This window comes from Bos indicus, chromosome 18 (genome assembly GCF_029378745.1).
Source record: "Bos indicus isolate NIAB-ARS_2022 breed Sahiwal x Tharparkar chromosome 18, NIAB-ARS_B.indTharparkar_mat_pri_1.0, whole genome shotgun sequence".
NCBI lineage: Eukaryota > Metazoa > Chordata > Mammalia > Artiodactyla > Bovidae > Bos > Bos indicus.
The window spans coordinates 51665485-51721073 of record NC_091777.1 but is presented as its reverse complement, the minus strand read 5'-3'; the positions used below and the strand labels follow the sequence as shown (position 1 = coordinate 51721073).

Genomic DNA, 55589 nt, shown 5'->3' with positions numbered 1-55589 from the left:
GAAACAGGAATAGCCCCCAAGGAGAGGCAGGGATGGGTGGTGAGTAGGGGAATTCTCCATGAAGCAGAGAAATCCTGGGGACCTGAGTGGGTGGGGAGGAGAGTCACCCACCCGAGCATAGAGGCAGTGGGAAAGGTCAGGGAGCTGGAGGGCAGAGCCCACAGAAGTGGGAGACCCCCTCCCTCTGGGAGAGAGCTGAGCAGGGCAGGGGGATGGCAGAGAGAAGCAGGAGTGGGGGTGGGTGGTGCACGGCTGGGTGGGGGGTGAAATTTGGGGGGAAGGAACATGACAGTTGGTGCTGAAGGCTGAGTCCGTGACTCACCACCACCCCCAATGCTCGTGATGGGGAGGAGACACTAATGCACTCACTCACGTGCAGCCCCCAGCACACGTGACTGCATGCCTCGCGAGAAGGCACACAGTCGGCACGTGGCAACTCTCACATCGGCCTGGCACAGAAGTCCCTCTGCAGCTGGCATGTGGGGTGGCCCCAACATACATCTGCCACATATATTTGACCCTGAAGGACCTCTGACTTTGCATACCCCTCCTCACGTGATTTAAGGAACCCCCAACACCCACTCTCAGCTCCAGCTAGGTCTGAAAGCCCAGATTTACAGTGGCCTCCAGGCCATTGCTTATGCAGGGACCCCAGCATAGAATGATATTCTCTCTAAGCTGATCCTGTCCCAGATGCCCTAGTCCCGTGCCACCACCTCCATAAAAACTGATGCAGGCCTCAGCTTACTCCTGCATCATCTGAAGTGAAGCGACCTAGTCAATCCAGATAAACTGGGAATTCCAAGCTGAAGGTATAAGCAAAAAGATAAGTCAAGCTGGACCCTTCCGTTTTCAAGTGGGGAAAGGAAGCCGCTGAAGAGTGAGAATCTGCCCAAGAGCATGGAACCCCAAAGGCTGAGTCTAGCTTCCAGGTTATCTGGTTCCTGCCCCTGGTGCTTTCACCCTGAAAGCAATAATGCATTCATCCGGACTTCCCAGATGGTGCTAGTGGTAAAGAACTCTCCTGCCAATTCAGGAGATGTAAGAGACATTGGTTCGATTCCTGGTTCGGGAAGATCCCCTGGAGGAGGTGCATGGCAACCCACTCCAGTATCTTGCCTGGGAAATCACATGGACAGAGGAGCCTGGTGGACTACAGTCCATAGGATCACAAAAGAGTCCGATATGACTTAATGACTAAACAATAACCATCTAGGGTTCATCCAACATCCCTTCTACCCTGAATCCACAGCGAAAGTTCCCTCTATGTTCTACACCCCAAATACTGTTCCTCTGTTGCATTTACTGGCTCTCTTTCTTCCCTTTTCTTTCTCCTTATACATGCATGTATCTCCAGGCTGGGAGGCGGGCAGAGTCTTGTTTTTACCTGCCCAGTGCCCATCCCCATGGCAGAACTTGAACTTTCCCTCAGGGAACCACATGGTTCCCAGAACTGATTGGTTCCTGACTCAGGATCAAAGAACCACATCGTCCTGGCCACAGGGATCAGTTCAGAGATGGGGACGCGCTCAAACTAGGCCATTGAGAGCCGTCTCCATAGGGTGGCAGAGTCAGACACAACTGAAGTGACTTAGCACGCATGCAGTGCATGCATCCATTTGGTATGAGGCTCTGGATGTCCCACCTGAGTGGGACCTAAGAGTGTAGATCTTGGAGTGCACTCCTGTGTTAGTATCCTGGTTGTGTCTCTTCCTAATGATGAGACATAGGGACTTCCCTGGTGGTCTAGTGGTTAAGACTCAACGCTTCCAATGCATGGGGTATGAGTTCTATCCCTAGGTTGGAAACTAAGGTCCTGCATGCTGCACAGCCAAAATAAATTGTTTTAAAAAGGAAGCACTTGAGATCCTAATAAAAATAACTCTTACACAACTTTTTTGAAATTTTTAAAAATTTTTATTATAGTTGATTTACAATGTTGTTAATTTTTGCTGTACAGCAAAGTGATTCAGATATACATATATATGCTTTAACATTCTTAGTATTTATTATTATATATCTGGCTATGTTGGGTTTTAGTTGCAGCATGCAGGATCTTTCGTTTGCAGCGTATGGACTCTATAGTTGTGGTGCATGGGCTTAGATGCCCCAAGGTGTGTGGGATCTTAATTCCCTGACCAGGGATTGAACCTGCATGTCCTGCATTGGAAGGCAGATTCTTAACTACTGGACCACCAGAGAAGTCCCCTCATATTCTTTTCCATTATGGTTTATCACAGGATATTGAATGGAATTCCCTGTGCTATACAGTAGGTCCTTGTTGCTTATCCATCCTATATATAATGGTTTTTATCTGCTAATTCCAGGCTCCCAATATTTCACTCTCCCACCCCACATTCTTGGCAACCACAGGTCTGTTCTCCGTATCTGTGAGCCTGTTTGCTTCATGGATATCTTCTGTTGTGTCATGTTTTAGATTCTATGTATAAGTTACATCATATGGAATTTGTGTTCCTCTTAGTTGACTTACTATGATAAACTCTAATTCCATACATATTGCTGCAAATTGACATTATTTCATTTTTTTATGGCTGAGTAGTATTCCATTATGTATATATACCCCATCTTCTTTATCCATTCATCTGTTGGTGGACATTTAGCAATGGAGGGAGGGGAAGCAATTAGAACAATAGAATCTCTTGCAGGTCCCCTCCTGTCCTTGGGGAGTAGAGCAGCTCTGGCAACTGCAGTGCTGGGTGGGGGGCAACTTGCTTCCAAGGCCCTGAGGGCCATCCATAAGGGGATGTGAGTAGTCCAGAGCTCCTCAAACATATGGGGATTCCAGCCTTCCTGAGCTTCTGGGCCATCAGCCTGGAAAAAGAGCACCCTAGAAGAAAGTGGAATACAGTCCAGACACTACAGGGTCACCACCTTCAGGTTCTCACCCTGGTTGTCTTTCAGGTCATCTACCCTCTACACACGGAGAAGGCAATGGCACCTGAGAGTCTGCTGAGAGTCGGACACGACTGAGCGACTTGACTTTCACTTTTCACTTTCATGCATTGGAGAAGGAAATGGCAACCCACTCCAGTGTTCTTGCCTGGAGAATCCCAGGGACGGGGAAGCCTGGTGGGCTGCCGTCTCTGGGGTCACACAGAGTCGGACACGACTGAAGTGACTTAGCAGCAGCAGCAGCAGCAGCAACCCCCTACACATCTTGTTTCTTCAAATGGAATGCCAGAGCTAGCTGGCCTGGCCTGAGACCTTAGTGCCTCTTCAGTATGGGAGGTGGAGTAGGGGCCAGATTTCCCAAAAGGTAGGAATTCAGACCTCTGGCCTGGGCTAGAGGAAGCCTAGGGGTATCATGGCAGGGAGAGAAGGGGGCCCAGGAGAGTCCCATTGCCATCTCCTCTCTCCTGGCTCTGAAAGCCTTGATAATGAAGGCAGGAACATCACTGTCCTGGACTTGGTTTACTTTGAAATTCTCCTGGACCAGAGCCTGAGTTGAAAGGAGTTTGGGGAAAAATGAGGATCCATCTGGGTACCTTCCCCACCCAGACAGCAGTTTCCTTCCTGGCTCCTTCCTGTCATCCCTCAGTGACCTCAGAGAGAGGCCCCCCTGCCACCCAAGATCAGTCCATGTCCTCTGTCCCCCTGCTTTATTTTCTTTACAACTACTGTCACTGGCTGTCTACAGCTACTTGTGTACCCTGATCTTTTATTTTCTTACAGTATTTATTTTTGGCTGCACTTGGCTTTACTATATGTGGGCTTTCTCTCGTTGTAGGGAGCAGGGGCTACTCTCTATTTGCAGTACATAGGCGTCTCTTTGTGGTAGCTTCCCTTGGGGCAGAACACAGGCTCTGCAGTTGTCCTCTGGCCCACCTGACCCGATGCATGTGGGACATTCTCAGATCAGGAATGCAACGGGTGCCTCCTGCACTGGTAGGCGATTCTTAACCACTGGTTGAGCCACCAGGGAAGCCCTGAACCTGATACTTTTATATTCTCAGAAATTAAAATCCAGGAGGGCACAGACTTTTCCTGTTCCTTCTCTATCCCTACAAAGATTAACCTTGACTTGGCATATTGCAGCCGCTTATTAAATATTCACGATAGGAAACCAAACAAATGCCCCTCCTGGATTTTACTGTCTCTCCTTCCAACTTCCATTTCCTCCCTTACCCTTCAGATCTTCCTTGCTCGCTCAGATTCCCTATCCGTGCTTTTCCTCCAACATTTCTTCCTCCCCCTTCCCTCAAGGGTCCCTCGGTTTTTCTTCCCTTCTTTCTTTCTGCCTTTATTCTTCTCTAACAAAGTCTAGAGCCCTGATTTCCCCTTTTTCTCCTTCCCTTCGCGCTGACCAGAGCTTCGCTCTCTCCCTTCGCTCTTCAGGGATTCCTAAGCTTCAGCACCCCCACCTCCGCCGCCCTCCTGGTGTTTGTGCCTCAATTTCCCCTACTTTCCCCTTGGAGAACGACCCACCTCCCGCCCAGCGGCCCCAAGATGGCGCCAGAAACGTCGCTCCGCCGCCTGACGTCATCGCGCCGTCCTCCCTTCTCGAGCCGTCAAGAGGGGTCGAGGAGGAGGTGGAGGAGGAACATCCTTCAGAGGGCGTAAGGAGGCGGGCCCTATCAGTCGGAGGCGGGCCAGTGAGAAAACATCGCTGGAGGATTGGTTGGGTGCTGCGGAGGGAGCCCAACGCCCGATACTATTGGTCCAGGGCTCGGAGACGTGAGCGTCGATTGGCCCAACGGCAGAGGCCAGACGGACGATGATTGGGCGCACTCGGCCATCCGCGCGGCGGCCAAGGAGGAAGGTGGGAGGGGCGTTGCTGCGGGCGATCGGGGGCGAGAGCGAGGCTGCGGAGCAGGCGAGAGGTGACGGCGGGAGCTAGAGAGGGCACAGCGCTAGGGTTGCCGCGCAAGGGGAGCTGCGGCCCGGGTCCGGGTCTGGCCCCGGGGCGTGCGAGACGGCGGAGGCGGGTACGTGCGAGCTGGCGTGTGAAGGGCCGGCCGGGCTCCCCACCCTGCCCGTGCGGCCTTCTCTCGCCACCTCGCCTGCGCACTGAGGACCGGAGGGGGGGGCGCGCGCCGGGAGGTGGGGCGGAGCGGTACCAACGGCCCGCGGGGTGCGCGGGAGACCGGGCCGGGGCGGTGGGTCGGAAGGGGGCGAGAGTCGTGGGAAGGGCTGATTGAGGAGGGACGGGGCTCGGGCTGGGCGCTATCGGGTACTTGGGTGGCAAGGGAGGCGTTCGAGTGTCCCCGGGAGGGTCTCTAAGGCTCCAGGGAGTACGCGGCTAGGGGCTTGGCTGTGGGACAACCCAGGACGAAGGCTGGACGGTTAGAGGACAGCTGGGTACCCGGGGAGGGGTTCCGGCCGTGAGAACGGAGGTGGTTAAGTTGACGTAAAGCGAAAATCTAGTTATGCCTGGAGAGTTAAGCTCATGAGTTAGGTCTTCAGTGTGAAAAGATACCAGGAAATGGATATGCCTGGTATCTTAGGGCGAGGTGGAGGTCCCAGTGTGAAGGATGAGGATGAGTTACATTAATGTGAAGAGTTAAACCAAAGTATGTGGGGAGGGAGAGCGAGCGGGGAGCGTTGGGCACTCTTGGAATGGGTTGAGAGACCTGAGAATGGGTCTCTGTGTAAAGAAGTTTTATGTTATATGAAACTGTGGTCTTCGTGTTTATCGAATAACTTGAAAAGTAGTCTTTTTGGAAAGTACCAGGAATTAGGTCAAGGTGAAGAGTAGGAATTGGGGGTCCCTTGAGGATTTTAGGGTGATGAGAGCGATCTGTGTGTCTAGGGTGGAACAGGGGGTCTGGGTAGCCCCAGGGATAATAGGCTGATGAGACGGGCTTGGGTTGTTAGGAAGGAGGATCTGGCTGGCTGTCAGGGTTAGGGTGCTGATGCAGGGTTTAGGTATTCTTAATGAGGTTTGGACAGTGGGAGGAGTATGTGGGAAAGGAATCTAAGCCATTATGAGGGGTAGTCTGGATATTCTTGGATTGGATAGAGTATGTGTGGGATCTCTTTGCAGAAAAGAGGAATTTGGGTATCAAGAGGGGATCTGAGCATCCCTGGAGTGGGTTAGGGTGGGGTTGGGTCTTTCTGCAAGGAAGAAAAGGTTAGATTAGTAATGTGGGGGGGGGGGCGGGGCGGGGGTGCTGGTGCGGAGGTCTGTCCCTGGAATGGATTAGGGTGAGGGTGGGTCTTTTTTAAAGAAGGATCTGGGTATCCCAAGAATAAGTTAGGATGGGAATGGTCTTTTTTGCGAAGAAGAATATGTGGAGAGAGGTTCTGGGAATCCCTCAATTGTCCAGGGTGGTTGTCTATGAAAAAGTGGGGCTTAAGTCAGTACGAAGAGGGGGCTGGGTACCCCAGAGGGACTTAGAATTGTGGATGAGGTCTCAGTGCACAGAAGAGGTAGAGGATTAATGGGAAGAGTGTCTGGGTGCTCTGGAGACATGCGTTAGGGTGGTGGGAGGGGTCTAAGTGTGAAGAAAGTTCTGGCTGTCTTTTGTGACGATGAGTCTAGAAGTTCTGGGTAGGCTATTAGGATTGTGGGAAAGGGCCTTAGTGTGTAGAGGGAGTTAAGTAATTTGAACAGAGGGACCTGGGAATCGTGGGAAAGTGGTTAAGGTGGGCAAGGTCTGGGTGTGGAGATGGGTTAGGCCAATGTGAGAAAAGTTTATTGATGTGAGGAACCTTGGCACCAAAGGGAGAAGGTTAGTGGGTGATGGGCTATGTGCAGAGGAGGGAGGTTGAACCATGAAAAGGTGCTGAAAGCGGTCGGGCACTGGGACAGTTTGAGTGGTTGGGGTGTGAAGAGAGAGAGAGACCCTGGGGGTGGAAGCAGAGGAGGAGCGAGCTGTGAGAAATGGGTGGTCCAAGCCTGTGAGGACTCTCCTGGGCATCTGGGGTAGGGATGGGTAGTGTGTTGGTAAGGAGTCAGTAGAGGAAGTATTGACTGAAGAGGTTCCTGTGTGGTAGGTTGGCGTCTTGGGCCAGCTGTGGGGCAGGAGGATGAGAGAGTCAACAGGTTGCAAGGATCTGGTGGTGGGAATTTAAGATTCAGAGATGAGATTTGGGTAGATTGACTGGGAAGGGACTGGGGGAAAGGTTTTGTGCTTGGTGTTCTTGTGTGTTCAGGAGAGGAAGGGAGTGGGGTGCGGGTAGAAATATGGAAGCAAAAAGTTAGAGGGGGAAATTGATCTAGGGTTTTGGTAGAGCAATGATAAAGGGAAAGAACTGTCCCTGGGAAGGACTGAAGAATCAGTGACTTAGATATGATTTGTCCCCACATCTCCCAGCCCAGGGTGTTGCCACCGTCATGACTGAAGAGTCAGAGGAAACGGTCCTGTACATTGAGCACCGCTATGTCTGCTCTGAGTGCAACCAGCTCTATGGATCCCTGGAGGAGGTGCTCATGCATCAGAACTCCCATGTGCCCCAGCAGCACTTTGAGCTGGTGGGTGTGGCTGACCCCGGAGTCACTGTGGCAGCAGAGGCAGCTTCTGGCACCGGCCTCTATCAGACCCTCGTCCAGGAGAGCCAGTACCAGTGCTTGGAGTGTGGGCAGCTGCTCATGTCACCCAGCCAGCTCCTGGAGCACCAGGAGCTGCACCTGAAGATGATGGCACCCCAGGAGGCAGTGCCAGCTGAGCCACCACCCAAGGCGCCTGCCCTGAGCTCCAGTACCATCCACTATGAGTGTGTGGATTGCAAGGCTCTCTTTGCCAGCCAGGAGCTCTGGCTGAACCACCGGCAGACGCACCTCCGGGCCACTCCCACCAAGCCTCCGACTCCAGTTGTCCTGGGGTCCCCAGTTGTCGTGGGGTCCCCCGTGGGCCAGACCCGCGTGGCTGTGGAGCACTCGTACCGCAAAGCAGAAGAGGGCGGGGAAGGGGCAGCTGTCCCGTCTGCCGCTGCCACCACCACTGAGGTGGTGACCGAGGTGGAGCTGCTCCTCTACAAGTGTTCGGAGTGCTCTCAGCTCTTCCAGCTGCCAGCTGACTTCCTGGAGCATCAGGCCACCCACTTCCCTGCTCCCGCCCCAGAGTCTGAGGAGCCCGTCTTGCAGCAGGAGACTCTGACCCCAGCGCCGGTGGAGGTGCCTGTGTCTCAGCCTGAGCCCGTGCCCTCCTCTGACCACAGTTACGAGCTGCGCAACGGGGAAGCCCTCGGGCGCGATCGCCGGGGGCGCAGGGCACGGAGGAACAACAGCGGAGAGCCAGGCGGGGCAGCCACCCAGGAGCTCTTTTGCTCAGCCTGTGACCAGCTCTTTCTCTCACCTCACCAGCTACAGCAGCACCTGCGGAGTCACCGGGAGGGTGTCTTCAAGTGCCCCCTGTGCAGTCGTGTCTTCCCCAGCCCTTCCAGTCTGGACCAGCACCTTGGAGACCACAGCAGTGAGTCTCATTTCCTGTGCGTGGACTGTGGCCTGGCCTTTGGCACGGAGGCCCTCCTCCTGGCCCACCGGCGAGCCCACACCCCCAATCCTCTGCATTCGTGTCCGTGTGGAAAGACCTTTGTCAACCTCACCAAATTCCTTTATCACCGGCGTACCCACGGGGTTGGGGGTGTCCCTCTGCCCACAACACCAGTCCCCCCGGAGGAGCCCGTCCTTGGCTTTCCTGAGCCAGCCCCAGCAGAGACTGGAGAGCCAGAGGCCCCGGAGCCCCCCGTGGCCGAGGAGAGCTCTGCCGAGCCTGCCGCCCCAGGCACCTACCGCTGCCTCCTCTGCAGTCGCGAGTTTGGCAAGGCGCTGCAGCTGACCCGGCACCAGCGTTTTGTGCACCGGCTGGAACGGCGCCATAAGTGCAGCATCTGTGGCAAGATGTTCAAGAAGAAGTCTCACGTGCGTAACCACCTGCGCACACACACGGGCGAGCGGCCCTTCCCCTGCCCGGACTGCTCCAAGCCCTTCAACTCGCCCGCCAACCTGGCCCGCCACCGCCTCACACACACAGGAGAGCGGCCCTACCGCTGCGGGGACTGCGGCAAGGCCTTCACCCAGAGCTCCACGCTGAGGCAGCACCGTCTGGTGCATGCCCAGCACTTCCCGTACCGCTGCCAGGAGTGCGGGGTACGCTTTCACCGGCCCTACCGCCTGCTCATGCACCGCTACCACCACACGGGCGAGTACCCCTACAAGTGTCGAGAGTGCCCCCGCTCCTTCCTGCTGCGCCGGCTGCTGGAGGTGCACCAGCTGGTGGCCCACGCCGGGCGCCAGCCCCACCGCTGCTCGTCCTGTGGCGCTGCCTTCCCCTCCTCGCTGCGGCTGCGGGAGCACCGTTGTGCAGCTGCAGCCGCCCAGGCCCCGAGGCGCTTCGAGTGCGGCACGTGTGGCAAGAAAGTGGGCTCAGCCGCTCGGCTGCAGGCGCACGAGGCCGCTCACGCGGCGGCTGGGCCAGGGGAGGTCCTGGCTAAGGAGCCCCCGGCCCCTCGGGCCCCGCGGGCTGCGCGCACACCCATCACCTCCCCGACAACCCTCGGGAGCGCGGCCCCCGCTGCCCCTGCGGCCCCCGCCCGACGTCGCGGCCTGGAGTGCAGCGAGTGTAAGAAGCTGTTCAGCACGGAGACGTCGCTGCAGGTGCACCGGCGCATCCACACCGGCGAGCGGCCGTACCCGTGCCCTGACTGTGGCAAGGCCTTTCGTCAGAGTACCCACCTGAAGGACCACCGCCGCCTGCACACTGGTGAGCGGCCGTTTGCCTGTGAAGTGTGTGGTAAGGCCTTTGCCATCTCCATGCGCCTGGCAGAACATCGCCGCATCCACACGGGCGAACGGCCCTACTCGTGCCCCGACTGTGGCAAGAGCTACCGCTCCTTCTCCAACCTGTGGAAGCACCGCAAGACCCACCAGCAGCAGCACCAGGCAGCTGTGCGGCAGCAGCTGGCAGAGGCCGAAGCCGCTGTGGGCCTGGCTGTGATGGAGACTGCAGTGGAGGCTCTGCCCCTGGTGGAGGCCATTGAGATCTACCCTCTGGCTGAGGCCGAGGGGGTCCAGATCAGTGGCTGACTGCGGCTCATTTCCCTCTTCAGCACTACCAGGCCCGGTTGCTGAAGAACCTCCACCGCCCCCTTAGGTCTCTGTACATACTGTGCCCCTTTCCACTCCTCCCAACTGCCATGTAAGTTCTGTAACTGGATTTATTGTCTTCTGAGGGGGGTGCTGTAGGGTCCTTGACATGAATAAAGGTGGGCCCCCCCACACCTGTTAGCACTGGTGGCCCCAAGGTAAAACAGTCAATAAAGACTGAGTTGGACATGGACGTGCTTTTGTCTGGCCTGACTGTGTGGGATGGTGGAACTTGTTAACTAACTGTGAGCCCCCAGGTTCTTGGGTCTGACTTGTCATGGCTGCATCCCCAGTGCCTAGAGCAGAGCCTGGCAAGCGGTGGAGCTCAGTAAACGGGAACCCAGAACCTAAGAGGAGGACTTGGAGTCCGTGGGCTCTCTGAGCAGTGACTTCTCTCTGGTCATAGGTCGGGGCAGTGTGGTTCTCTGACCACTAGAGGTCCCCAAAGCCCCATGGAAAAACTTGAAGCTGTTTCTGCTTGGGGGCAGGAACCTTTAGGAAAGTCTTCAGGTTGTTCTTACTACCGTGTTGCCCCTGCTCTGGCCTGATGTGAGCGGTCTCCTCCAAGGCCATCTGGTGCTCTCATCATGGACCCCTGAGGGCAAATGCACATCTCGGAAAGGTATGATCTCCGGGGCAGTGGAGGAGGTGGCTTCTGGGACAAGATCCAGCTGTGGGGCTGCAGAAGATGAACAGTTTCTGGGGGTAGGAAGGTGCTCTGACACCCACCTGGAGTTAGCCAACAGTTGCTTGTTGTGGCGGGAGAGGTGGTTGGGGTGGCTGGCTGATATTTGAATGCCTAATTTGTCTCAAGTGTTTGCCTACATTTTTTGGAATCTTCACCCTGGTCCTGTGACAAGAACATTTTGTAGGACAGGAATCTGAAGTCAAAAGTAGTGAGGAGACTTACCCAAGGTCATTCAACCCGCACAGGGCAGAGCTTGAATTTCAGCGTAGTTTCATTTGACTTAATCCCGTGTGTGCTTCCCTCTACATTCTGCTGTCTTCTACATCCTTGAGGGGGAGGGCGGTGGAGAAGAGATGGTGACTGTGTGACTGGAAGTGCCTGGCTTCTATGCTAGTCTTTGTCTCTAACAGCCCCCTGCTCCCCCCCCCACACCCCGCTGCAGGGTTACCCCAGTCTTTTTGTTAGGATTCTTACTGGAACCCTAGGGAATGAGAGGTAAAGGGAGCTCTTTGCATTGAGACCAGTGGAAAGGGAGGCCTAAGAGTTGCCCCCTCAGCCTCTCCATTGCTCTTGATTGACTCCCTTTAGCAATCCTGTAGCCCTCTGTGGGCACTGGGGCTTAGGCTTAGGCTTCATTGTTTAAAAAGGTAAAGCTCTCAACCCTTTGATATCTTGAAAGCTCCTAATGAAGAACAGCACTTATCTGTTAAGCCGTGGTTTTTGACCAGAGCGTGTTGATCGTGGGTTCCATCTTTTAGTAACCTCATACCCTACAGAAAGGGCTAGAACCATCTTAGCTGAGCATTCCAGAGCCCCTTAATCCACAAGTAAAGATTCATTCTCAAACCGCTTGCTTTCAAGAAGAGCTGTAACATCGAGAAAGTCATGTCAAATAAATAGAACAGTTAGAGGATTTCTCTTTGCAAAACCAGATAAAAATCAGGCTGAATCAAGGGACAGGAATGGAGGGAAAAACCCTGGGGGTTCTGGTTGACTCCACAATAAAGATGCTTTCAGCAGAGAAGCAAGCTCTATGACAGTGCCGGGGGCAGGGGTCACCTCTATTGTGGTTCCTTTCTAGAGCCTCCTAGTGAGAACTTTCCAAGACTCCCTTGAGAAAAGTTTATGTGCACAAACGTGTTTATGAACAAGAATCATTGTTCACCCCACTGAAACTTCCAGAGTCTTCAGTTGGACCATGGTCCTAAAGAAGATGCACTAATCAAACCCTTGTTGGATGCTGGAGTTTGAGTTGGACAGGCAAAGGCTCTTGAACTTTATGTTTGGGAATTTCCCCAGAGATTTGGATCCAGCAGCTTGCCTTGAGACCGAGGAATCTGCATTTTGAACACAGCAATTTTGGTGGTGGTGACTTGACCCCACAAAGAACCTTGCGTTGCTAAGCGATTTTTCAGATAGAGAAGCTGCTTCAGCGGAGCACTCAAGGGAACGGAATGGTGGTCCTCCAGTGACAACACGTTCTTCAGGGTGTGTGAGGCCAAGTGTGGCTGTGCAGGGCGCTGCTTGGAACAGTTGAGCACATTTACGGGGCTGCAAGTGGATGCCACCAAGTTCAGCTCTGGAGTGCTCTTGCATGTGCCATCTCTGACTGTCACAGACTGGCCTGGGAGACTGAGTCCGTTCGGGTCTATATGGCTCTGACTACATCCCCCTACAGGCAGAGGACTGGAACAAAAGACCTGTTTTCCAGCCCAACATGCCACTCTCCCATCCCTACTGACTTGGCTTGAGAGTTGGAGAAGCACTTTTCTGTCTTGCCAAAACAATGCAGTGCTGGTAATTCTTAATTTTTTGGCTGCACCATGTTATCTGTGGGATTCTAGTTCCCTTACCAGGGATGGGACCTGTGCCTCCCTGCAGTGGGAGCACAGAGCACAGAGTCCTAACCACTGGACCATCAGGGAATTCCCAAAGTGTTAATACCTTCTCTCTTTCAAAATGATCAAACCCTCTCCTACTCTTTTCCTTTCTCCTGTTCCCCTATCCCTCGCTATTGAATTTTGCAGAATCCCAGCACCTCTGTGTCAGGCATACATCAGAGGGTAGAGTGATGACAGGAAGACCTGACGACAGTGAGATGACCCACTGATGATTTTCAGCGGTGAGATCTTAGGGATCAGCCCATGGTCTGGTGTGTGAAACAAGTCGTTCCTGCTGAATGACAAGCACGGAAATTTGAGCGCACTGATGTCATTCTGAAAAAGAAGTCAGATGTGTATCTTGTATCACCAGACAACTTCAAAGTCAACTCTTTTTAAATGGTCTCTTAAGTCCTCTGTGGATGGAAGTAGGGAACTGCTCTCTGGCTTCCTGATTTGCTCATAGTACTCATTTATTGACGTCTGTCTGCTGGAGATCATCTTGAATCCTTACCACCACCACAGGCTACATATTGTCCCTGTGTAATAGACGCCGACATTGAAGCTCACACACTGAAGGTCACATATCTATAAAATGGCATAAGAGATTTATTTCTTTTTGTGTCACACGGGCATATGGGATCTTAGTTCCCCAATGAGGGATCGAACCCAAGCATCCTGCAGTCGAAACACGGAGTCTTAACCACTGGATTGCAAGGGAGGTCCCCAGAAATGAGATTTTTTTTTTTTAAAAGCTTAGTTTATTGAAAGATAATTGAATGAGTGAATTCACTCAGTCGTGTCCGATTCTTTGCGACCCCATGGACTGTAGCCTACCAGGCTCCTCCATCCATGGGATTTTCCAGGCAAGAATACTGGAGTGGGTTGCCATTTCCTTCTCCAAGAAATGAGATTTAAATTCAGGAATTTGAATTCATTCTAAGATTCTAGACTTGTTTTTTTAATTGGTGAAAAAAAAGTTGCTCAGGCCTTACTTCTGAACATTCAACAGAAGTAAAGCCTTCCCCTCCCAGGCACACACACGCCCACCCCACACCCTGACTTCCCCACCACCTTTCCCAAGATAGGAGACCAAGGAGAGCAGGCAGTGTTTCTCTCTGTACAGTTTTTCATTTTTTATTTTTTGATGTTGTTCAGATGAATGACACACTCAAGTTACAAAAATGGGGCCTTAAAAGAAGCACATTGTACAATGAACAAGCAGATTGGAGTTAAGAACACTGAAACGCTAACCCGCTACCACGAGAAGAGACAGGGAGGGGGGTCCAGGGTGGAAGGGGAGGGGCTGCATGGGACCAACAGAACTGAAAGGGGGGCTAACTTGGTGAGGACAGAGGAGAGGCAGACCTCCTCCAGGGCCTGCTCCGTGTCTGTCTGGGTGAGACTCCTCGGTCTCCCTTGCCCACTACTAGCCACTCTTCCCCTCTCCATTCGAACCTGGTCTTTCAAAGGGGAGAGACACCCACCCCAGAAAGGGCTGAACCAGTTTCATCTTCACAAGGTGGGTGGTCACCTTGCCCTCGTGAAACAGCCTTGGATTTGGGAGGTGAGGGTGGCAGCAGTGACGCGAGAAGCCAGAAGGGAGCCGGCAGACAGGGACTGACCACAGAGCAGGCTCCTGCTTTTCTCCAGGCTCCTCGCCCGCTCCCCACCCTACCATGATCCAAAGGGCCTCTCCACAAGTTGCTGAGAGAGGCCCCCAGTCACCCTGCAATCATATAAATAAATAAATACTGAGCCCCTGGGCTTGGGGGGACAGGTCGGGGGAGGGACAGCGGGGACAGAGGAAAGGAGAGGAAGGGGAGGCAGAGGGGAGGGGTCACAGACATAGTAAATAGTTGTCTCCGTCCCAGCAACGCTTCTCTCTGGATTTTTCTCTCCTTTTTGTGTTTGTTTAACAAGGAGCTAACATCTCAAGGACAAATACTTAAAAATATACATTATTTTTTCTTTGTTTTGTTCCCCTTTCTCATCGTCATCTTGCTTTGGAGACTGCTGAGGTCAAAGTTCAAACCGCATGAAGGAACTGCGGCTTGGAGTTTTTGTGTATTTTTTTTTTATTTTTATTTTTTAATTTTTTTCACTTTTTTTTCCAACGTATAAAAAGGTAGCGGAGTTGTCTGTGGGTTTTTTTTTTTTTAATGGTTAAATCTTTGGTTTGTTTCTTTTTTCTCTTGGAGGCCTTTGTCTCTCGCACTTGCCTTTCCCACTCAGAGGCCAGTGGGGGCCCGCGTGTCTCAGTCTTGCTCAGTCTGTTTCACTCTCTCTCACTCAGTTCTCCCTACCCTGGGCTAAAGGGAGAGAGGCACCCTGGGGTTTGGGTGGGGGGTGGGGGTGGGGTGAGATCTAGCCAGGTCAAGAGGTGCCCTCACCACATGGCTAGTCCCTTACCCCATCTTCCCAGGGTGCAGGGCTTGGAGAGCCTCTCTTGGCCTTCCCAGGGAGGAGACCTGCAGGAAACTCAGAGCCTTAACCCTCCTCCTGGTCGTAGCCCCAGGTCATACAGAGCCTTGGTTCTTCAGCGCCACTGACCCTGCCTCCCCTCCCCCAGTCTTTCCTCCCACTTCCAGCCCCCGCCCTCCCAGAAGAGGCCAGAGAGAGGTGTTTTAGTTACTGGCAAGTTTTTTTTTTCTTTTTTTTTTGGCACAATTAAAAGGCCCACCGTTAGGTAGACCCAGTCTCTGTCCCTCCCTTGAGTAAGGAGGTCAGGTTGGGGAGGAGAAATTCAGAGGGCTCCCACTTTCTCCAGTCCACTCATCCTTCTTCCTAGCCCAGGCCCCTGGCCCCCCATCTCAGACATCTCCCCTAGCCCAGAACCTGGCCTGGGCTCTCCTTCCCCAACCCCACATAAAGTTCCCCAGCCCCCCAACTCTCTCACTCACACACAGACACACGGACACAGGCTCTGTACAGACCACAAAATAAAAACGATGAGATAGTTTTGTTTCCCGGAGTCGAGACGGGGGTGGCTGGAGTGGAAGGGGCAGAGGGAGGTGGGGGGCATGAATTCCCCCATCACCTTCCTAACCCTGGCTCCCTCAGCCCCCCCAGCCCCTTGCCCTGGCTGGCCCCCAGCCAACGATATTTGGTTTCCATTTTTTAACATTAAAGTTCTATGAGGTATTTGGTGCCTTATCTCGAGTCCTCGGGGGGCGGGGGCCCAGGGGGGAGACCTGGGGCACACTTGCCCCTCCCTCCCTCCCACCCCCTTCCCAATATTTGGTTTCACAGCTGTAGTTAAAGCTTGGGATTTGGTTATTTTTTCCCCCTCCCAGGAATTTTCTTTTTCTCTTGTTTTTTTTTTTCCCAGATAATGGGGGTTGGATGGGGAGGGTCCCCACCACCCTGGCTGCATGGGGGTCCCTCCACCAGTGTCAGGGCATCGGCCCATCCCTGCCCCCTGCTTCCTCCTCTCCTCTCTGCCTGCTTCCTACTGGGGTGAAGGAGCAGTCTGGGAGGCAGGACTTGATGGGGAGGAAGCAGGATGAAGTGGGTGGTGGTGAGTCCTGGATTTTCTTTCCTTTTTTTTTTTTTCCCCTTTTTTTTTCCTTTTTCTTTTTTTTTTTTTTTTTTCTATTTTTTGGTCTAGAATCATAGTTTATTGAGTCATCTCCACCATGCCTTCCATGCTGCCTGTCTTCTCGGAGGGGTTTTTGGTTGCAATTCCTTTCACTTGGCTCTGCTCAAACGTCCTTCCTATCCGTTCAGGAGCCCTTGGCCCCGTCTCAACCCTTGGGCTAGGGCCCAGGCCCGCTAGCCAGTCCTTTCTCTTCAGGAAATAAAAACGGACAAAATCAGAAGTAGGGTAAGGGCGGGGAGTCGGTTCAGCGGAGATGCTTACATTCTGGCGAGGATGGGTCGAAGGCATGCCAGGCCCCATCGGTGCCAGGGTGGGAGGGGCAACCGCTCCACCACTTCCCAGACAAGGCACCCCGAGACCCCTGAAACAGCCGAGTCTCTGCTGCCTCCGTGGCCCAGCCTGAAAGTTTCATTTCCCAGGTGGGAGAAGGGAGACAACAAAGAAAGTGAGAATGCTGAGGCCTCGGGGCCCAGGGTGGCATCCGAGGCTCCGTCTGCCTCTCCTGGGAGTGTCCGGCAGCCCCGCCAGTCTCCTGGGGCTCTCCCCTCCCTCTGCGCCTGCCCAGCCAGGGGCGGGGGCCACTCTGATTTCAATGGCTCGCGTCCTTCACAGCAACACTTTGGTTTGAGGAGTGACACAGAGAAACAAGGAGATGGAGAGAGGTGAGACAGGAGGAGAGGAAGAGGGAGGGACAGCCAAGAGAAAGGAGGAGAGGGGGGAGACGACAGACCGAAGAGAACAGAAGAACTCAAGAGGAGGAATCAAACCACCCGAAAGTTTGTTAGTTTTCCTTCGTCCATTCTTTTTTGCTTTCTCATTTCTTTTTTCCTGTTTTGTTTTTTTAAAGCTTCTTCAGTTGATTGGGGGGGGGGGCGGGGAGCTTGGGGCTCTTCACCCCGGTCCCTGACACCCTCTCTCAGCCCTGCCCACCCGCTTCCATCCGCCCTGGCTGAGGGACAGGCCCGGCCCCAGCCGCCCCTCCAGCTTTCCCGAAGACGACGTCCATGAGGTATTTGTGAAGAGAAAGAAGCATCCATCCTTCCATCCGCCTCGGGGACCAAAGGCCTGGACCAGTGGTGCAGGGGCCTGGCTCCACCTCGCGGCTCCTTCTTATTCGTTGAAGAGTCCTCGTCTTCTTTCCCTTAAATATATATATATCTATAAATTCTTTCTTTTTTCCTAGTTTTAATTTATTGTTTGGTTTGTTTTTTTTTTTTGGTTCAAAACTTTGTTGGCCTCCCCAGTAGCAGGAGGGCAACGTGGCTCCCAGCAGCGTCTCTCCTCTTCTGTAGAGATGCGTCCGGGGCTGGGCAAACATGGGGTCCAGCCAAGACTCGAGGGAGGTCTCATGGGAGTGGTGGTCACCACAGCGCCCACTCGGATGGGGACCACGGGCCATGGCACTGTCCCTGCCACACCGACCCTGATGGGGACACCATCTGGAGGAACCCCACCACTGGGGTGTGTTCGTGAGTGTGTGCGTGTGGGGTGGAGAGGGGAGGGAGAGGCATCTGCCAGGATCAGAGGGGCACAGGGCGGGGAAGAGCGAGGTGAGTTCTCTTTTTGGTTTCTGGTCAAAAATGTCAAAGAACGTGAAGGATCCCACGGATAGGCACTGGAATATGAATTTTTTTTTTTCTTTAAGGGAAACTGACAGACGAGGATGGAAAAAAAGACAACTTCTACGCCCTCACCTTCTCCTCTCTTGCCTGAAACTTCCTCCTTCCCTTGGACCAGGGATAGTGGGAGGTTCCAGAACTGAGGAGGGTGACGGGTGGGCAGGGTGGGGTGGGGTAGGGGGAACATGTGAGAGCTAGAGCTTGGCAAAATGGCCCAGCCCACCCTTCAAAGGGAAAGGGCGGGGGAGGTAAAAGGGCTGAAAAGTCATCCCAGGCCTTGCCTGGAACTCTCCCCTGGGTGGGGGAGGGAGGAGGTTAAAGTGGGAGTCCCGGGGAGGGGGGGACACATGACAGGGACACATTCTGTCGAGCACAACGCTAAAAATTCTGTACATCCTTTGGATGAAGCTACTGAATATTTGGTGTAAGTTTGTTCACGCCCTTTCTCTTTCACCTTCTGGAAAAGAGTATTTGGTGGGTGGTTCTGAGCCCACCCCCCCACTCCCCACCGCAGGCCGTGCCCTCTCTTGGCTGGCCCAGGGCCGGGGGTACAGGCTGGGAGGCTGGCACATTCTCTTCTTCCTTTTCTGGCCACCGCCCCCCCCAGGGGGGAGCCCTGGCCCTACAGCCAGGGGTCGCGTAAGGTCCGCCCTACTGAGGCCGCTCTGCCCCTGGCTGGGTGCTTATTTGGTGTCATAGCAGTGAGGGTGAGCACGTTGAGGTCTGGCTCCAGACTGGTATTTGGTTTGTTCGGTTTGGTGAGGAATTTTTTGTTTGTTTTTTGTTTGAATGTTTGTTTTTCACCTCTGGTTCCTTTGGGGCAGCTGGTTTCTTTGTGATTATTTTTGGTTTTCTTTTTTCTGTTGGTTGATTTCTTTTCTTTTTTTTTTTCTTTTTGGTTTGTTGGTTGGTCTTTTGTTTTTTATTTTTTTATTTTTTGGTCTTTCCTCCCTTGTCACTCCTGCTCCGAGGACCCTTGGTGCCCCCACCGCCGGCCTCCTCACCTGCTTCCCAGGCGGGGGTGGAGCCGGGGGCGGGGGGTCTCAGGAGTCGGAGGGGAGGCATGGCGGGCCCTCACTCGGGCTTGGACCCTACCTCGGGTCCCCCTGGGCCTCCAGGGGTCTGTGCTGCCGTCTCACTGCAGGTAGAGGAGGACGAGGAGGAGGACGAGGAGGAGGACGAGGAGAGGCCAGGAGACTTGCTGGAGATGGAGGCCGCCACGGCTGCAGCGGCTGCTGAGACCAGGCCCACGCCAGGCGGGGCGCTGAGCAGGGGCAGCCCAGCGTGGTTCAAGAAGAGTGGTGAGGTCACCAGGCCCGGGCTCCCTGGGGCTGCGCCAGCCGCCCCCAGCACCAGGTTCCCGCTGCTGTCAAGGCTGGTAAGGGGCAGGGTTCCACCAGAGGCCAGGGCTGGGAGGGAGAGAGAGAGGCTGAGCTGGGCGTGCCTTCCAGCATACGGCCCGCGGTGCCCTCTGTCCTCCCATCTGACCCACGGACCCCGTCAGCACCCCTCACACCTTCCCCAGAGGTGAGATGGGTATGAAGAGATGAGCGATGCAGTGAGCGAGGGCAGGATGGCATGGCTGGAGCAGCAAAGGGGGGCTCCAGGCCCCGGGGGACGGGGCTGGTGACAGTGGGAGTGACCTAAGGCAGCACGCACCTTGGATAGTGGCCAAAGGGTTGTTGCTCATGAGGGCTGGACTCAGCCCGGAGCTCAACCCCACCATTGTGCTTCTGCAAGAGGCAAAGCAGAGGCGTTAGCGGGGCAGAGACCCTCCCGCAGGACCAGGGGCGCAGCTCCCCACCCTGGAAGCAGCAGCGACCCTGCTTCTCCCCCACAGCCTCCTACCTGCTGCTGCCCACTTACCCCGTGCTGGGGCTCAGGCCCGACAAACCGATGGCCGAGTGGCTGCCTTGAGGGCTGGGATTTGTGCTGTTGGTGGTGGCCGGGGGTGGGGGGGTGACAGAGGGGATGGAATTGAGGGGGGGCGCGGCCCCGCCCCCGGCCCCACCCCCTCCAGCTGTCCGGCTGGGGTGGAGTGTCCCCACAGCTGAGGATAAGGTAGTAACTGCCAGAGAGAGACAAAGAGATGGAGACTTCAGCTTTCACTCGTCCTCCACCGAGGTCGATGCCTGCCCAGTCCCTCAACCTCTCCTCAGTCAGAACACATTTAGGCCTCCTGCCCTTTTGTCCCACAGCCTCTGCCGCAATGACAGTAATCCCATCACAAGCGGCAGCCACCCACTGGGCCTCTGCCCTGAGCCCAGAGTGCGCTCACACCCTGCTTATCCAGCCCTGAATCTCACCTCTGGGCCCCTTTGTACAAAGAACCAGGGGTGCCCAGAGGACAGACCCCTATGGCTCCCTCTAGGGGCCAGGAAGGGGGTTGCAGCTGAGGCTGAGAGCGCAGAGCGCAGACTCAGGTCAGACACCCGGGACAACAATTCCCAGCTTTGTAACATCGCAGCTGTGCCCTTGGGTGAGTACCTTCACCTCTCTGGCCTTCAGTTCCCTCATCTGGAAAATGGGGAAGATAACAGAGTCTAATAAAATGGGTGTGAAGTCAACACTCATTATAAAGAGTTTAGACCTAGAACCAGGCACACCCTTACTACTTTACAAACTTCCACTTACTATTTCTTAACCTGAGGGGGGGCAATTTGGTGTTTGTTTTTATATTATTTTTATATATGGTGTTAAACATGCCCTACCCCCAGGAAGGGGGCTTCCCAGGTGGCGCTAGCGGTGAGGAACCCACCTGCCAATGCAGGAGACCTAAGAGACGCCGGTTCGTTCTCTGGGTCGGGAAGATCCCTTGGAGGAGGGCAGGGCAACCCACTCCAGTATTCTTGCCTGGGAAATCCCATGGACAGAGGAACCTGGCGGGCTACAGTCCATGAGGTCACACAGAGTTGGACACGACTGAAGCAACTTAGTACGCACGCGCCCCAGGAAGGAACAAAGGAGGGCTTTGGGTACAAAAGTGTGTATGTGCATATGTGCATACACACTTTTGTATGTCTATATTCATGGATGTAGCTTCGGTATATATGATACATTCACAATCATTTTACAACTGAGACTCAGAGAGGTAAAGTTACTTCTGGAGTTCACAGTTTATAAATGCCAGAAACAGAATCCAGACACATCACCTTTATCAGCCTCCTGCTTTTCTCATATGAAATTATGGAGCAGATGAAGCCTGAGCTGCTCTGGCAGGTAGGGGTGAGTCTGTCCTCTTCCCCATCCCCCACCTCCAGGCTCAGTCTCGAGGCCCATAAATGTCCTGAGACACCGTGGCCTTGAGGACCTCAGGCTCGAGCCTGGCCTGCGTTCTCCCAGCACCCTGTCACTGCCCACTGCCCGCTCTGACCTGTTGTGCTCAGACTGCTGGAAGCTTGGGACAACGGCAGGGTCCCGGCGCCCCCTTGTGGTGTGACCTGGGGAGAGAGGAGAGAAGGTGCTGTCTTCCAGCAGCTCCCCTTGGGTCATCCCCGTGTGGCTGCACCTTGGGGCAGTTCTGTGTGTGGCCACGCCAGTGTGCGCCGGTGGTGCCTGGATCTCCGTCAGAACAGTGTGTGCTGTGTGATTCTGCTCCACCCATGTGACAGCCTGTCCCCAAGGGTGGCTCTCCCTGCCTCCACCCATTCTAGGAACACTGTGGACAACCAGGTAGGTTGTGCTTCACACGAGGTGCCAGCCAAGGGGTGAGGGTGTGCCTGAGCTTGGAGACCCCTCCTCCCCGCGCGGGGCTCTTGGTACCAGGTGAGGGCTGTAGCTGGCCGGCTTGCCCGGGCTGGGCAGCATGGGGGCCGCGCTGCAGGGGTTGATGCGTTTCTCCTTCTGGCGCCGGTTGCAGAACCAGACGCGGATTACTTCCTTCTCCATGTGCAGCTGCTCTGCGATCAGCAGGATCTCCTCTGAGGTAGGCTTCTGGTTCTGCGGACAGAGGGCTCGTCAGCCCCGGGCGCACCCTCCCGCCAGCCCTCGGGGCCGCCCCGGGGTGGGACCTCACCGCTAGAAAACTCTTCTCTAAGGCGAAGCGGACGTTTGTCTCGATGCTGGTCCTCTTCTTGCGTCTCCGGCCGGGGAGCCCATCGAAACCCAGGCTGGGGCTGCTCAGCTGGTTGGGGCTGGGCAGACTTGAGTCCACAGACATAGTCTCTGTGTCCGGGAGGAGATGGGGGCGTGAGAGGGCGCCTCCCCCGGCCCGCCGCCCGTGCGGGAACCCCAGCCCAAGTCCCACCTGCGTCATTGAGCCACTTCTCCAGGAGGGGCTTGAGTTTGCACATGTTCTTGAAGCTCAGGTTGAGGGCCTCGAAGCGGGAAATGGTCGTCTGGCTGAAGTCGTTGCCATAGAGCTTGCCCATGGCTAGGCCCACGTCACCCTGGGCCGGTGGGGCGGAGAAGGGACCGTGGTCAGGGCTGGGCAGAAGGCTCAGCCCCGCCCAGCATCTAACCCCGCCCCAACCCCGCCCATTAGATGATTCTACCCCCTTCACCCCGCCTACTAGACGCCTATGCTCCCCGCCCCTCACCCTGCCCACCATCTGGCCACACCCTCTACCCCGCCCACCAGATAACGAGGCCCCACCCCTCCCGCCACCAGAGGGTCCCGCCGCCCTGTCACCCCACGCCCACCGCCTGTCCTGGCGGGCGGCCTCAGACCTGTGTGAAACCCAGCTTGATGCGGCGTTGCTTGAAGGTGCGAGCGAACTGCTCCAGCTCCTCCAGATCACTGGGCTCCTCGGGATGGGATGGTGGCTCCAAGCATTTGGGGGGCTGCGGGTGTGAGAGGTGCGGATCGGGCAGCGTGGGGCGGGTCACGGCCTGGTGGGGTGGGCAGGTGGGTGGGATGCAGGCCCGAGGACCAGGATGGAGCTCAACCTTGGCTGCTCGGTCCCCCTCCCTCCCTCCCTGCCATCCAGACTCTCCCTGCAGACTCCCCTCCACCCGCCCCCAGGTGGCTCCTCCCCACTCATGGCCAATCAAGCTGACCTCTGCTGCCCCACAAGGGCGCTCTCACTGCCCAAAATTCTCTGCACATTCCCTCCTGGCCTGCAGACTCCCATAAGGAGCAGCCATCTCCTTCCACCAAAGGCTCTTTCCACGGGGGTTCACGGTTTTAGCCTCCTTTCAGGCAGGAAATCAAGGACTGGCTCTGCTATCCAGTTGCTGGGGATTCAGGGAAATTTCTTAATCTCCCTGGGCCTCAGTTTCTCCCTCCGAGGAATGGGAACAATCATGGCTACTCTACCTACCTCACGGGGTTGTTGGGAGAATCAGGTTAAAAATGACTAGGCTGAAAATAAAGTAAAATTAAAAAAAAACAAAATAGGGAGGGATACTAGGGAAATTTACAGGGAAGCAGCAGTTCTCTCTGGAATGCTTCATTTCCCTAAAAATGAAACATCTAAACAGGTGATGGGTGCAGGGATGTTGGATACACAAGCCCTTGATGCATTATCCAAAAACCTCAGGGCCAGATGTGTTTTAGAATTCAGAAATTTTTCAGGTTTTAGAAAGCCTGCATGGGGCATATATCACAGATAATGTAAACTCTCCTCTAATTAGGGTCAAGGCATTATCCTATATTCAGGCATATCAACAGCTGTCAGTTAAGGGTGAACATCACACAAGAGGGATAAAGAAGTCACACACTGCCTCAATTCAGGTTAAGACAGGTTTTGCAGCCAAATGACTTCCGGTCCCCACATTACAAAACCAACTTGATTTTCTGAGCATTTTGCATTCTAGTATTGTAGCCAAGCCCTGTATTAGCATTTAAACTTTTCAGATTTTCTGAAATAGTTTATATATTTTTTGAAAGGGCTGTTATGAAAAATAGGTAGGAAGAAACTTTGAAATTGTAATTATGAAAGTATTATCAAAGCTGGGGGCTTCCCGGGTGGCTCAGCATCAAAGAATCTGCCTGTGATGCAGAAGACACAGGAGACACAGAGAGTTCTATCCCTGGGTGGGGAAGATCCCCTGGAGGAGGGCATGGCAGTCTACTCCAGCATTCTTGCCTGGAGAACCCATGGATGGAGGAGCCTGGCAGGCTATAGTTCATAGCGTCGCACAGAGTCAGACATGGCGGGAGCAACTAAGCACGCACGCATGATCAAAGTTTAGAACGCAGGCAGCAAAAAGAAAGGCCATGGGGACAAGACAGCCTGGAGAGCTCACACCATGCGGGAAGGGGCCTGTGCTCATACCCTCTGAATGCAGATCCAGCCTTCCCATAGCTTCTGCTTTGTCAAAAGAAGCTGGGAATCTGGGAATCTTGTTGACAACTAACTCAATTTTTCAGTGAGTGTGGGCCACCGTTTGCAGTCTCTCGTCTGGAAAGGGGACATGAACCAACAGACGCCTTCCTCAGGGAATCCCCCACCTACCCTATTTGGAGTGCTGGAGGAGATCTGAAGCATTTGTGATCTAAAGGCTTGTGGACCCCTGAAATTTTGTTTTGTGCACTTGTGCCTTTTGGGGGCAGTGGGAGGTCAGACTCAAATATTCCATCAGATTCTCCAAGGAACCCATGTGCCTGCAAGGGTTAAGAGCCACTGGTCTGGCTGACTTCCCTCATTCTGTGGAGGAGCAAACCAACTCAGGCAGAGACAGCAGCTCGCCTAGGGTCCCACAGCAAATCAGTGGCAGAACAGTGCTGGGCCCTGCGGCTCCCGACCCCCATCTTGGCCCCTATGGCTGCGAGTGGGCCAAATGGGAAGCAGACCCTCACTCCTCCAACTTCACACCTTTCACCCACACCCTGAAGTACTCAGTAGACCGCTTACCTGTGTGGGCAGCCCTGCCCGGGGCTGGGAGGTCAGAAGAGCTCCCTGGGTTTGCTGAGGTAGCTGGAATAGATTTGGCGTCGGTAGCAGGCCTGAGGACACAAGAGGGACCACACGGGGTGAGGGGGGCAGCGGGAGTCATGTGGAGGCATCGGGGGAGGCCATCCAGGGTAGGGGGTCTTACCTGGCTGACTCTGCTGGGCCTGCGGCAGCAGGAACTGAGCAGGTGGCTGGAGGTGGTGGCCTGGCACAAGCACCAGCTGCTGGAGCTGGAGGAGCTGCTGGATGTCCTGGCAGGGAGGAGGGCGGACAGAAAGACAGCCTGAGTCCTGGCCCGGTTCCTCCCTCAGCATCCCCCAAACCCCAAGTGGTGCTCCACAGGGCAGGCTGGCACCATTCATCAAGGACAGAGCGCGGGTCGCTGGACACATCCCTGAGCTGAGGGCACCCGGGATGCCTGAGCATCCTACATGTGTCATCACAGGAGAGCTCACTATTTACCTTTTCTTTCTTGATAGGATATTTGCCTTGTCTTATATTCCCACAGAACAGATAGAATTGCTTAAAAATGTAAATCAGACCGAGTCTTCCTTCCTTTTAAAACACTCCCAGAGCATATGATATCATGTCTGGAATTAGCTTTAAAATACTCCAGCCCTTAGTGACCAGACTCTTGAGAGTCCCTTGGACTCTAAGGAGATCAAACCAATCAATTCTAAAGGAAATCAACCCTGAATATTCATTGGAAGGACTGGTGCTGAAGCTGAAGCTTTGGCCACCTGATGTGAAGAGCTGACTCATTAGAAAAGACCCTGATGCTGGGAAAGTGTGAAGGCACGAGGAGAAGGGGGGTCAACAGAGGATGAGATAGTTGGATTGGTTGGATGGCATCACCAACTCAGTAGACAGGAGTTTGAGCAAGCTCCAGGAGATAGAGAAGGACAGGGAAGCCTGGCGTGCTGCATGTAGTCCATGGAGTTGCAAAGAGCTGGACACAACCTAGCGACTGAACAAGTGGCTGATTAAATTGGCATAATCACTTAGGAAAACCCTTTGGCATTGTTATGAGTTGAATTGTGTCATTCCCCCCTTACCCCCTGAAAAAAAGATAGGTTGGAATCCTAACCTCCCCAGAACCCCAGAGGGTGATGTTATTTGGAAATAGAGTCTTTGCAGATGATCACGTTAATGTGAGGTCATTAGGGTGGGTACTGATCCAATATGACAGTATCCATATAATCTGGGGAAATTTGCAGACAGAGACAAACATGGATAGAGGGAAGATGACATGAAGAGATGCAGGGAGAAGGCGGTCATCTGCAAGCCAAGCAGAGAGGCCTGGAACAGATCCTTTTCTCCAGCCCTCAGGAGGAACCAACCTTGGCTATACCTGGATTTTTAAGTTCTATTTGCATGCGTGGCTCAGAGCATATAGAATCTGCCTGCAGTGCAGGAGACCCAGGTTCGATCCCTGGGTCAGGAAGATCCCCTGGAGAAGGGAATGGCACCCAACTCCAGTATTCTTGCCTGGAGAATCTGATGGACAGGGGAGCCTGACAGGCTACAGTCCATGGGATCGCAAAGAGTTGAACACAACTGAGCCACTAACACTTTCACAGACCAAAAGCGATCCTTAAGGGCTTCTAGAAGCCTGGCCATATTCAGTTTCTTGATCTGGGTGCCTGTTAAATGGGTGTACTCGGTTTGTGAGTCTCACTGAGCTGTATACTTACGATCCGTGTACTTTTCAGTAGTTTTCATTTTATATTTATTTATTATTGTTTTGGACACGCTATGTGGCTCATGGGATCTCAGTTCCCCAACCAGGGAACAAACCCAGGCTCAAGGAAGTGAAAGCCTGGAATCCTAGACACTGGGACACCAGAGAACTCCCTGTCCTCTTTTCCTTAAAAGGCCCAGTGGCTCAGCAGTAAAGAATCCGCCTGGAATGTAGGAGACCTGGATTCAATCCCTGGTTCAGGAAGATCTGCTGGAGAAGGAAATGGCAACCTACTCCAGTATTCTTGCCTGGGAAATCCCTGGGACAGAGGAACCTGGCGGACTACAGTCCATGGGCTCCCAAAGAGTTGGACATGACTGAGCAACTAAGCAACACCTCACCCTTAGGAGAGCCTGGAAAGCCCCCGTTAAGTGCCCACGGAATTGAATCCACAAAGTAAGGCCAGAAATAATCTTGTTAGTAGTACTGTTCTGATTTCGTATAACTCTCAGCTTATTGATTAAAATAAATAAATAAGAATAAGAATAAAAATATTTGCTAACTCCTATCTCTCTGGGAGTGTGACTCTCAGGAGAAATCCCCCTTTATCTCCAGAAGGCTGAAAAAGAGGTCTGCAGATTTCTTTCTGAATCAGCAGGGAGAGGGAAAAGATGGGGAAATGCATCGTAATTTGCGTGGGTCTCACAGTGAGGACTTGTATGAGAACCTTAACCAGTCCCCCACCCACCGTTACTCAGACCACAAACTGGGGGATCAGCTCTGATTTCTCCCTCCTTTATCCATCCAGTCTATCCGTAAGTCCTACCAAAAATTTTGTCGTATCTTTTTTTTGGCCGAGTGTCACAGCTTGCAGGTTCTTAATTCCCCGACCAGGGATGGAACTGATGACCCCTGCAATGGAAGCACAGAGTCCTAACCACTAGACTGCCAGCGAAGTCCCCTACCAAATTTTTTTCTACACACTTTTGTGCTTTGAACGCTTCAACATCTGCCAAAACCTACCCCCCTTCTCAGAATAAAAAAAATGTGCAACGTAAAATATATAGAACTTCAAAGCAAATCACTTATATTAAAATACAATCATCAAATATATTTTTGACTGTGATAAACATTAACCAATGGGCTTCTTTGTTAACCCATTAAATAGGAGCAAGCAACAAGTTGAATGATTACTGTAATTTCAAAACAAGGATTGAAAATTATATTTTAAAAGATCTGCAACAACTGTAATAGAATATAGAAATATCTGTGCATTCTATAGGTGACAAAGTCCAAGCCCTCCCAATACTACTGTGCTCCGCTGCCTTTATGCACACCGGAAGCATTTTCAGTGAGAGGATAGTGAAAACAGAGACATAAATTTTTTCCCAATCCAAGTTCATGGACTCTCACCCTTGAATTCCATCCACAGACCCCTGTTGGGATGGTCTGTGGAACCCAAGTTCTTGTTCTTAAATATTAATAGAGGGAATTCCCTGGCAATCTGGTGGTCAGATTTCTGCGCTTTCACTGCTGGGGCCTGGGTTCGATCCCTGGTCAGGACCGAAGAACTTGCAAGCTGCGTGGCAGCCAAAACAAACAAAAAAATAAAGCCTCCACAACTTTCCATCGGATTTATTTATTTTAGCTGTCACACAGCTTTTGGGATCTTCGTTCCCTGACCAGGGAGTTCACATGAGGCAACTAAAGATCCTGCCCGCTGCAATTAAGACCTGGCACAGCCAAAGAAATACATACATACATACATCAATATATGGGAAAAAAGAACGAGAGAGGAGATTCTGGGAAGAGCAGTGAGCTGCCGCAAGACCAAGGGTTAGCCAGTAGGGGGCGCCATTTCTCCACAACCTAGCGCCATCTGAACCAGCTCGCCATCTGAAGCCACTTAAGGACGTGTTAGAACCGAAACAGGCCGTGGAAAAGTTAGAGTAAGCGGAGGCATGTCTGCTGGACCCTCGCTGGGATATTAGTGGATCATCTGCTCTGTCCCTAACCTTCGAGAAAAACCAGAGGGCTAGTACAGCCTATCAAAGCTGAGAAGGAAAGGGCCACATTCTTGCTCATCGCTGTTATCTGATCACTCCCCTGCCCCAGAGCAGGGCAGTACAGGTGATACATGAATTTTCAGAGAATGCATAGGATAAATCTTAGGACTGATGGTGTCTGGGTGCCAACCAGCTAGGTTTTGCCACTGGTAGGATCTTGGCAGCAGACTGGGGGCAAGAAGACTGAGACAGGGCGGTTATATGACCTATGGGTGAACTGCAATGTAATCGCCCACTGGGCCGGTTCCACCTGGTGGGGAGGAGGCAGCCTTGAGAAGGAACTAGAGGCACCAGGCCGAGCCCAGCAGGTGCAGCGCCTCACTCCACCGCACAGGCCGACTTCCCTGCCCCCCAAGACTGGCCTCCACACACACCGACAGCCACCCCAAGGGGAAGGTGTCAGTGCGCACGTCTACACTGGCTTGCCCTCCCTGATAGGGCAAATTACGACCTGTTCTGGACACTGTGCTGCCAGGGCATGAAGAGCCTGAAGTGAGGTCCAGAGTGCAGAGGACAGGAAGGGACGGGGGCTGGGAACCGTGTGGAGTACACTGCAGTGACTGTGCGAAAGCCCAGCAGTGGAAGGGACCACTTGGGGGGCAGGAAGCATCCATCCTGGGGCCACCTGGGTGACAATGCACCCCCACCTGCTCAGAACAGTATGGAGGGAGTTCCCACAACGGGTGGGAAGGTCACCTGGGCGTGCAAGGGCCCTTTCATCTGAGAACCGTGGCGATTCGAGTCTTGGATGTTGTGCCTGCTTCCCCCTTTTTTAGGGTGGGGGCACATTTCACAGCTTGTGGGATGTTAGTTCTCCAGCCAGGGTTCAAACTCGGGGCCCTTGGCAGTGAGAGCACATAGTCCTAATCACTGGCGTGTGTCCATGCACAGCAGCTCAGTCATGTCCAACTCTGAGACCCCAAGGTTCCTCTGTCCATGGAATTTTCCTGGCAAGAATACTAGAGTGGGTTGCCATTTCCTTCTCCAGGGGATCTTCCCAACCCAGGGATCGAACCTGTATCTCCTACATTGGCAGGAAGATTCTTTTACCACTGAGCAACCAGGGAAGCCCCTTAACCACTGCACCACCAGCGAATTTCTGAGTGACTTGGGGGTAAGCCAGCTCTATCTCTGGGCTGTACTGACTAGGGTAACAATACATGGTGTCCTGGAATACCTGGGCTCTGGAGCCAGCCAGACACCTGACTGTCCTTTACACACCTGAGACCACGGGCAGTTCTTTACCCTCTTTAAGCCTCAATTTCTTCAAATGACACCTCAGTAATTCTTATCTCATGGGGCTGTTAAAGAATTAAATGAGACAATGCCTGTAGAACATTTAACCTGACCCCTGATTCACTCAAGGGGTTCTCCTTAAACAGCAGTCATTTTTACTGAGTCATTTCTCTTGGAGCCTCAGGTTTTCACCTGTGTGTACATACATGCTAAGTCACTTCAGTCGTATCTGACTCTTTGAGACCCTATGGACTGTAGCCCACCAGGCTCCTCTGTCCACGGGATTCTTCAGGTAAGAATACTGGAGTGGGTTGCCATTTCCTTCTCCAGGGAATCTTTCTGACTCAGGGATCGAACTCGTGTCTCTTACATCTCCTGCACTGGCAGGTCGGTTCTTTACCACTAGCACCACCTGGATTGCTCTTTCATCTATAAAACAAGAGTAATAATGTCTAACTCTTCACTGGGTTGTTTTGAGGCCTGAGTAATATTATTATTCTCAAAGCATCTCGAAAACCAGAACATACTGCCCCAACACAAGCATTCGCTGGCACTGCACCCTCCCATCACCCGCCTCATGTCACCCCATGAGCTCTCGAGGGCAGGAGCCCCATGGGTCCATCCTCTTCCTGCAAACTGACAACTTTCAGCTCCTGCCCAGACCTTCCACCGAGCTTCAGCCTCCAATATCCATCTGCCTATTTGCTGTCTCTACTTTTGGGTGATTAACAGACTCTCTGAACCCTACCATGTCCAAAGTGAAACTCCTGGTTCCTCAGCCCCGCCCTCCAAAACACCCTGTTCCTCCCCTGCCTTCCCCAGCTCAGGAAACCACCTCGCCACCACCCAGTCGCTGAAGCCAGAGTCCCAGGAGTCACCCTTGACCTACAGGATCCATACAAAATAGCATGCTGGACCCCACCTCCACCCTCATCGCCTTCAGGGATGCCTACGAGGGCTTCCCACTCGGCTCCTTGCTTCTAGTCCATTCTACCCACAGCAGCTGGAAGGAGCTTTGTAAAGGGTCAGTTGGGGCACACTCCTAACCTGGTTAGCACCCCCCACTGCCTCCCATCATACCCAGCACAGCTTCCCAACTCCTTGATCTGGCCTACGAGACGCTGCAAAAGCCAGTCCTTCCGGCCTCTGCCACGGCTCCTCACCTCCCACCTGCCCCCCACTCACTCTGTTTCACACACTGCACCGTCCTCTGTGCCCTGAACAAGTCAGGGTGGTTTCTGCCTCAGGACCCTTGAACCTGCTGTTGCCCTTTCCCAAGCTCTCCCACTGCCTTCATGCCTGACTCAGTCAGGCCTTGACTGGTGAGAGAACAAAGGCCACCTTGTCAGTGAAACTTTTCCTGACTACCCATTGAAAGTGACTTCCTCCCGCAGTGTGGGGAAGAATGGATGCATGTGTATGTGCGGCTGAGTCCCTTCGCTGTCCACCTGAAACCATCACAACATTGTTAACCGGCCGTACCCCGATACAAAATGCTTTTGGTGTTAAAATAAATAAGGGTTCGATCCCCAACCCAGCATGTTGTGCAGCGCTGCCTTAAAAAAAAAAGTGGCTTTCTCCCTCTAGGGCAGCACCCTGTTTCATTCTCTTCATCACACTTATGCTAAAACCGTCTTGTTTGGCTGGTTTGTTGACTCGTTTACTGTCTGTCTCTCCACTAGTACATAATAACGCCCTCAAGGGCAGCCCCCTCTGCCTTGTTCCCAGCTGTCCCCTCGGGGCCACGAATGAGAGCCTGGCACACACGAGGTGCTCAGTAAGTGTTAGTTGAATGAATAAATGACTATGATTCTTCCAGTCCCCTCCACTGGGGGAAGCTCTAAAGGTTGGGGTTGCAGGTGGACAGAGGTGGCTGTCTCTAGCACAAGATCTTCTATGTATACCCCCATCCCCCAGAGGCTGACCCTGCCACGTGGAGCAGCAACTGGGGCAGAACACCGTGGACAGAGCACCAGTCAACAGGGAGGAAAAACACCTACATGCCAGTTGCATATAATATCCCGTGCTGCTGTTAGTCACCAAGTTGTGTTGGACTCTTTGTGATCCTGTAGCCCGCCAGGCTTCTCTGTCCATGAGATTCTCCAGGCAACAATACTGGAGTGGGTTGCCATTCCCTTCTCCAGGAGCCCACCTTCCCAGGGGTCAGGAGACAATGACTCTTGGCAGTGGGTGTGTTTTATGCCGCTGGGCACGGTGGCTGCAAGGCTACAAGTGCTGGTATCCACTGTGCCCGTCCCAGAATGAAAAGGAAGACAGATCCCTGGGGCCAGGTCTGATGTTCTAGGCTGGGCCTTTTCAGTGGCCTGAGCCAAATACTCCCTCTTACTCTTTAACTGCCTAGAGCAGGGGCTGTGGCCGCACTGACACCTCCTCCCACCTCATCCTTTCTTCGTGCCCACCCACTGCCTCCCTAAGCCTGCCCTGCTCTCTCTCTTTGCATTTGCCATTCCCATGCCTGGAACGCCTTCTCCACTCATCCACCTGGCAAACTCCCGCCTGTCCCTCCTCGGTGTGGATGTCACTCTCTCCGGGAAGCCTGCCCTGACTGCCTCAGACACGCCGCTCTCCTTTTCCTCTGTCGCCACCACTCCCAGCAGGTTTCTCCCAGTCACCTTTCTTCACTAGGTCCTGCCTGCCTAAAGATCTTCTCGAGCTCTATTTGCTGAGGCTGTAAGATGGAATGGGGACATCCCCCCAACTCCCCGGGCTCTCCAGAGACAAAATGATGTTTGAGCAGTGAATATAAATGTTCAATCAATGCCTCTCCTACCCCAGACATTCTGAATGACTCCCCTGGAGAGATGTCTTCCCTACCCTTGATTGAAAAGCTGCAGCAAAACATCTCTCATTGATTCAGTAAATATCTGTGAAGCCACCTTGGTAGAAGGCACCGTGCCCAGTGCTGGCCGCACAGAGTGTAAAAATTAGAGGGAGTTCTGTGGTGGCCCTGTGGTTAGGACTCTGCTTTCACCGCCAAGCACTCGGGTTCAATGCCTGGTCAGGGAACTGAGATTCCACAACACATGCGGTGCAGCAAAAAAAAGAGTCAGTGATAAAATGGTATTATAATCACCTCTTCATCTGTTCAAGATAGGAAAATGCAAGGAAGGTTCCTGCCAAGCTGACCGACGTTACTCTTTGGAAGCTGGCATTACAGGGACAGAAGTTGGACTTTCTCTTTGTACTTTATGTACAATTTCAAAGTGATAGGACTATGAATGCTTTTGACTTTCTTGCCTGCATGTGTGCTAAGTCACTTCAGTTGTGTCCCACTCTGTGCGACCCTATGGACCGTAGCCCACAAGGCTCCTCTGTCCATGGGATTCTCCAGGCAAGAATACTGAAGTGGGTTGCCATGCCCTCCTCTATGGGGTCTTGACGACCCAGGGATTGAACCCGCGTCTCTTAGGTCTCCTGCACTGGCAGGCGGGTTCTTTACCACTAGTGCCACCTGGGAAGCCCTCTAACTTTCTTAGAACTTCTCAAACATTTCTTGGTGGCTTATTGGTGTGTCTGTTTCCCTATGAGACTGGGAGCCCCTCCAGGGACAAGGCTCTGTGTGAGTCATGCCTGCTTCTTGCCAGGGCTCAACAGAGGGACATATCTGTGAAGTGAGGGAGGGACGGAGCTGAGCAGGCGCGAGAAGTTAAATAGACCCGGCATATACAAGACACAGGCTGGGAAGAGAGTCAAGCCAGGGCCAGGCCGGCAGTGACTGCAGCAGAGCAGTGAGCACTGGAGGACGTGGTGCCCACCGTGGCCTGAGCACAGGCAGCTTGTTTCCCTGGTCCTGGGCTGCCCGGGATAAACATTTATCTGCTGGGGAAGTGAGATCATGGGGTGACGGAACTCCCAGGAAACCACCTCAGCCTAGCTTGGCACTCGCAGGGGACAGATGAAGATCAGAGCTGGGGGAAGCTGGGGCAGGCAGAGCGAGAGGAGAGGGCTGGGCAGGAGGCGGCCTGGAGAGTCAGGGTGCGGGCAGGACAGTGGGCGGCAGAGGGTCAGCCTGCTGTTCCCGGGGTCTGTGGGGAGCCTGGAGGCGCTGGCTGAACAGGAGCGTCTGCTGCTCCTGGGGCTGATGGCCTGGTTGGGTCTGCACTGGGCTGCCCTGTCCCTCCACCCTCCCTGTAGTCTGTGTTCCTTCAACAGAGATTTTCGAGGGCCTATTTTCACACAGCCTCTGGTGATCAGAAAGCAGAAAATCAAACCAGCGAGAGAAAGAGAAGTCATGGAAGACTTCCTGGAGGCACAGACTCCTGGGCTGGGACTTAAAGGAAGAGGAGGAGCTGACCAGATAAAAACAGGGGGCTGACCTCCAGGTAGAAAAGAGGACAGAGATTGGAGGAGCCTAGTGAGGAGCCCTGAGCCTCAGCACTGACTAGTGAAGAGAGGTGTGTGCTGCGAGGCAAATCGCAGGGGTCTCTGGTGGCCAGGGAGGGAGGGGTGCCAGAGAGGGGCAGAAGCCCCAGATCATGTGGTTACAGCTCTGGACTCCTCCTGGGCTGGCAATGCCCCTTGAGCTCACGGTATGACCTGAGGCAGGCGAAGTCACTTCACTCCCCTGGAGCCTCAGGCATGATGAGGGTCTCTGGATTCAGGTGGTCACGTTAGCATAGTGCCTGGTACCAAGGCCGTGTCCAACAGACTACATGGGGCAACAGTGGCGAGCCAGGCATCGGGAGGCTCTGTTTGGGAAAGTCACTATAGAGCAACGAGGCCAGATTGCTCTGTGTTGCTGAGGAACCAGACCTCGTGGCAGGAAGCGCTAAGAAGGCAGAGATGCGCTCAGTGTTAAGCCCCAAATGAGAGTGCTGGCCAGCAGTGGAGCCGGTCCATCAGAGGCTAATGGCTGCCAAGGGAACAGCCTCGCAGGCGCTGGACAGCTCCTTGGTGCAGACAGCACAGGCCGCCAGGGGATTCCTAGGGAAGGGGCGGGGAAAGAGAAGGGTCCTAGGAACAGTCTCTGTGAGAAACTCAGGGCTGTGTGGAGTTCAACAGGGTCCCTTGTCCTAAGGCTTCCTAGGCCCTTCGCTGTCCTGCAACACCGGTCACAGACTCAAATGCTATATGGAAACCAGGTGAACAGCACAGATGGGTGACATGGGCAGGTGTGGAAGGAAGGGGTGCGCCGGAGAGAGCAGCCTGTCAGAAGAGGAGGCCTGCCCAGCTTCTGCTCAGCTCCTGTCAGGGATCCTTATGGGAAGTCTGTGGGCCACTGCCAATAGTTGAATTGGCCACTGCCATGGTTGGATTGTGTTCCCTAAAAAGATATGGTGGGAATTCTAACCCCTGGTGCCTGTAACTATGACCTGGTCTGGAAACGAGGTCTTTGCAGATATGATCAAGTTAAAACGAGGTCATTAGGGTGGGCCCTAATTCAATGACTGCTGTCCTTTTACAAGGAGGGGAAATGTGGAGACAGAGACCGATATGCACAGAGAAGATGGCCATGAGATGAGAGGGGCAGAGATTGGATTCATCCATCTATGAGAAAGCCAGTGATTTCCCACACTACCAGAAGCTGGAAGAAGCAAAGAGGGATTCCCCCGAGAGCCTTCACAGAGAGCCCAGCTCTGCTGACACCTTGATTTTGGACTTCTGGTCTAACATGATGCATTTTGGTTGTTTTAAGCCACCCCATTTGTGATACTTTGTTGTGGCAGGCCTAGAAGCTAATATGGCCCCTCATATGCATGATTCCAAGTAGACCGGAAGTCTGTAGAATGGGGAGACAGAGAACGTGGCATTTCCTGACCCATAGGTCATGGGCCTCTTTCTGAAAGAGGGTCTCACTGGATGAGCCAGGGGACATGATGTGGGGACACTGATTCTAATTCTCACTCTTTCATTCGGGGCCCACACACAGGTCCTGCCCACTGAGGTGACCCCCGGTTTCCTCTGCTCTAAACTGAGGATGACATGTCAGCCTCCCAGGTGGCTGGGCCCCCGCAGCCAGGTGCACAGAAATTGGGGAGTCAGGTGCTCCCTTCACCTGGAGGGTGTGCTCCCTCCGAGCCTCGCTCTAGCCCCCCAGTGATGGGTGGCGGCGTGTCCCAAGGCTTCCTAGGGTTGCCAGGGGACTGCCCGGCCGGTGGCTGGTGGTCAGAATGGTAAATGGTACCCCGGGACCAGCCAGCCTCCTGCACTGTCTCGGGTCCTCGGCTGGGGGAGTGTGCTCCCCCGGGGGCCGCCCTTACCTGTGCTGTGAGCTGGATGGGCTGGGACAGGGTAAGCTGTGGGGTCCCCGGGGGCTGGCTGGCAGACTGTGGTGGTGGCAGGTCGCCTCCCCCGGAGGAGGAGGAGGCTGGGGCCTGCGAGGTCGAGGAGGAGGCGGAGGAGGAGGAGGAGGAAGAAGAAGAGGAGGTGGAGGCGGCGGCGGCGGCGACGGCGCTGGACTGCTGCACGGCGGCGGCCAGGAGCTGGGCCTGCGCTTGCTGCAGGAGGAGCTGCTGCTGAGCCGGCATCAGCGCCGTGAGCTGCGGGGGGTGGGGGCGGGGCCGGAGCGGGGCCGCAGGAGGAGCGTGGGAGGAGCGGAGAAGGCAGAGATGGGTTAGTTAGCGCCTCGAGCCAAGCGGGTTACCGGGCAGAAGAGGCAGGCGCGGACAGAGTGGCCGTGGGACTGGAGGGGTACCCCAGGCCACCGTGGGTCCTGTAACAGACGGAAGGCGGCTGGCGTGTTCCCCCCCGCCCCCGCACCGTCCCCGTCCCTGTGCCCCGGTACTTACCCCGGCTAGCTGGCTGCCAGTCAACATGAGTTGGGCCTGGGGCAGGTGTGGCTGAGCCGGCTGCGGGGGCGGGGGTGCTGCTGGGGCTGAGTCGCCGCTGGGGTCTTCAGCCTTGATCTGGGGGGGAGAGAGGCAGGGTCCGGGACCCCAGAATGTTAAGTGGAGGCCAGAGAGAATGCCCACCTGCGAACCAAAGAGAGGGCACGTGTGTGGCTACGCCAGCCCCGCGCTCGCACGCGAAGGAGCAGACTGGGGGGCGAAGGCAAGGTCTGCAGGGCCGGCTAGCCGCTCAGTTTAGCCTCAGTTTCCACATCGGTCAGAAAGGTTAACACACCCTCTGCACCCAAACTCCCAACACAAGAGGGTCGCCTTCGGAGAGTGCTTTTACCCTCTTGGGGGTCAGCTCCCCATGTGCCAAATGGGAAATGATGCCTGGGGGACCCGAGGATTCTGGGTACCACATCCCTCATCTGCTTCAGCCCAAAGTACATCTCTTGTCTGTCCAGTGGAACAACATTTTGTTGGAACAAAGGGTCTTAAGGTATTAAAGAAAAATCACCGCCTTAGAATATGGGTCATGAAGTCAAAGCCGAAGGAAACAGGCTGATGGCGCAAATGGGTGATTTGGGCAGGTGTGGACGGAGTGGGCTGGAAAAAGCGTGCCCGCCTGCCTGAAGGGGGCCTGACCAGCCCCCACTCTGCTCCCTGCCAGTAAAAATCTAAGGCAGAAACGCAGCAAGGTCAGCATAAGGTGTCCGCAGGCCAGATGTGGCTCAGGTCTTTTGTCATCTTCCACCCAAGTCTGCTGAGCCCCTCCTCATCTCTCCGTGGAGTATACAGGTGCATCTGCATCCACCACGTACGACAGACCAGCTTACAGTGGTCCCTAGGTCCCTGCCTTCTCCCCCTCCTGAACAAAAAGCCAGACAATGGTGGGCTGGCCTGAGAGGTCTGTTGGTAAAAGACACATGGGGTGGGGGTGTGCGGCTTGATGGGTCCCACTCTCGGGCCCAGAGGGGAATGTTAAGCATCATCCTTCAGCCCACTATCCCAACATCTTGCAAAAGGAGGTCCATAGAGGGAAAACGACTTGAGCAAGGCAACACAGCAACTTGGCAGGAGCGAGCATGGCGTTTGCAACACAGACTGAGACTCACAGACAGAGGCCCGGGAAAGGGCAAATAACAGAGAGTGAGTGGCACGCCCCAGGGGGTGGGACCCAAGGGTCAGAAAGTCTGAGGGTGTGGGGATGCAGTGTGAAACAGTGGGACTAGAGGTCAGGGCCATGGCCGCCCTCCTGGGGAAATCATGGGCCTTCTGGAAGTCTGGTCGTGTTCTGTTTTTCGATCTGATGCTGACAACACAGGTGTTCAATTTGTGAAAATCCAGAGTTGTATGCCAAGGATCTAAGTGTGTGTCATATTTTAATGAAAGGTTTTTAAAAAACTAACACTGTGTGTCATGGTGAGAGTCTGAGGCTTCTCGGGGCTCTTTCCTTCTCTCTGGGTCTTTTAAGAAAAGTCTTCATTAGGTGCAAGGATGTCTCTAATACCTTCCAACCCTGGCTCCCCTTCCCTTCTAAAAAATAGAGAACTGGTCTCAGGCTTAGACCCTGCAACAGGCAAGAGTCTCTGGGTAATTTTAATAATCATTGTCTTTATTTCCATGGCAAGTGATTCTGGTTTTCCATTCATAAAATTTCCATTAAAAAAAAAGTTTTATTTTAGCTGTTGAGAAAGCAAGCCAGTTCATGAATTGATTATTGTTGAAGCTGAGTGACAGGTACCTGGAGGTTTGTTTTCGCTATGGTCTTCCTTCTACTTTTGTATCTGTTTCACATTTTCCATAATAAAATTTTTTTAAATTGAACCAATTTAACAAAATTGTGATGTAAATAATTATACAGGGTGGTGTGTGCATCTGTCTGACATCCTGATGGAAGCCCATGAAGGACTGCCCTGAGGGAAAGACTGACCCAGAAGAGAGGCGGTGGGATGGGACAGCAAGGGCAGGGAGCGCAGACCAGACGTGGACAGAGGCCTGGTGGGGAAGGGAGCGGGACCTTTGCTCCCCTGGGCCCCACTGGTGTCCTAGGGGAGAAGCAGGGCTGCTGGGGGGCAGGACGGGCGGCAAAGATTTGGGGGCGGGGGTGGGGCTGGGGGCGGGGAGGGGGGCAATGGATGCTCTTGGCTCTGAGGGCAGAGGCCAGAGCCCAGCTTGAGATCAGAGTGAAGCTGGTCAGAGTCAGGGGCCTTCTCCTCGGGGTCATGTCCACGCACTCTGAACGGGACACCTGTCAAGCGGTCATCTAATCTGCCCGCCCCCACTCCCAGGCTGGAAAAGACTGAGGAGCCCAGAGTGGGAGGGTGACTTTCCCATGGTCTCAGAGCACCTCCTGGCCCCCTACCCCGGCCTCGGGCCACCACGGGTCAGGGTCAGGAGTCCTGCCCGGGCCCCCTCTGCCCCTGCGCCATCTTCAGGCCTCTGGATTGGCCAGCCACCCCCACCAGACTGGAGGGTGGAGACCCGGGCACCAGATACCCGCTGAAGCCCAGCTGTGCCCTGCAGCAGGGCCCGTCTGGATGTGCTCCATCTGGCCCCTTCCGGCCTGCCCGCTGTCCTCTCCTGCAGCATCCTCACTGGACCTGCCCGCCCCCACCTGCTCCCACTCCTGGCCTGGCCCCGAGTGTGTGCTTTGGGGGGGTGGGGGTGGGGCGGGCCCCTGTTCAGTCAGGGAAGTTGGGATGGGGGCGGGGCCCTCAGCTTCCTGTTGTTCATCGCACTGGGGCTCTGGGGGGGATTTCCCTGGCCACCCCCACCCCCCCAGGGAAGGGGAAGGAGCCCTGGTGAGTCACAGGCCTGGGGCGGGAGCCTGAGGGTGAGAAGGGGCGGGAGGAGTCCTGTCACCAAGGTGCCAGGCCCTGGGCCCACAGCAGGCATCCGGGACCCTCCATCAAATGTCATACCTGAGCGGTCACCCTGGCTGCTCTGACCGGGGCTTACCTTGGTGCTGGGGCCAGTCGGGGACACCGAGAACGGGGAGGTCTTATTCTGGGGGTTCTGCAAAGAGCAAGTGGGGGTGGGCGATGGGAACAGTGAGATGAAGCAACTTCTGATGCCCTGGCCCTGTCCCACAGAGCTCTGCTCTGCTCTCTTCTGCCCCTCTCCCCAATACCCATCCCCTGCCTCCTGACCTGATGGTTAGTGTCTGGTCCATTTCTTTCAGTGTCTGCAAAGAGAGGGACGAGGGGTGAGCTGTCACTAGCCCCTGACCCTAAAACCCCCGAGCACCCCTGCCCTATGCCCGTGGTGACCTCTGCCCTCCCTGCCCCGTTCCCCACTTACCTGGGTGCTCTGATGGGGAGTCCAGACCTTGCTTCTCGGCCTCCAGGGGCTTAGACATTCTTATTTCTGAGGACAAAGGAGGGATGCCAGTGAGGTGAGGGTGCGGAAGCCAGTAGGGCTCTGGGGCCGCTCCCCCAGCACCACCCAGCCTTTCCCCCATACCCCCACGCCCCCTGCCACCTTGCAAGTGTCTCTTTCCTGGAGACATGCCCTCTGCTCCAGGCCCCTGCCCTCCACCGGTAGGACAGGAGAGAAGCCTCTTGGTCCCTCGGAAGGTGGCACAGGGAGGGTCACCTTCAACCCCCCGAGAGACCTGGGGCAGGGCGGGAGGTGAGGTTGGCCCTTGGTCCTGGCGCGGCTCTGGCCGCCCAGGGTTGGGGGAGGCTGGTGATGCTCTGAAGGAGCGAGTCAGCCTTGGGCCTCCTCACAGCGGCCGCCCAGGCGCCCGTCCTGCCCCATCAGGTTTCGGTGAGGCGTGTTTTCCACTCTGAGTAGGGCCTGGGAGGTGTGAGGGACGGCAGCATCCCCCAGGAGCGAGTCCTCAGATCTCTGGGTGTGATTCAGCGCCCCAGGCCCCCTCCCCGGCCCACCACTTTCCCGTCCACTCCCCCCTCCGCCTCCCTTTCAGGCTGGGCGGCCCCGTTCTCATCTCTGTGACTCCAACTCCAACCCCATCCGCTTCTGCCCTGACCTTGTCCTCAGACCTAACGCTAGACTACAGCCTTACCTGGGACTGCAGCCCTTAATCCAACCTGGAGCCCCCACCCTACCAACCCCATCCCACCCTACAGTCCCGCAGGCCCAGGAAATGGAAGGAGGTGGCAAACAGGGGACCCGGAGCAAGGGAAACAACCCCATGCTCACAACGCTCCGATTCTGGTCACGGGAAGGTGAGTGCTACCAGCACAGTGCGAGATATGACTCAGAGCTCACGTTGGCAGCTGGTGCCAATATTACCCCCATTTTACAGGGGAGAAAACTGAGGTTCCAGGCAGATGGCACCTCCCCAAGAGCCCCATGAGACAGCAGAGGCACCCAGGTTGGACTGGGGTCCTCGTGACTCCGGGGCTCCTGCTTCTAATCAGTATCGCTACGGTCTGATGAACCTGTTCTAATCCCCTCCACCTCATTTCCACAGTGACTCCAACCCAGGATCACCCTGAGAGCCATTCAAACCCAGCCCTTCCTGGTCCTAGACTCCTAGTCTGGGTTTCTGACCGACGCATTTGCAATTTTCTTACCCGCGCTGATCCCCAGCCCTTGTCCAGACGGCCCGAGTCCTTCATCTGACCTTGACTCCCAGCTCGGCCTCAGACCTTACTCCCGACCCTGACTCTGATCCTAACATTTCACAACTCACTCCAAATCCCCACCAAGACCCGGTTCTATCAAAGGAGCCATCCAACGCTAACATGCTCCGTGTCCAAGACAGTTAAAGCAGGCCAGCTAGAAAAGAGACCTGAAAGAGCCTCTGCAACTGAAAAAGAAGTCCAGATATTTTGCAACTGAGGGTCACTTGACAAGGAATGCCACTCTGATTTGAAACTCCTGATTAAAAAACCAGCTCAGGGCTTCCCTTGTGGCTCAGTGGTAAAGAATCCGCCTGCCAGTGCAGGGGACACGGGTTTGATCCCTGATCCAGGAAGATCCCACATGCCTCGGAGCAACTAAGCCCAGGCACCACAACTACTGACGCCTGGGCTCTCGAGCCCGCGCTCCGCAAGCAGAGAAGCCTGTGCACCGCAACTAGGGAGCAGCCCGCGCAGCAACGAAGGCCGGGCGCCAACAGAGGGGAAAAAGGGGAAAAAGCCAGGGCGCACACTGCTGACGGGGCTGTAAACCCATCCAAGCACAGTCCAGGAAAGTTAGAGGCGCCGCTTCCCAGCACATCCTCTCCTGGCATCCACCCCAGAGGACGCAGCGTCCAGCCCACCACCGCCCCGGGCACATGTGTTCCGGGAAGCAGCCCTTTTCTAACCGCCCCCCTCCCCCGCCACTGGAAACGGCTCCGGGGCCCGTTAACCGGGGATGAGTTAACACACTGGTATGTCTGGACAGCGAAATGCTCCACAGCCCAGAAAAGAATCAGCTCCTGCATCACACACACTGAATCTCGCAAACCTGCTGCCAAGGGAAAGACGTGAGACAACAGAAGTGGACAGACAGCAGGACCCCAATTAAGGGAAACTCAGAAACAGGCAGGACGACCTCAGGTGATTAAGGTCAGATTAGTGGACACCTTTTGAGGGGTGCTGACCTGGAAAGGGTGTGAAGAAGCCTTCAGAGGGTTAGAAATGTCCTGAGAGGTGATCTGTTTGGTGGTTTGGCGGTGGTGGTGGGGGGGGGGTTCTGTACATATGTAAAATTCATCAAACTGTACAGTTAAAACCTGAGCATTTTACTATATGTATGTTTTCATACACAAAAAAGAAATAAAACAAGCTAAGAATAAGCCAGCACATAGTCCTACTAAGGCATAAGCTTATGAGGTGGGGGTGGGGAGCAGGTGCCCAGATGCTCCTGGAGTTCAGGCCCTGTTGCCAGCCACTGGGGAAGGAGCATTGAGTGGTTAAGGACCCCGAGACCCAGGAGGTCACAAAGGGAGCCGAGGAAGGAGTACCCCCGCCTCCTGACCCTGGGGCATCAAGAAGCGGGAGTCCTGCCTGATCCTGGCTCTAAAATTCCCAGACTCGGCTTCCTTGGTGGCTCAGTGGTAAAGAATCCACCTGCCAATAATCCTCCTGTCACCTGCAGGAGACACAAGTTCAGTCCCTGGTCCGGGAAGATTCCACATGCCGCGGGGCAGCTGAGCCCGTGTGCCACAACTACTGAGCCTGTGCTCTAGATCCTGGGAGCCCTAACTACCGAGGCCCGAGGCCCCTAGGGCCCGCACTCCACCACAAGGGAGGCCACGGCAACGGGAAGCCGCGCATGGCAACTGGAGAGCGGCCCCTGCTCACCGAAACTAGGGAAAACCTGTGCAGGGACGAAGCCCCAGCACAGCCAGATAAAGAATAAATGACATTTTAAAGCCAAGCACATAAATCTCTTAGCCCTTGGCTCTGCTTCAGGCAACCACAAACCCGAGAGTGACCCTACATCCCTGCCAGCATTCTGGAAAGCCATGCCCCGGCCACCTCCGCAGCCCCTCCTTCCAGCCAGTGACCATGCTGCCACCAGGAGCCCCTTCCCCAGCCGGGACCCCTTCCACGGTTCCTCGTCTCCTAAGAAAAGCCCAGGCTCCCATCTTGGCCATCAGGGTGTGACCCTCGTCACCCTCCGCTGCCCATCTCTTAGCACTCATGCACCTTTCTCTTCAGTCATGCTGGCATCGCCCTCTGCTTGACGAGGGGCAGGGGGCAGGGTTCCAGGCTGTACAGGTTCTTTCCTCCCCACCTCGCCAGTGAATGCCCCTCCTGCTCACGGACCGGGGCGGCCTCGGGCCCCACCTCCACCCCAGAGGGCCCGTGCTCATCCTCGGCCTCTGCTGTGTGCTGAGCTGTAACCCTCGACATTCCTCTCTTGGATTCCTAACCCCCAGTAACTCAGACTGTGACCGTCTTTGGAAACAGGATCTTTACAGAGGTAATGAAGCCAAAATGAGATCAGGCCCCACGTACAGATCAGGGCCTCAGGCTAGGCCCTGATCCAGGTCGACTGGTGTCCCTAAAAAGACGAGAAGACTGGGACACGGACAGGCACAGAGGGAAGACCAGGTGAGGACCCAGGGAGCCGACGGCCACCCCAAGCCAAGCGGGGAGGCCTCGGAAGAAACTAACCCCGCTGACAGCTTGACCTTGGACTTCCAGCCTCCAGAATTTTAAGAAAAATAATTTCTATCGTGTAAGCCATCCTGTCTGGGGGTACTTTGCTGTGGCAGCCCTAGCCAACTAAGGCAGCCTCTCCTCACCAATCCAGCCCCGAGCCTGCAGGGCTGTGGTCACCTGTGCCTTGTCCTTCCCCACTGATCAGAGGACAGGCCTGGGCTGACTCACTGCTGGGTCCCCGGCGTCACCCAGCTTGGGAGCCCAGGTTATAAACATCTGTGCCTCTCTGCGGCTCCCTCTGTCTCTTACTTGTTCCTGCCTCTGTCCTGCTCTCTCTCTGTCATGTAAAGAGCCTTGGCATGGGCTGGTCCCTCGGCCTGGAACGCTGTTTCCCACTCTGTCTGCCTGGCAACCTCCTACTTATCCTTCAGGACCCAGCACAGGCTCCGTCCTCCTTGAAGTCACCACCGTGATGACTTCAGGTGGGGGGTCTCTGCCCTCTTCCCTCCACCCTGGCACCACCTACCCATCACTGTCCTAAGGGCTGCAGCCATCTGGGCCCCAGAATGTCTCCCCCATCAGGCTAGGAAGCCCTCGGGGCAGGGCTGACTCATCTGGGGTCCTCAACAGGCTGCGTGGGTGGGATGAGCAGGGCCGCCCTGCTCCCTCCCCTCCAGGCCTTTGCCTCTGCTCCCCTCCTGCCTGGGATGACCCCTTCCTTCTTGACTAGCAAACTCCTGCTCCTCTTTAAGGCTCCAGCTCCACATCACCTCCTCTGTGAGGTCTTCCTGGACTGCCCAGGTGGTCAGTGCCTCTCTCGTCTGGGCTCCCTTTGCCCCAACACACCCTGACTGCCTGGGCAGTGACCCCTACTCTAGACCGTGGGCTCCTTAGGGCCCAGACTGGAGTCACCACTGCACAGTCTGGGACTCTGTCTTTGGAATGAACGAATGCAGGAAAGGATCCTCTCTCTGTGGTTACCTGACCTTCGACCCTCAGCCCCAGGCCCCCAGGGGCTCCCACCTGACCTTAACCCTTTAAGGTCACCTCCCCTCTGGAGGAACGGTGGCTGTAGAGGCAAACGTGGTCTGAGGGGAACTCTCTACCACTGTTTCCCCAATCCTGCCCCCGCCTCCAGCTCCCACACAGCCCACACACCCCTGCAGCATCGGCTGGGCGACAGCAGAATGGCCAGAGCGGCCCATTCCCAGGCCTCTGCCCTCCCCTCTCCTCTTCCTTCATCGAGCCCAACCCAAGAGGAGGGTCTCATCAAACCATCCCCACCAGGGATGAACTAGGGGGGACTCCATTTCCACCATGAACCCAAAGCTTCAGTGATGTCTTCATGGGGACTCAGGGTATGGTGACCCTGGCAAGAGGCTCGCTGAGACCCCATCCTGCAGGCTCTCTCGTTCCCTCTCTCTCTCAACTCTAGACAAAGACTCATGCCCAATGCCACCCCATAACACTCTGGCATAGTGTTATGGCACAAGGTGAAACCTAAGTGTCCTAATTTTTTCAAGCCTCCTTCCAGGTGACTCTAATTGGCTCTAACGTCCCCCCCCCCCACCTTCAGAAGTGCCCCCTCAAAGCCTCATTCATCTGCACAGAAAGTCTGGGTGGCTGCTTAGGGTCACCCCTCCCTCCTCCCATCACAGGCAGCATGCGACTTTTCAGAGGAATGGGCAGGAAAAAGCCCTGTAGGACCCAGCGGGGCCCCTGGGTCTCACCGCCGCGGGTCAGACCCGCCCAGGGCTGCCCCGCCCCTGGGCTCTGCCCGACTGCCCCAGGCCTGGGGCCCTGGGTCCCCTCCGCCCCCCCTCCCTCCCCGGACTTTCACTTCTCCTCTGCAGTTCCCCCAGCCGGTTTTAGCAGACTTGGGCCAGCTTCTCGTTAGCACTTACCGAAAACGGGGCTAAATATAGAGGGCCCAAGGGCTGCCCCTCACCCCTCCCAGCCCCGCTTGGCCTGTCCCTTGGGTCCCCGGCCTCCAAAGCCCACAAGCAAGGCTGGGGCCTGGGAGCCCCTGTGGGCCGGGTGGGCGCTGCCGGGAACCTCTGCGCGCCCACTGGCCCAGCCCGGCCTCCCCGGGAGCAGCGTTTCACACCCACACCCCACAGCTGTCCCTGGGGCGGCCTCCAGGGAGCGAACACTCCTGGGTGTTAGGGAGGAGGATGCAGACACAACAAGAGCGGTGGCCCCGCAGCTGTGCTGACAGGAGCTGCCACGGAGCGTACACACCACAGCCTCAGCCAGGCGGGGCCCCGACACGGACCGAGCCCCATGCAAACGCACAGGGGACAGGTGCGCGGATCCCAGACGGGAATGTGTGCAGATGAAGACGCAAGCCCAGACACAACGACACCAGCAGATATGCAAAACGCACGCCCAGACGCGTGTGGGCACACCTGCCTGTACACACACTTGCACACCGAGTCACCCCCAGACACGTACACACGCACATCCCAGAGTCACTCACAGACAGAGGCACAGATAGACACAGACGTGCATACACACATACACACCCAGGTCACTCAGATAGACACACACCAGATGTACACACACACATAGCGTGACAGAGACAGGTACACACTCACACCCAGGTCATTGAGATAGACACACCAAGATGTACATACACAAGCTGTGCACACTCACTCAGACTCATTCAGACACACAGACAGCTACACACTCACACACCCAGAGTCATTCAGACACACAGAGAAGTACACACACACATACACACACCCAGAGTCACTCACACATACAGACAGCTACACACACACACACACACGCACATCCCAGAGTCATTCACAGACAGAGGCACAGATAGACACAGATGTGCATACACACATACACACCCAGGTCACTCAGATAGACACACACCAGATGTACACACACACAGCGTGACAGAGACAGGTACACACTCACACCCAGGTCATTGAGATAGACACACCAAGATGTACATACACAAGCTGTGCACAGATAGATACAGATGTGCATATGCACACACATCCGGGTCACTCATACAGACAAAGATGTACTCACACAAGATATGCACACACACATACACCCAGAGTCACTCAGACATAAAGGCAGACTCAAATGTATACATACACACAGTCACTAGACAGACATACAGAGATGTGTACACACACACAGGTCACTCGACACACAAACACACGTGCACCTACTCACACTCCCAGAGTCCCCTCCTCCTGGGAGATGGCCAGGGTGCAACCCAGAATCCAGTCCAGAGATGTGGAGCCCGAGACCGAGCAGGAGGCATGACCTGCTCAAGACCACACATGTGTTAATTCACATCCAGGCTGGGGCGCCCAGGCAGGCCTTGCAGGCTGGGCGATTCTCTGAGAAATGCCAAATAAAGGGGCTAACCCAGCACCTGATAAAGCCACCACTGCCCCAGACAGGGAAGAGACAGTATGCACACATTATCCTGTGCGGATACCCTGGGTCGCTGTGTCTGCGCTGTGCACACATGTGAACATGTGCGCACACACACACACATCCATAGTTGCACATACAGTCACTTCAGTAAATCATCACATCACACAGCATCCTGCAAGTAACCTTCCTTCTACCTCAGCCCCCCCTTGCCTCCCTTGCCTACTCATACCCACTCATCCTTCATCTCAGACCAGACATGCCCTCCTCCAGGAAGTCCTTTCTGATGCCCCATTAGCCGAATTGGGCAAGTCTTCTGGGCTTGCCCAGTGCCCTGTGCCTCCTGCATCCCAGCTCTCACCCGTCTGCCTGTGCTTCCTCCCTTATCTGGTGACAGGTTTGTCTCTGTTCCTGAACCAGGCACTCCAGGAAGACAGACCCAGAACTGCCTTCTTCAGTAGTATTTCCAACATCCAGCACAGAACTGCTCCGTAAATACGTGTTGATGATGGATCACAGGACACCCGCAAAAGCTGATGCACACAGACGCAGGCCAAACCAAGATTCAGTCCCACAGACACCCACAAATGGGACACATCCCCACGGTCAGAACTATAGGGCCACAAACAAAACACCCTTGAAGTATGGACACTGGCCATGGTCCAGGCCCCACTATTACTGTATTACCTCACTTAACTCTTCCATCCGCACCGCCTAGAGCATCATTATGCAGAGATGGACACGTTATGCCAAGTGAGTCAACATGTACAAGTCACTTTGTACAGCCCTTGGCGGACAATGTTCGCTCAGTCCGCTGACACTTGGTGAGCGAGGTGGTTCATAAACACACAAACGTATCATAAATTTTCCGGGGTGATGAGTACCATGAAGAAAAGACAGAACAGGGTGAGGGGCCCCAGAGTGACGGGACTGGCTGCCCGTTTAGATGGGGAAAGCAGGGGAGGCCACCCAAGAAGGGGACATCGGAGGTGAACGAAGTGAGGAAGTGAATCAAGAGAGCCTTGCCAAGGCTATCCCACAGTGCCGCACACACAGCCCCTCGCACACGCACACCTGACAGTCATATATAGAAAACGCAGAACCACTGTTCACACGCACGTACACAGAGGTCCAGCCCCCAGGCAGTCCTCTCCCAGGATCACGCACGTCGCCCACCCGCCGGTCCTGTGTATGAGAGCAGGAGACTAACACCTGGCTCCATCCTCCTCCCCCGGACCCCTCAGGACAAGGAGCGGCAGGGGAAGAGAAGAGGGCTGAAGCCCCCCAGGGCTGATGCGAAAGGGGAGGGGAAAGAGGAGCTGGGGGTGGGGACGCAGGATGGGGAGAGGGGCAGCTGCTGAGGCACAGAGTCAGAGAGCAGAGGAGCAGCCAGAGAGGAAGGGCAGGCCGAGCCAGAACGAACCCCAGGGTGCTGTCTGTGCGCCCCGGCCCCTTACCTGGAGCCCCCATGCTGGAGTGAACCATGCTGCCCGCCCCGCAGGGCTGGGGGAACAACTGTGTCATCTCCCCGCCCTCTCTGGGGGCCAAGCTCTCGCTGCCGGAAGTCACCCAGGGAGGAAACCACAGGGTCCGCCCCCTTCGGAAGGGAAAATACCCGTGCCCGAAGGCCCACCCCAGCCGGCAGCGGACCCCAAATCATGTTGTGTGTGTGTGTGTGTGTTGGGGAAGTGGGGGTGGGGGGAGGTAGCGCTCAGGGAGGCTGGAAGAGCTGACTCTGCAGCTGTACCCCCAGGAGGTGCGCCCTGCCCCTCCGCCGCCTCCACCCGGCCGGCACATCTGGAGCAGGGCTTGTGGGTCTGGGAGAGAAGGTGGACCCAGAACACGACACTAAAACACTGACTAGGAGTTTGGGGCGGGCCTTTCCCAAGGCTAGGCCCTGCCTGTCACACCTGACAGGCATCATCTCTGAAGGTGCTATCTGCCCCCATTTTACAGACAAAGACTGAGGACCAGAGAAGTGAGGTGGCCTGTCTAAGGGCTCAGAGGCAAGAAGCGTTGAAGCCAAGAAGCAGGGCAGGAGGAGGCTTCCGCAGACTGTGGCCAACGGGGAACCCAGCCGCGCCTCTTCCCACAGGTGAGGCGTCCGCGGCCACCACTGGGAGAAGAGGTACCCATGGGCAGTGGTAGGGCCGGGCCTTGCCCTGGAGCGGCAGGAGGTCCGCCAGAGGGCAAAGCCGGCGCCGGAGGTGGCTGGGGTGGAGGGAAGTACCGGGTCCTAGGGCCACGGGCTAGCCCTTCGCGCTGCGGCGCTCGCGGCCCAACGCTTCCCTCCGTGGCCGCCAGAGGGCGGCAGCGCTCAGCCAATGGGCCAGAGGGCGGGGCCGGCTGCGGAGGAGGCGCCCCGCCCTCCGCCCCTCCCCTTCCCCCGCCCGCCCCCGCGCGCACACCTGCGAGGGTCACACAAAGGCGCAGGACTCCCCGCGCGCGGCGGCGCAGACAAAGGCGCGGCCGAGCCCGCTGCCCTCTTCCGTCTCCCCGCGCGCGGTCCGAGGCTGCTGGGCCGCCTGGTGCCTCCAAACAGCCCACCTGCTCGCTCCGGGCCCTGCAGGACTCGCTGCGCCCCTACCCTACGCTGGCTGACCCCCAGAGCACGCGCGCGCACACAACGGCTGGACTCCTATACACACGCTCAAGTGTTTTTACACAGGGACCCCAGCACTTCACACACACGTGTGCACATCCAGACACATGGAAACACTCCTTGGTGCCCAGGCCCTGACAACAACTAACACTACTCGCGTGTGCCCAGAACCCTCTGCTCTGTCATGCGGGCACACGGGCACGGCTGTACAAGTATACCCAGGCATACTTCCCGGCCATGTGTGCCCACGTTCACACCCATGCACACTCACGCAGGTTAGTGTGAGTGCCTTCAAGAGTGCCTTTCTGCCTGTACACAGGCCCTGTGCAGCCCAGGCACGCCCAGGCAGGCAGGCCCACACCATGAGAATGATGGTGGTCCTTACATCTGCACAGAGGGGACAGTGGCCCCACCAACTACACTCATAACATTCCGTATTGTGAAAGCCATTCCTCTGAGCAGATTCGGAGACCCTGCAGCATCCGCTGGCTTCACCTCAGACCTCCTGCCTCCGGGGCCCACCTCTTTGCCTCTCTCTCTCTCAGATGGCAGGATTTCTATACGGGAGGGTCAGGTATCTGGTGGATGATGGCACTGGAGCCTTGTCTTGAAGCTGCATTTGCCCACTAAACTCTTTTATTTAGGATTTATGTTTTGGAAGACTTGGAAATAAGGGTAATAAGGACTTTATAGAGGGAGCAAAACCCCACCAAAACCCCCCCGCCCCGTGCTCCACAGTCAACAGCATCCTTGTCAGGAGGGAGCTCCGGGTGGTAACTTAGAGAAGGGAGAGATGCACCCTCTGTTTCCGGTGCTGCCCTCCCAGGCCTGCGGTTGAGAGGTGGAGCTGGGGACAGCCTTTCGTGGCCCCCCTACCTGTGGTGGGTGAAATCACCCCACCCGTCTTGCCTCTCAAGCTGACTCCACTATTATCACCTCTGGCAGACCAGAATTGAGTCCCTGAGCTGGAGTCGAGGCATCTTGAAGAAGGATGGGCCTGAGACTTCCACCTGCCCAGGAGAGGACAGAGGGGCTGAGTTAGGGGCACACTGGGTGGGCAGGGCCTGGCAGCCAGGAACGGGGACGCCCAGGCACGGGAGATGGTGGCCGTTTAGCTGGAGACGAGGCCTCAGGCCAAGTTGAGCCAGGCAGGTAGGGCCTGGGAGCTGGGGAGCAGCGGGGGCCACTGGGGGTGCAGGGATCCTGGGAGGGAGGCGGCGCAGGGGAGACCAGGCTGGGCTCAGGGCTGAGCGGTAATTAAAGGAGACGTAGGGGGCTCCCCAGGGCCAGCGGGGCTGGTAACTGACACGCGGGCCCCATTGCTCCGCTCATATTTCTCACCGGATCGATACGTTTGACTCCCGACAAGACAATAATCGCTTGTACGCGGCCGGCGAGTCGATCAAATACATTATTAGAGCGAGGTCCCCTGGGGGCCCGGCGGGGAGTGGTGGGGGGAGCAGCCAGCCCACCGGGGACAGCAGAGCGAGATTCTTCACCCCTCAGGGGCCCCAACCATGGCCTCTTCTTCTCAGCTGCCCCGGGGGACCCTCTCTGTGGCTTGGCTCCCCAGCCTCTTTCTGCATCCCGCTGTGTCTGGCGACCTCTTCGCTCAGCCCCCGCCCATGTCCCTGCTCCGCATGGGGACCCCCAGTCATGTCCCTGCTCTGCATGGGGACCCGAGCAGGGTTTCCTTTAAGTGCTGCCTCATCTCTGGGGCTGTAGCATGTAGGAGCTCAGAGAGGGACCCAGGCTGGCAGGAGACAAGGAGACCGGGTTGCCTATGAGTTGACAGCCGAGCCAGAAGGTGAGCTCGGGTCTGAGATTCATCGATATTAACCTTCCTTTGCATCTCAGCGTTCTGCCTTCAGCAGAGCCCAAGGAGGGCCGCCTCTGCATGGTGAGGCGGGTCGGTGGGGGGGACGGTCAGGGAAAGCTGACTTAGGGACCCAGACACAGAGGAAAGCAGAATGAGGGGTGGCAGACAGACACATAGACTGAAGTATGTCTGGCTGGTCCTGCTGCAGGGTCATGCAATCCTCCCAGTAAGGCCCCCGATACTCTGGATCAAACCCCGCCTGCCCCCTCACCCCGGGCACTGCCTGTCCACCTCTCCCTGACTTCTGGGCTCAAGCCTTCGTTTCCTGTTTACACACCTCCTTCATTCTCAGCCTTGCATTCAGAGCTGCACAAAAACAGACAGTAAGTCAGATCTGCCTGTGGGCCATAGTTTACCAACCCCAGGCTGAGACCATTTACCTGCAGTATAATCAGTGATATTTGTTTAATGTATTTAATTGCTAAGTCATGTCCAAGTCTTTTTGCGACCCCATGGACTATAACCCTCCAGGTTCCTCTGTCCATGAAATTTTCCAGGCAAGATTACTGGAGTGGGTTGCCATTTCCTTCTCCAGGGGATCTTCCTGACCCAGGAATGGAACCCCTGTCTCAAGCATTGGCAGGTAGATTCTTTACCGCTGTGCCACCTGGGAAGCCCCCAAGCTTTTCCTGCGTGTCCCTTACAGCCAAGCTGTGAGCTGGGTGCTGAGGACTTAGAAGAGAACTGGATCTGAAATCTGCCCTCAGGGAGCTCACAGTCCAAGGGGGAGACTGGATTTGATGGGAGTTTTCTGATATTCCACAAGTGACTCAGAAAGTATCCAATAAATGCTAGTCAAAGATGAATCCCAAGACATAGACTTGAGGTTGGATTTGATGTTGTAGGTGGAAAGATTCTGAGCAGGAAGAGTCTGTATAAGAGAGGTCCACTGGGGACTGGTGTGAGAGCAGGCTGGTGGGTAGAAGCTGGAGATGACCAGAGGAGAGGCTGGGACAGTGGTCTAGACAACAGCAGAGAATGTGGCCATGAGGATGCAGATGAGAGTATGAGTTTGAGTGAGAGTCTTGAGGACTTTGGTGGACTTGCAAGCAGGCAGCTGAGCAGGGTGGATGGGTGGGTGCTCAGGCCATCACTGATGGACACTGGGAAGGGGAGCAGATTTGGGGAAGATGCTTACGTCAGTGCCGGGGATTGGGGGTTGGGGGGAGGTCAGCAAGGTCTATGGACCAGGAAGGCAGCAGATGCTGAATAAATTCACATTGTCACAAACACTCCTCATGCAGCTCCTGCCTACCACCAGTTTCCCAGACCCACCAGAAATCCCAGGAATTCACCACACACAAAAAGAAATTAGGAAGCATCATGGCCCGAAGAAGATAAAAGTCAGAAGACCAACAGCTCCCCATTCTGAACTTGGCCATCTGGTGGCACAGGGCCAGCCCCCCACAATCTCCGGGCCTCCATTTCCCCACCTAAAAGTGGGAGGTGGGCTGGAGGAGCATTCTAAGACTTCTTCAAGCTGTTAACATTCTGTGGCTTGAAAGGGACAGGAACAGGCAAGATGGACTGATGGCTCCATTAGCAGCCACGTTCACACAGCTGGCCTGGGTGGACCCTGAGTCTCTCTGACCCCAAAGCCCGCGCTAAGACTGCTGTCCTGGGCTTGCGGCTCCTTACTTGGGCTTGTACATGTCCCAGGCTGTAGGCTGTCCCAGAACAGACCCACCAGGACATCGAAACAGGCAGGTGCCGGGCCCTGGGCCTCCCCTGAGGAGGCTCTGCCCTGGGCACAGGAGCCCCAGCCTACCCCTAGGCTGCAGACTCTGCTCCAGCCCAGACTTCCCGCTCACCAGCACCAGCACCAGCACTGACTCTGCAGGCTGATGGTGCTTTCCTTCCTCCCAGCCCAGGGAGCTGTCCAAAGGCTGAAATGCAAGGGCCCTCGTAGTAGTCCAGAAGCCCTCCAGTAACCCTGCTGCTGTCTCCAGGAAAGCCCAGCCTGCTCACCATGGATGGCCTCCAGGCACCCGCGGGACTTCACTTCTCCTAACGAGAGCACTGTGTGCCTGCCACACCAGAGAAAGCCAAGTCTGTCCCCACCTGGGGCCTCTGACCTTGCCGACCCGTCCCCTAGAATGCTGTTCCCCATCTCTTCCCTTTCCTCTGACCCTTCAGGACTTAGCTCAAAGGCCGCCTCCTCCCAGAAGCCCTCCCTCAGCCACTCTCCACTCCAGCTATTGCTCAGTTGCTAAGTCGTGTCCGACTCTGCGACCCCATGGACTGCAGCACGCCAGGCTTCCCTGTCCGTCACTGTCGGCCGGCGTCTGCTCGGGCTCATGCCCCTCGAGCCAGTGGCCAGTGTTCTCTTTGTAGTGCTGTCTGCAGCTCAGGCGCTGTCACCTTGCCTTACTGTTTCCCCCTATGAAATGTAAGCTCTCTGAAAGCAGGTGGTTTTTTTTGTCTTGTTTTCTGCGGTATTCCCTTCTGAAAGGGACACACCACGCGCTTAGATGCTATTTGTTGAATGAATGGATTCTTCCAGGCTCCCAGAGCCCACAGAATGAAATCCAGGGCTGGCTTTCCAAGCTCAAGTGGACATGGGCCTCTGCCAATCTCCATGGGCAAATTGCCTTCAGAGCTCACCTTCTTCCTCTGGGTTCAGCAACTTGGGGTTCCCTATGTACCCATCCTCTGAACTTCCTGTGTTCGCTGGGCAAATTCTACTGGCCTCTACAGCCTCAGCTCAAATCTCTCCTCTCTGGAAGCTGTCTCTGACTCCACAGGAGGCCTGCTTAATAGTGATGGCCTCAGTCTTCCCACAGTTCAGGCATCTTGGGCTTGGCACTAATCGTACTGCATTGAAATTACTTCCCAATGAGGCTACCCTCACAGGCAGGGCTGGAGGGCAGGGTGGGGTTTCATTCATTTTTGTAGAATGGAGTCCAGCACTGGTCTGCAGATAAGCCCCGTTGAATGACACCTGCCCCGTAGACTGTGACACTTTGTAGAGCTGGATGTGAGCACTAGCGCTTCCCAGGTGGCGCTAGTGGTAAAGAACCCAGCTGCCAGTGCAGGAGACACAGAGATGTAGATTAGGAAATGGCAACCCACTCCAGCATTCTTGCCTGGAGAATCTCAGGGACAGAGGAGCCTGGCGGGTTACAGTCCATGGGGTCGCAAAGAGTTGGACACGACTGAAGCAACTTAGCATGCAAGCACTGATCTGGGAGTCAAACATTTGAGAGCCTGGAAACTGGTCTTTCCATTCACTTGCTGTATGACCCTGGGCAGGTGATTTCACCTCTCTGAGCCTCTGAGGATTCTCATCTTTGAAAAGGGGGCAGTAACATGGGCTGATCAGTGGTAAAGAATTCACCTGTCAAAGCAGGAGATGCACGAGACCCAAGTTCGGATCCCTGGGTCAGGAAGATCCCCTGGAGAAGGAAATGGTAAACCACTCCAGTATTCTTACCTGGGAAATCCCATGGACAGAGGAGCGTGGCAGGTTACAGTCCGTGGGACAGCAGAGTCAGACAAGACTGAGCACACATGAAACGTGGGCTGACAGGAACTTCATTCATCTTTTTTCTTTTGTTTTTAACGGTTCCTTGTGCTATATAGTAGGACTTGTTATCGTTAATCTTAAATACAATACTGATTACCATGCACAAGGAGTTCAGAAAGTTCAGTGTTTATCACACCAAAGTTTGAAATAGAGAAAATCAGAAATAACATAGAATGCTACCATAGGACAGTGGCTAAATAAAGCGTGGCATATTCATACTCAGGAACAGTATGTAATCATGAGAGATGATGGAACTGATCTATGAATAGGACACGGAAAGTTCTCCAAGACTCAAATGCAAAGGCAATGAATGAATGCAAAGGCAAGGTGCAGAATGATTGACACAACTTAACATTACTGATATAAATCACATACCAAAACCTCTATGTATTTTCTTTGGGTGTGCAGGTATTGACAAATGCAGAGAAAAGGCCCAAAGGGTAACTAATCAGCTAATTACAACTACCTCTGGTGAGTGGACCAGCAGTGGGAAAGCACACGAGTGTGTCCCCGTGTGTGTGCAGGCTCAGTTGTGTCTGACTTTTTACAGCCCCGTGAACCGCAGCCCCCAGGCGCTTGTGTCCATGGGATTCTCCAGGCAAGAATACTGGAGTGGGTTGCCATTTCCTCCTCCAGGGGATCTTCCTGACCCAGGGACCGAACC

At 55.2% G+C, this 55589-nt stretch overlaps 2 protein-coding genes and 1 long non-coding RNA gene across 28 annotated transcripts; 2 read left to right on the top strand and 1 right to left on the bottom strand.

Annotated features, from left to right (window-relative positions):
- Positions 1-4773: 4773 nt before the first annotated feature.
- Positions 4774-10241, top strand: ZNF574 (zinc finger protein 574). 3 transcript variants are annotated; one of them, XM_070771113.1, is made up of 2 exons: positions 4774-4841; positions 7278-10241. In XM_070771113.1, exon 2 carries the CDS (start codon positions 7298-7300, stop codon positions 9986-9988), a length of 2691 nt encoding a protein of 896 aa, XP_070627214.1. In that variant the 5' UTR covers positions 4774-4841; positions 7278-7297; the 3' UTR covers positions 9989-10241. The 3 variants fall into 3 exon arrangements, with proteins under 3 accessions (XP_070627214.1, XP_070627213.1, XP_070627215.1); XM_070771112.1 differs by having other exon boundaries at positions 4793-4946; XM_070771114.1 differs by lacking the exon at positions 4774-4841 and adding an exon at positions 6145-6692.
- A 3483-nt stretch (positions 10242-13724) lies between these two features.
- On the bottom strand, positions 13725-48454 carry POU2F2 (POU class 2 homeobox 2). 23 transcript variants are annotated; one of them, XR_011561605.1, is made up of 18 exons: positions 48376-48401; positions 46708-46805; positions 39750-39815; positions 39599-39633; positions 39408-39464; positions 36405-36521; positions 35877-36155; positions 24818-24923; positions 24634-24725; positions 22505-22666; positions 22083-22224; positions 21852-22000; positions 21599-21775; positions 21210-21276; positions 20595-20723; positions 19703-19768; positions 19496-19569; positions 19182-19245 (listed from the first exon to the last, which is right to left on the bottom strand). XR_011561605.1 is itself a non-coding variant. In XM_070771119.1 (17 exons), the coding sequence occupies exons 1-17, from the start codon at positions 48440-48442 to the stop codon at positions 18911-18913; spliced, it is 2256 nt and encodes a 751-aa protein (XP_070627220.1). In that variant the 5' UTR covers positions 48443-48454; the 3' UTR covers positions 13725-18910. The 23 variants fall into 23 exon arrangements, 22 of the variants coding, with proteins under 22 accessions (XP_070627220.1, XP_070627216.1, XP_070627217.1 ...); XM_070771119.1 differs by lacking the exon at positions 46708-46805 and having other exon boundaries at positions 13725-19245; positions 19703-19904; positions 48376-48454; XM_070771115.1 differs by lacking the exon at positions 48376-48401 and having other exon boundaries at positions 13725-19245; positions 19703-19904.
- Positions 48455-48487: 33 nt separating this feature from the next.
- On the top strand, positions 48488-53806 carry LOC139177133 (uncharacterized). Of its 2 annotated transcripts, XR_011561608.1 has the most exons (3): positions 48488-48583; positions 48875-49013; positions 53266-53806. It is a non-coding gene; the product is annotated as an uncharacterized lncRNA (long non-coding RNA). The 2 variants fall into 2 exon arrangements; XR_011561607.1 differs by lacking the exon at positions 48488-48583 and having other exon boundaries at positions 48614-49013.
- Positions 53807-55589: the final 1783 nt, after the last annotated feature.

What these genes read in the sequence shown, in the direction of transcription:
- ZNF574 (XM_070771113.1), top strand. Translation starts at nt 7,298, where the DNA reads ATGACTGAAGAGTCAGAGGAAACGGTCCTGTACATTGAGCACCGCTAT.
- POU2F2 (XM_070771119.1), bottom strand. Translation starts at nt 48,442, where the DNA reads ATGACACAGTTGTTCCCCCAGCCCTGCGGGGCGGGCAGCATGGTTCAC. An exon ending in CCAGCTACAGCCCTCACCTG is followed by an intron (nt 21,277 to 21,598) that starts GTACCAAGAGCC and finishes CTCTCTCCCCAG; the next exon opens with GTCACACCACAAGGGGGCGC. An exon ending in TAGGTCTCCTGCATTGGCAG is followed by an intron (nt 19,905 to 20,594) that starts GTGGGTTCCTCA and finishes TCTCTCTGGCAG; the next exon opens with TTACTACCTTATCCTCAGCT.